Source organism: Gracilinanus agilis, chromosome 1 (assembly GCF_016433145.1).
Source record: "Gracilinanus agilis isolate LMUSP501 chromosome 1, AgileGrace, whole genome shotgun sequence".
NCBI classification, from domain to species: Eukaryota; Metazoa; Chordata; class Mammalia; order Didelphimorphia; family Didelphidae; genus Gracilinanus; species Gracilinanus agilis.
In genome coordinates, this window is record NC_058130.1 from 101,147,035 (window position 1) to 101,219,123 (window position 72,089).

A 72,089-nucleotide genomic window follows, 5' to 3' on the forward strand; every position below is an offset into this window, starting at 1 on the left:
AGGAGGATGGAGGCAGAAGGGGCTGGAATATGGGGTGGGGGCTGAAGGGCCCCCTGGGGCACATCCTGGGGCTCTGCCCCAACTGGCCAGTCAGGAGGTGGAGCCAGATATGGCTCGAATACCTTGCCCTATAGATCATTAAAATTGTAGCTTACCACTCTTTGGTGCATTAGGCCAAAAAGCAATCAACATGAGTCTGAAAGATAAAAGCCTAACAATGCTCTCCTGGCAAAGACTGGTCTGCTAAGGAATCAACCAACTTCTCAATCTCTACTACTTCTAGGGGAGCATCACAGCCCTCTAGAGCAGTGCTGTCAAACTCAAACAGAAAAAAATCCTTGCCAGCCCTGTACTGCCTTAGAAAACCACAAATGAACATTTCCTGTGTTGTCCTATATATATTTTTTATTTTGTAAAACATTTCCCAATTACATTTTAATCTGGTTCACTTGAGGCCAATGGGCTTTTGAGTTGTGACTCCTCTGATGGCAGAATTAAGAACAAATGGATGGAGAATTACAAAGAGGAAAATCTAGATTTACCAAAAGGACAACTTTCTATCAAATGTTAATAACCAGTGACTTCACTGGTGTAGAAAAATTTCTCTATCCACGTGGAACAGAATTTGTTCTCCAGTTTATCTCTTACAAAGCTGCCTAAGTTTAGATGACTTGTCCAAGGTCACCCAACCAGAAGGTGTTGGAAGCTAGACTTAACTTTAGGCCTTACAGACTTTGAGGCTGGCTCTCTATCCACTGTAGGGGAACTCACTAACAATTAAGCTAGCTAAAATGGAAAGGGGCTCCCTTGAGAGGTCATGGGCAACTCCTCACTGCAGGTACAACTGAGGGAGACCACTACTCAGGCATGCTCTGAAATATGTATGTGTATATAAATATAGGAGCTTCTTGCTCATGTGTATGCATGGATATTATGTGTGTGATAATACTTGTAAAGCTCTTAGTACATAGTAGACAAAGTATAGCTAAGAATTTTACAAGTATTATCACATTTGATCCTCACAACCTCAGAGGTGGGTATTATTACTATTCCCACTTTGCATTTGAGGAAACTGGGGCAATCAGAGGTTAACTGACTTGCCCAGGTTAAGTAGCTAAGGCCATATTTGAACTCAGGTCTTCCTAATTTGAGGCCAGCCTTTTATCCACTGCCTCAGTTAGATGACCTGTAATGTCCATTCTAACTCTGAGTCTGGGCTCTTCCCTTTCTAATTGGTTTCCTTCCTCAGGTCTCCCCCCTGTAGAAGCCAAAGTAGTCCTTACATCCAGATCTGACCGAATCACTCTTCTACTCAACAAACTACAAGTGGCTCCCTGTTGGCTTTGAAATAAAATATAAACTCCTCAATTTTGCTTTTAAAGTTGAACAATCTGGCTGCCATTCAGCGGGATGCTAAAAATAGAACACCAGGAATAGCGCTGGATTGAATTAACTTGTAGTTAAGGTCCCTGTCCTAATTCATGAGGACACAAGTATTTCACTAGAGCTCACTCAGAAAACTCCCTATCACTGAGATTTATAGTTCTCTAGATAACAAGTTGCCTTGCTTTAACAACTCATTAGGGAAGCAAAAAAACAAAACAAAGTCCCAAACCATCTTCTTTAGAATATTATATTGATCAGTAAAACTAACTGTGCAGAATAGATGAGAACACATGTTCAATGTATAAAGTTAAAGTAAGGTGTAATACTTTTAAGTATTATTTTTTCTAAAGTGTATTATCTGACAATAGAACCACGTGACTGTTTTCTATCTGCTCAAAATGCCCGCTCAGCCAAAGCCAGGCAGGAAGCAAAAAGAGAGCTAGACACAGAACTCCACCCAATTTATATTCTGTCTACAGCAGCATGTAACCACAGGAAGTGAGTAGGGTGCTAGGAATAGCAGTTTTGCTGGGGATTGTAGTTTTTAGGGTAACAGATTCAAATTACACAAATGCAGACCTATTACTGCTAGAGAATCTAGAACTATAGGAGTTCTTCTATAAAAGACTAAAAAAAATCACAATAGACTCTGAATCAGACTATCTAGGCTCTAATCCTGGCTCTGTGCATTTAGTATCTAGACAGTGAAACCACAATGCCAGGTCCAGCCTTCCTTAGGGTCTTGATTAGTAGATAAAAATGCCCAGAAAGAGCTTAGAAGTTTAAAGCACTGAGCAAATTTAAGCTTAAATTCTTAACTAAGGCGCGTCTTACTTTAACAAAAAGGAAACAATGCAATTCCACCAAAGAAACTCACTGGCTTCATAGTAAAGTATAGGAAAGTCAAGACTCAATATAGGCACAAAAGCCGGTTTGAATGCATGCCCTCCAGGGCTGAAAGAAGAGAAAAGTAGGGTTTAGAAGGGAAGAAAAAAAAGAAGGTATTAGGGCTTTCTGGCATTCACAACTTATATCCTAGGGGCAGTCTAACTCACCCTGGGGTGGGAGGTGGGAAATGGGGATCCTCATACTGGCATGGGACACTGTACCCCCAAATTATATAAGTATTTTAGGCCAATCTGTGAGCAGGAAATTCCTTTGCTCCCTTACATCCTTGTGATTACTAACCCCAAACATCTGGTAACTCCAGAAGGTCCTGAGAGGATTACCCTCCTTGGATTGTCCTTTAGATTTGAGATGGACAGAGAGATACACTTTCAGGCTATGCCTTGAAAAGATCAGGTTGTATCTCAGACATTCATCTGTCCCCTAAACTATGAGGGTCACTCCCTATCTACAAGTCATGTCTTCATTGATGTCTTCTAGGAGGCAGCTTTCCATCTATGCTGTCATCAGCCAAATTCAACATGAATTCCAATAAATTTCTCTTTTTATTTCTAAGCTAAGTTATGGAATCTTGCATTCTTGCAAAGGGTACCCTATCCGAACTCAGGGGGTTCACCCCAAGCCCACAACAATATCTGGGGAGTTAGAGAGTAGCAGGGCTCAAGGTCTATGTGAGGGAGTTTGGAATCCATAGTACTCTATTGAGAATTTCAGGCTTAAATTTATTAGTCCCATTCATTTACATAAATAGCTAGAGTCTGCCAATTCAAGATTAAGTATTAAATTATAAGTATGAACTGATTGATGAGCAAGTTCCAGCTTGAGATACCAAATATAGCCTCAGCGTTTGCTAATTTTCAATTTTACGAAATACAGAGCTTCTCGTTCTTCATTCTGTAAAATTCCAGTGTTCATCCTATGTAACCTATATGATGGAACTTTAAACAGCTACTTAGGTTCTCACTGATTTTTGTATAAAGTTTCTGAGAGCAATAGCTCTAAGAATAAAAGCTCTGAGTAATGAACCCAGTTCTCTATATCTGCATTATTACCTTAAGTAATCCTGGGTCATTTTTGTCACATGGTTTCAAGTATCAGGAGGGGAGGAAGTTGGTGGTGAATTTCTACACACTGAAAATACCCATGAAATCCCGCTGTCACTGGACAGAATCACTCAGAGCTGCCTTTATTATCAGAAATATTTGGCAATTAAATTATGAAGCTCCCAAGGGTGGCTAAACATTCCCGCCTACCCCCAACTTTCTTGTTCTATAAAACGAAGGAGTTGTGCTGGGTCATCTCTAACACTGCAGCCCTTTGGCTCGTGGTGACCAGAAGCCTTCCTATCTCTCAAAGGCATATTGGACAAAATGAACTGTGGGTAACCAAGAACGAGACCGGTCCTGAAGAAGCTGCAGACTCCTAGACTTAAAAGTTTTCAAGTCGCAGCTAAAATTCCACTTTCTACAAGAAAGCCTTTATCCACTCCCTATTCACTGTAGAGCTTCCCTTCCGTTCACTATAATGAATTTGTCCTGCCCGTAGCCTCGTGGTATAGAATTGCTGGCACGTCTTCTCCCCCATTAGACTGTGAATATCTTTGGAACAGGGACTATCTTCCCTTCCCCATCAGCAATTAGCACAGTAGACAGTTAATAAAGGTTTATTTGTTGACTAACCACAAATGAGAGCGGCAAGTCCACACCGCCCGCGCAACATTAGTACTGCAACACTCGCATTCAGTGCAGGGACTACGGTTGGTCCAGGCTTGCGTGGCGCGGCTCTGTGAAAGGGTCCCCATCAGAAAAAACCGGCCAACTGGCGTCGGAAGAAGAGACCTTTTTAAGCCCACTGCTCAGAGCAGAAAGTTCAATGGCCACCTCCGCTTCCTTTCCAGTATCTAAAAACCCCCAAAGCACATTCCTACCATTAGCTTGGTCCTGCCCCCCACTGCCCGACCCCCGCTTCGGAGTGGGCGCCTCACTTTTCGCCCCCAACCCCACCGGCCCCAATCCTTCTGCCTCAGGTAGGAGGTGGCGGTGGCTGTGTCTGGAGTGGGGGTGCAGTATTTCTTCCTCCTTCCCCCCCTCCCCCCATACAGGGAGCCGCAGCTCTCCCCCAGGTTTAGAGATCAAGGTCGGAATCCCAGAATTCCAGAGGGGGAGGGGCCCTGATCCGGAGATAAAAGAAAAAGTTGGGGCCCGGCGGGAGGGCTTAAGGATGAAGAGGGGACTCAGGGGATGCAGGACTCTTACCCAGGCAAGGATGACCAGAACTGGGAGACGCCCTGCCCCGGGGATGCTCCTGGACTCCAGCAGCTGCTCCGTCCCAGCCCAGGGGTCATCTCACCAATGCTGGTAGTGGGTCTTCCACTCCCCGGACCGGGCCGGCCCAGCCCAGCCAGCTAGCCTGCCGGCCTGACAGCACACTGGAAAAGGAAAAAAGCAAAGAAGAGGGAGGGGCAAACCGCTACAAAACGGAATCACGTGAGCCAAGCTAGCTCGCTGGTTGTTCTAGGTGTGGATCAGATTTTTTTCTTTTTAAAAATTTAAAAAAATTTTTGTGTTCCAAATTCTCTCCCTCCCTTTCCAGACTCCTCCTTGAGCAAGCAAGCAATTTTATATCAAGTACACTTGTAAAGTCATGCAAAACACATTTCCACATTAACCATGCTATGAAAGAAAACAAAAACAAAAACAAGTTTTTAAAAAACACAATGCTTCAATCTGCATTCAGGGTTCATCAGTTTTCTCTATTGGTGGCTCCTCCAGCCCATCTTACAGGTGAGGAACGGAAGCAAACAAAGTGAAGTGATTTGCCCACGGTCACACAGCCAGTAAATGTCTGAGGCCACATTTGAACTGGGGAAGATGAATCTGGCACTGTATCCTCTTGGCCACCTAGCTGCCCCATTTCCTCATGGTACCTTTGGAAGTGTTGAGATCAGAGTAGGTAAATCTTCAGTTGATCATCCTTGCACTATTACTATTACTGTGTACAGTGTTCTCCAGGTTCTGCTCACATCACTTTGAACGAGTTCATACAAAAGTCTTCCCAGGCTTTTTTGAAACCATACTGCTTGTCATTTCTTATCTAGCACAATACTATTCCATCCCACAATAACTTGTTCAGCCATTTCCCAATTGACGAGCATCCCCTTGATTCCCAATTCTTTTTTTGTGGACCAGATTTTATAGCCATCAATGCCCAGCTCTGACCCCCTCCAGGAAAAGGGTAGGGTTTTGGCCAATCTCTGGCCTCTGCCATTAAGAAGGCACAAAAAAAAAAAAAATTGAATTTAGGCCTTGATTAGTGAGAAACTTTTTTTTTAGCCTGAGGGTTCAGGGTCATCCAAAGGGACATAAAGAAAAGTAGGTTGGCAGGAGCAGGGCTGCTCAGGGTAAGTGGCTAAAATGAAGAAGAGTTACTTAATCTTTACCTTGTTTGTATCCTAGACTGCTTTGATCTATGTGAACCTCTTCTTAGGATATTTTTTAAATGCATGAAATTAAATACATAGGATTCAAAAGGAAACTAATTATTGCTAAAATGGCTATCAAAATACTATTAAAACCTTAATTCATGGAGCCTCTGAAATCTGCTTACCTCCTAGAAGTCCTTGAACTCCAGATTAAGAGCCTATAGGCAAGTGATGGAGAATTTTTTGGAGACCAAGTGCTATGCCCCTCCCCCGAATTGAGTGTTGGCTCACCCTGCTCACCCCCTGCTCCACACAGGGAAGAAAAGAAAGGGCTTCCATTGGGCTGCTGGGCAGAGGGGCAGAGGATGCGAAAAAATGTCCTCAGGCCTGGTGGAGAGGGGGAGGGGAGCAGCCCTGCCTTTCTAGTGAGGATCTCTGGTGGAGGGGAGCAGAGGGAGGGAAGAGAGGGTGGCTAAGTGCCCACAGAGATCTCTGCATGCCCTCTTTGGCACTTGTGCCATAGGTTCACCATCACTGCTATAGGCTAAAGAATTATTATCACACAATTTGGTAGCAGCTGAATTTATTCACTTAAAAATTATTATGAAGTGAATATATGAATATATTCATATTAATTATTCAGAATATGATTTGAGCAAAAGATGTCAGTCTTCATAATATATATGCAAATCTGGCATTATTGACTACAGTTTAAATTGCTTACATAAAAAAGAGAAACATTTGGAGTTTGTTCATTCATCAAACTCTGGAAGAAAAGTGCAGACATTTCTTTCTTTCTTTCTTTCTTTCTTTCTTTCTTTCTTTCTTTCTTTNAGTGCAGACATTTCTTTCTTTCTTTCTTTCTTTCTTTCTTTCTTTCTTTCTTTCTTTCTTTCTTTCTTTGTTTATTTATTTATTTATTTTTAAACCCTTACCTTCCTATTGAGGGCACTATATGTTGAGTGCCAGGGTTCTGACACTGAAAAAGAGGAGAGAGAAAGAGATAGAGATAGAGAGAGATACAAAGCAAGGGCCAGATGGAGGATACATGATCTCCATGATCTCCATTTATAATGACAAAGAGACAAACATTTAAAATGAGAGAGTTCTGTTAGGCAATAGATCCATACATCAAGATATATACATACATTAGTGAGACACTTGCCTGCAAGATGACATAAAAGTTCTTTGGGGGGAAGGGAGTCTAAATCTTTGCCAGGAACAGAACACAAACATCTCTTAGAAGCTTACAAAACACTTCACAATGAGCCTTGCACATTTCCCCAGATAAGACACTTGTAACAGCTCCCCATGATAGCTCAGCTTGGTCAAGAGCCCTAGTGCCTCTATGCGAGAGATCTGGACCTTGCCAGAAATCTTAGCCAAATTTATAAGCATGACTACTTTCCTCAGTGGGCATAATTTATCCTAGGTACCTCCATGCCTTCTGTCTTAGGATCAATACTGTGTATTGGTTCTAAGGCAGAAGAACGGTAAGGGATAGGTAATGGGGGTTAAGTGACTTGCCCAGGGTCACACAGCTAGGAAGTGTCTGAGTCCAGATTTGAAAAAAGTGTAGATTTAAAAAGATAATTCCCAATTATTTTTGAAGAGGTGATTAAATAATTGTAATGCCCAACTTTTACATCGTACTTTACAAAGAGCTTTCATCACAGCCTCTCTGCAAATATTATTCCTGTTTCTACATTTAGCCACCAGATAGCACTGATGAACACTTAGAGGTGACTTCCTTACTCTGGAAGTTTGTATATTTCCTGCCAGGTGGAAGTGTTTATGTTTAGCAAACACTATGCTCTCTATGATTTTCAGAGAGCTAGAGAATTTCTATTCTTCTTCTCCAACTCCAGGTGGTGATGTCACATTTTATCAAGGGGAGGGTGGATTTGTGAATCTATCCATTAGAACTTTTAAAGCCCCTGTCTTCTTTTGGACATTCTGGTTTCAAATGATCTCTAGTTAGTGACTATATCATAATGGAGTTGGTTTCATTAATATATCCAATCACATGCTTAAATGCTATACATCCCATTGAATTGAAAATGAATTTGTGACATTATGAAATGGAGGCAGACATGTCCAGTTCTTTGAGTACTCACCCAGAAGGGCCACAACTAGCAATGGGAAACATTGGCAATCGTGTTTTAATTAAATACAGAGGGTATGAGGGCCAAAAGGCCATAGAGGCCAAGACAAGTGTTGAAAAGTGGGGAGGGATACTGAGATCGACAGTGGCATGGGAACAGGGGATGGGGTAATGAAGGCAGGCAGCTGAGGGAAGAGAATGGGAAGAAAGGCAGAGAATATCACTCATGTAACTATGGTTAATTAGGAGCACTAGGCAGTGTGGACCTGATGATGGAAGAGTTGTGGGGGGTGGGCTAGGAATTTTGAGGTCTCATTTTAATAGTTTTTTTGGGGAAACATCAGCTCCTATTTGTGCCACCTTGGAGTTAGTTCTTTAACATATTCAAACCATCTCAAAATTATTGGTAAAACTTCAAAGTTTGTCATACCAATGTTAGTTATCTTCTTTGATATTCTACTGATCTAGAGCTATGGAAGTCTGGAATTTCCATATCTTAGGACCAGAAACCTTGACAAGCAGCTCCTGGATGGCTTCTACTGACTGAACACATATTATCAGGATGGGAATGTTAGTGAATATATTATTCAATTGGTTAGTGATCTTCCTTTGATCTTTATACTTGTTTCTACATGACTTCCAGGTCCCCCTTTAAATTCTTATTTGTTGCTATTGCTGCTTTATACTGCTACTTATAAGTCTACTTACTATATTGACTAGAAGGGGGTACTAGAACAAGATACATTTTTAATATATGTTTTGCTCTTAATAAAAAATAATAAGCAGTATTGAATAGCCAAATAACACAACATATGACTTTATGTGTATGTGTGAATGTGTGTGAGTGTGTGTGTGTGTGTGTGTGTGTGTGTGTGTGTGTGTACACACATACCAAGTGGCTGAGAGCTCATCATTCTCTAAGTTTGGGAAGTCTCCTCTTGCCTCCCACTCAGTTCTAGTCAGTATATAGTTTTTCTCTCTTTTGTATTAAAAGGACAATAACACACACAGTAACAGAATTATAGAATTTGAAAGTTGGGAGATCAGTGGCTACCTAGTCCAACTCATAAATGAAAGGAATCTCCACTGTATTATACCCAACAATTGGTCCTTTAGCTTCTATTTGATAACCTGGAATCCATTCTATTTTTAGACAACTCATTATGAGGAAATTTTTCTTGACATTAAGCCTAAATTTACCTTTTTTGCAACTTCTATCTATTGCTCCTGATTTCATTCTCTGGAACAGAACAGAACAAGACTGATCCTTTCACTATGCTTCAAATACTTGAAGATAGCTAGAGTTCTATAAGTCCCCTATAAATCTCTTCTACAAGCTAAAAACCCCAATTTTCTCCTATAGATTTTCTTTTGAATTGGTCTCCAATCTCTTCACCATCCTCCTCTATCTTTTTTGGACGTAGTCCTGCTCATCAGTATCTTCCTGAAATGAGATCCTCAGAACTAAACACATACTTTTTTTCTCCAGATTTCATGTGGCTTCTCTTCTGCCCACCAACCTTTATAAGGGGTTATCTTGTCAATCAAAATCAGGCCCTCTCCCAGTCCCAAAGTCAGGGGGGAAAACTCTCTCAGAGACTGAATACAGGAACTCTGGGAAACCTCTGTCTGAAAATATCTGATCTTGGATCATATCTGATGGTTGGATTAGGTATGGCTGAGGCAGTGCTACCTGTGCCTCTATTTCTTCCACTTGAAAAAGTTCTGTAATTATGTGTACTCTGGTTTATAAACCTACCAATCAACTGAAACTGACTCTCCAAGGTTACCAATGTTCTCTCTCTCTTTTTTTTTTTTTTCCAATGTTCTCTTAACTATTAAGTACATTTACCTTAGTCCTAATTCCACTTGACCCAATGCAAGGTTTGACTCTGCTGACCAACCTCTCCCTCTGGATACTCTTTCCTCCCTTAGCTTTCTTGTTTCTTATTCTCTCTTGATTCTTCTCCTTCCTTCTGATATAATTGTTATTTTTTTAGTTTCCTTTGCTATATAATTACCCATATTCTATTCCCTCATTGTAGTTGTAACCTAAGACTATGTCCTCAGTCCTCCTAACAATTTGTCCACACAATGTCTCTCATTAACCAAACACATGAGTTCCAATATGTTTAAATATAATTTCTATAAGTACAACTGCCAGATTTATATAGCTAGTTCTCTTTTCTCTCCTGAGATCTAATCTTCACATCACTAATTGCCTATTGGATATTTTGACCAGTTGTTTTATAGTCGTCTCAAACTCATTATGTCTAAAACATTTCATTATCTTTTTCCTGAAAGTATACCTCTTCTGAACTTCTTTGTTTCTGTCAAGGTTATCACCATCTTTCTAGTCTCCCAGGTATAACCCAAGGTCTACAGGTATAGAACTCTTATGGTGGAGATCAATGTCTCCTGCTGGTGTGAGGGTGAGGCAGAATTCATAATAAGGGGAGAGAGGAGAGGTTCATCCTATTGTTTGTTTTTCAGTTCTCTAGTGGCTCTTCAAGCTGGGCAATTACTTTAGGCACTTCTAAATTCTAGCTTCCAGAGAGAAGATGGATAATGTTAACCCTACTTCAGGTTGTTAAAGGGAAAATAAGACTCTGGGAAGAAGCTAACATGAGAGAATCTAGTAGTCTCCAATATGTCCTTATCCTCAGCTTGCTACACTAGAGACTTTGGGGACTGGGTGAGATCTTGGACTTTTTCTTTTGGTTGAAATGAATTATCTCAGTCTCGGTGGGAGAGTTCCTTCACTGTTTTGTCTGATGTATGTTCTCCTTTGTATACTTTCTCTGATTTCTGTTTTATTATCAATTTGGATAAATGCTTTTTTTTTTTTTTTTTTTTTTTGCTGTTATATGTGTTTATTGTGGAATTGGTATTTAGTGAGAAGTTCAGGCTTGGATATAAACTTGGGGTCCTTCTTTCCTCATTAATGAAGAGTTGATTAGAAATTTAGTTCAAACATGAAAATCATATCACCTAGGGCTATGTTGGTGAACCTTCCCCCTTTCCACCAGACTGAGGATATTTCTCATATCATCTGCCCCTCTGCCCAGCGGCCCAAAGGGAGCACTTCCTCCCTCCCCTGTCTGGGGGAGGTGGGGCTCACATGCAGTGTGAGGGGTGCAGTTTGGACACTAGGTCACTAAAAGGTTCACCATCACTGACCTAGAGTCCAAGTCTTAGACTAATAAATATTTAAAGAAGCAAATTAGATATCATTCTAGACCAGTACCCCCTCTCCCTGAGGACAGCAAAGTAATCACTCCATCTGAGAAAGTGAAATTGCATTTTTTGCTTTTATATTATTAATCATAAACCAAGTGATCACATATAATCCTTAGGTAGTAAATGTAACTATACTTTTAAGAAAGTTAGTCTCAGTTAGTAAATTAACTGTGTGAGCTTAAGAGTTTCTTTTATCAGTCTAGATTATAGGTGTAGTGAGGACCTCTAGCTTTATTCACCTACAAATAAAGCTGGACTTTTTCAGCTCAGAAATCTGTCCAAGATATTTGTATTTCTAAGATACCTCTTGCTTCTCCTCCTGGAATCAAGTCATATTCAGAGAAGAGTGGGGGGGAGAAGAAGTTCGAGATGTCTCTTCTGCTTCCCTTGAAGCCACACAATGCCACTCGTGCTACCTGAGGAGGGAGGAAGAGAGCTTTAATACACAGGTTTTCAACTTCAGAGCCATCTTCCACTTGTGTGAAATTAACATAGAAATCTAACTCTCCCCACTTCCTCTTTGGAACTTCAGTGGAAGGCCCAAACATAGCTCTTCTCTCTTAGTTTTTCAACCGCTTTTTCCTTAACTTCTCAAACTTCTCTCTTCCAAGTTTTCAGTTTCTTTTTTTTTTAAACCCTTACCTTCTGTTTAAAACTGATAATGAGTATGGATTCTAGGGCAGAAGAGAGGCAAGGGCTAGGTAATTAATGTTAAATGATTTGTCCGGAGTTATAAAGCTAGGAAGTGTCTGAGGTCAAATTTGAACCCAGGACCTCCCATCTCCAGGCTTGACTTTCTTCCACTGAGCAACCTAGCTTCCCCTCAACAATCTGTTAGATTTTTTTATTCTCATTTTTTGCCCTTCTTGAACTATTTGTAGCATGGACACTGGTGACCACTTGTGAGCCACATCTAAATCATATGGACACCTGTAACTTCTATGGGCAACATACTACACATTGTACCCCTTACAAACTTTAAAGAACCCCAAAACTTTAATATTAAATGGTGTCCAGCTAGCATTGTAACCGAATCTTCTTTGTTCTTATTTGTTCCTCAACTCAGCCTTAACAAATGCTTGTTGATTGCTTGCTTTATAGCCTAGACATCAATATTATAAAGTATCTGTGATATAACAGAAAAAAATTGAGGACTATGTGGATTTGAACTTTGGCTTTGATGTTCACTAGCTATGTGACTGTGGGCAAGGCACAAAGTCATAGTTTTCAAGTTCAAAGGGACATAAAAAACCATTGTTTACCCATATCTATGCAAGAATCTCCTCTATATTTCAGTCCTATATTTAGAGACTTTAAGTAAGAGAGAACACACTATCTCTCAAGAAAACCTATATATTATTGTCCTATTTGGGGGTGACTTTAATTGCTAGGAGAACAATCTTCTATGTGCTTAGACCTCTCTCTCTCCCATGGAGATGGAGCAGACAAGCATCATCTGCTGGATGTGGAGCGAGAGAGGAAATATGCAAAGGTAAAGCTGGGATACAGTAGAGAGAGGAAAATGCTACTATCACAGGATGCTAGGAGGGATCAGGTCTCAAGTTTCTGAGGTTTGATTTAAAGACTGGTCCATCTGGCTATGTGAGTTTAACAACAGTTGTACTGTTTATCCTCTGTTGGAGCAGAGATTGTAGGGGCTAAGCAAATTGAACTGGGATCTTCCTCATACTTTTGAGTTTAGAACATTCTGTGTCCTTTCTGCAAATTGCTTACATACAGAGTGCAGATGAATAGAAGATGTTTTATTATATATAGTTAATTGCTTTTATTGATTCTGTGCCAAATAAAATGCTATGTATAGTATCTTAGCATGGTCATTTGGTTCCTGTTGGGAGGAGACTCCATGATATCAATCCCACAAAAATATATAAAGTTCACAGGAAAGAATAGGATTGGCCAGAAGGGACAGCCTGGAACCTGATTTCGAGAGGGTAAATCCATATTCTCTAGTTAGCCAGAGCCCACAAAGTGGTATGCGGAGACTTTTAAGGGCTAGTTTTCAAGGTTAACTGAAAAATTCAGTGCAGGATTAGCATTTTAGCCTGTGAGAAGGGAATAGTCTCATAAAGGCTTCCTATGTTTGTTTCTAATGCCCTTCATGTTAGTGCTTTCAAAATACTTTAAAAGTAGATTCAATTACAAGATAAAAATTATAGTTATCAAATCACAGAGAACAAATTAACCCAGTTTCTAGATTATAAATTCTCATTTGAGATCATAAATTGCTCATCTATTCTACTTTAAAGTACATCAACAAGGGCAGCTGGGTAGCTCAGTGGATTGAGAGCCAGGCCTAGAGAGGGGAGCTCCTAGGTTTGAATCTGACCTCAGGTACTTCCTAGCTGTGTGACCCTGGGCAAGTCATTTAACCCCCATTGCCTAGCCCTTACCACTCTTCTGCCTTGGAACCAATACACAGCATTGATTCCAAGACAGAAAGTAAGGGTTTAAAAAAAAGTGCATCAACACCAGTTGATCAGTTTCTAGTTTTTACTGTCTTTAGGAAGCAGCTTCGGGGAAAGATTTTATGGGAATGGGAAATCAACAAATGAATGACTATAAAATAATTTATTAAGCACTACAGGACAAGTACTCTACTAAATGAGAGGATATGAGTAGAAAAATGAGACAGTTCCTGTTCCTAAAAAGTTCACACTCTAAATGGGGGAAAGAGCATAAGAGAGAGTCAGATACAGGTTGAATAGAAAAGCCCAGAAATCATCAAGTTGCAGCTAGTATAGATGGCATTGAACCCTTAGGGTTTATAGGCAGGCCAGATAGCAATGATGGAAGGGCACAATAAAAGGGCCAATAATAAGGACCAGAGGTTCTTCTTGGACTATTCTTATTGGAATAAATGAAATTGGGGATTTGATTTCCTGCTCATTTGGATAGTATAAGCAGCTATGTCAGCTTCAAAGAGCAGGAAGTCCAGAAGGGCCTCACTGACCATCACTGGAAGAGGGCAGGGATAGACTTTATGTTCAGAGGAGAATGGAGTGGGGGGGGGGGGTCCTGAGTTCTCCTGAATAGGGGTGGAGATGTTGGGAAAAGAAGAGGAATTAGCCGGAAAGTTAGGAGAGAAAAGCAGCTTTACCATCTGATAACCTTATGGGTTATCATAAGGCCCTTCTATGGCTAAGGGTGGGAGATGGGGGTGGGGAGGAGGAATAGGGAGATCTTTGTCTTTTTTTTTTTTTTTTAGACTCTTAACTTCGGTGTATTGACTCATAGGTTGAAGAGTGGCAAGAGTGGGCAATGGGGGTCAAGTGACTTGCCCAGGGTCACACAGCTGGGAAGTGGCTGAGGCCGGGTTTGAACCCAGGACCTCCTGTCTCTAGGCCTGACTCTCACTCCACTGAGCTACCCAGCTGCCCCAATCTTTTTCTTTTAATGTCTCCATGTACTCCAAAAGATATTTCCTGATATAGCTTTCATCCCTGGGCATACTTCCTGCATCTATGTCCCAACTCTTTTAAAGAGAGAGACCATAGCATGACTAGAGTTATCCAGTCCAATTCCCTTACCTGTACCCTGAGATCCTAAATTCATATCATAAAAGTGATACAGTAGAGTCATGGAACTTGAATCTTGGCTTTGTTGTTATCTGTAAGATCTTGGGCAAGTTTCTTAACTTCTCTGTTTCTTTTTCCTTTTCTATAGAATGAGAGGGTTGGGTTTAATGACATCTGAGTCCCCTTCTAACTCTAAATCTATGAACCTATGAATTTGTCTCCCCAAATAGTAATTTTCTCTCTCTGAGCATCAATTTCCTCATGTGTAAAGTGAAAGAGAAAGCAAAATGCTGCTGCACTCAGGTGTGCAAGTAGCTCAGTATCCAAGCTAAAGAGATATTTTAGCAGTGCAGACTATGTTTGGGGGAAGCCTATATTTAGAATAGGGTTGTTGTTCATTGATTCACTTGGATTTAAAAAACTTGCTAGAATAAGAAAAAAAGACAGTTCTTAGACAATTTTTCATAGTTTAGATATTTATAGTAAGATGCTAAGTCTTTTCTTCTTTCTTCATTTTGGCCTATAATGGGAAGAATGAAATTGAATGGTGGTTTCTGTTTTCCTCTTGATCACTTTCATTGTTCATTTATTGATTTCTACTTTAATGGTCTACACTAACAGCCAAACAGAAAGGACCTAATTAGTATAAGAGATATAAAAAGTTGTCACAAACAAAATTATTAATTTTGAATAGAAAATATTAGTATTATATACAAAGGTACAAATCTATAAGACTTTCTCAATACCTTTGATGCTAAGTGCCTTCCTTCTATTTTTTCTAATTTATCCTAAATATACCTTGTTTGTAAATAGTCATTAGCGTGTTGTCTCTCCATTAGGTTGTAAATTCCTTGAGAGCAGAGATTTTATTTTGCCTTTCTCTGTGTTCCCAGTACTTAGCAGTGTGTGGCACATATGAGGTGCTTAATAAATTAACATTTATTAATGTTACATTAATGTAACATGACTACAGATCAGAGTCTTATGTGATTTCATTCAACAGATAAGGAACAGATAACTTCAACTAGTTCTTATGTATCCTTGCAATAAATTTCTTCTTTGTAGTCATTTTCTACAACCTGGTATTCAAACTGAACAAAGATCTGCCAACATGGCAGGTTATTATGCTCTCAAACCTAATATAGCACATGCTCTCCATTTTTCTATCCTCATTAAACACTCTTTCCCAAATTCACTTCAAACTTCTTAGTCCTTCATGTTCCTCAACCATCATCCCTCTGCTTCATATTATCTCTCATCTCATTCAGCTCCTCTGTTCTCATACTCTCCCTCCATCTTCTCATCCTCCTCAAAATCTTCATGCTTCCACCCCCTCTAACCCTCTGCCCACCATTCCTTTCAATCCCATACATTCATTTTAACTCCCATCTTTCTCTCAATTTCTCTATCTTCTATTCCTCCCTGTTGTTCTATATTTAACTCTTTAACCCTATATGCTCAATACCTACATCATCCTATGGAAGAACCTAGGACAATTTAGACCCCACTGAGGAAAAAGCAGCCATAAAGATATTCTTGTAAGTCTGTCTGGGATTTCATGGCAAAGCCAAATCTCAATTTCGCAGCCGTGAGCTGTTGTCTAGGCTGAAACTTAGATAAGGAGAACCCTTTAAGGATTCCTTCCCAAATGGTCTTAATAAAACCTTGAATTATTCCTTATTTTGAAGAGCAAAGAAGCCTTTGTAATGTCATGACCAAATGCCTGAGACTTTCCTTTCCCCAAGTTACTCAGAATAGATCAACTGTCATTCTTCCTCAATTTGCTTGGGTTTGTAAAAGAGCCCTAGATTTTGGGTAAAATCTTTTGATAAACAATATTCTTTGGGAAAGAAATACCTCCTGAACATGATATAATGCTTAGCACTCTATTTTCTATAAACATATTTCTATTTGTCATAATAAAAGGACATCATGCATCACTCCGTCTGGCCCTACTTTGTATGTCTCTTTCTCTCTCTCCTTCCCTCTCTCTCCTCTCACAGTGGCCAAACCTTGGAATTCAACATTATCCCTCTGAAATCCTCCATCTGTAGTGCTCTTCAGCACCACCTTGGGCTTTCCATCTTCTTCAAATTCCCTCATTCTTTCTTCTTCTTCAAACTTTCATGTCTCATTCCCCTTAAAATGACTCATCTTCCATCTTTGATCCTTCTATCTTCAAATTCCCAGTCATTTGCAAACTTCCTCATTCTCCTCCATTATCTCAACCCATTTTCCATCGTAAATGAAATCCCTACTCCTTTTTCAAACCTCTCATTCTCTAAAATGATTTAGTCCCTCCCTCCTTTTATCTTTTTTTTTTTTCCTTTTCCTTTATCCCTTTCTATATTCCCTCAGTAGTTATCTATAATCCTCAAACTTCTGGCATCCCATTTCTTGCAAGCTGTCCCATTTCCCATTAACACTGATATCTGAACCTCATTATTTAAATCTCTAATTCCTTCATACTCTTCAAATATCCATTCCTCAGCTACCTCAACAATATCTTTCTAACTATTTTCCTCCCATTCTAACAGCTACATTAACCCTTAAAATATCTTCTAAAACACTTTCGCTGGATACTCCAAGGTTACCACCAATCTCAACCACTAAATCTGACAGCTATTCCTAAAGTCCTCATTTTATTTAATTTCTCTATATCCTTTGACATCATCAGTTATTCCCTCTTCCTGGATATTTGCGCCTCCCTTTGCTTCCATGATACTGCTCTTTCATGATTATAATCCTATCTGTTTTAACTGTCTTCAAACCCTTTTGTTGGAGCATCATCCATTTCTGGATGGCCTTAAAATGAGGACTTTGGCATGGGTTCTCTTTCCTTCTGTCCCTACTGTCATCCTTGGTTATCTTATCAGTATCTATAGGTTCAATTATCACCTCTCAGGCAGATGACTCCCAAATCTATATATCCAGCTTTATTATCTCTCTTAAATTCCTAAGTCTTACATAGCCAACTGCCCATTAGACACTTCTATTTGAATGTTGTGTATCTAAAACTCAATATGTCTGCTGCAAATTTTCCTCTTTAAACCCATTCTTCTGCTATACTTTTCTTTCTCTTTTGAAAGAATCACCATCCTTCCAGGCAGCCAGGTTATGACCTTGGAATCATCCTTCTCTTTCTTTTCCTTTTTTCAACTCCAATCAGTTGTGAAGTTTTGTCAATTCTACCTCCACATTTTATTCCATTTGTCACTGATATAACCACTATAGTGCCCAGAATTTTAAACCAATAAATAAAATGAGGACATTTCCCTAGCTATATTATTAATAAGAATATGCAATCTATTAATAAAGAATAGGTCAATGATTTGCTTCCATTTATGCCAAAGACACAAAGCAAGGGCTGTCAGTGTCTTTTATACCTAATTATGCCTTTCATCTAATTGGCCTGACAGTACACCATTTGGATCTCCCTTGACAGGCTTAATGGATATATATTTTAATGGGCTGGTGGGCTTGGAGTTCTCAGTTCCTTCCACATTACTTCATCTTTGGGAGGGGAAGGACTATTCCTCAGGTAGGTGCTTCCCTAAAGCTAGGCAAATGTGGCTGACTTGCTACTTCTTTGCCTGACCTTCAGAGTTTGGAGTCTAAGAAAATAGATGGATTCACAATAGATATATTGGTAATAAAAACAATTTGACATTAATTTACCTCAAGGCTCTTATCACATCATGTATGAGTTTTTGCAGTAGCCTTCAAACCTGTCTCCCTGTTTCAAGTCTCTCCCATTTACAATCTATTCTCCATAAAGCAGTTACAATTATCTTTCTAATTCATAGTTCTATGTGCCTTCTCCTCAAAATTCTAGAAGCTCCCTATTGCCTCTAGGATAAAATAATAATAAAAATGGACATTTATATGTGAGCCTTTATGATATGTAAAATACTTTACATATATTAACCTAATACATGCTGTGAGGTAAATACTATGGATATAATTATTCTCATTTTATAAATGAGGAAACTGATGCTCAGAAAAATTTAAATTAGCTATGCACTGTTATATAGTTATTATGTGTCAGAGGCAAAATCTGAGTCTAGTCATCCCTGACTTCCATTATATTATCACTGCTCTGAATGGCTCAGTTTGGTATTTAAAACTTTTGGCAGCCTGGCTCCAACCTACCTTTCCAGATTCCCAATTTTCTTTAGTTCACAATACACTACTGATATTCCAGGAAAAATGCCCTATTTATTGTTTCTAGAAGCTAACAATGATTTTTTTGATTGCCAAATCTAATGTCCTTTCCTCAATCTTTATCTTTTTTGACACAGGTGCAAAATTTTACAATGTTGGTCATTGCCCCTTCTGAATGTACTCTCATTTTTGTGACTGCTCACTCTTGGTCCTCTTCCTACATCTGACTACTCCTTTTGAGTTTCCTTTGCTATATCTTTTTTTTAAATTCAATTTTCAGTCCCACATTTTCTCTTCCTCTCTTCCCTTTTCCCCACCTATTGAGAACGAAAGAAAACCAAAACTCATTACAAACATTGCCTCAATAGCTGGCATCTCTGGATTTATAAAACACTAGGTCACAGTGCTTATTTGCTTCTGCATATTGTGTACCTAATCTGTTTTACCTTTCCATTTCTGTTTTGATTGATTATTAAGGCTTGGAGTAAAGTTTGAGAACAGGTACTGCTAGACTCCACCCCCATCCCCCTTCTTTTGATATTCCTTATCTTTAATTCCTCCAGATGAATTTTTTTCCCCCTAGTTCTAGCAAGTAATTCTTTGGTGGGCTGATAAACATTGAATAAGTAAATTAATTTAGGTAGTATTGTTTTTATTTTATTGGTCCATTTAATTTAGATATCTTTGTTTGAAGAATGTTTTGTAATTGTGTTCATATAGTTTTTATATGTGTCTTGGCAAGAAAACTTCCAAGTATTTTATATTGTCTGCAGTTATTTTAAATGGAATTTCACTATCTCTTCCAGCTAGATTTTGTTGGTAACATAAATATTGATGAATGTTGTGGGTTAGTTTTATATCCTAAAAAATTACTGAAGTTGTTTCAGTTAGTTTTTTAGGTGACTTTTTATGATTCTCTAAGCAGACCATTATATTTTCAAAAAGTGATAGTTTCATTTTTTTGTCTATATCTATTCACAATCTCCTTTTGTTGTCTTAATGCTGTAGTACATTATTGAATAGAATAACAAAATGGACACCTTTTTATCTTATATCTTATATAAGATATTTTGCTTTATATCTTATGTTACTGGAAATGCTTACTTTTGGTTTTAGATACTACTTATCATTTTAATAATAGCTCCTTTATTCCTATGCTTTCTACTTTTAAAAATAGGAATGAATGCATTTAATAAAAAGCTTTTTCTGCATCTGTTGAAATTATTGTGATTTTTATTGTTTTTGTTTCTATTATGTTTATAGTTTTCCTAATATTTAAGTATCCCTGCATTCCTGGTATATAAATCCAGCCTTGTCTTAGTCTATGATTTTTACATTTTATTTAAATTTTTTTCATTAATATTCTTTAGAGAAATTTGCCTAGTTTTCTCAGTTATACTTTCTCTGGTTTAAGAAGCCAGACTCTGTAGGATCCCTTATGTATTTTTTCCCCAATTGATGTAGTACTAGAATTGTTCTTTAAAAATCTGACAAAGTTTGTAAATTTATCTGGTTCCGTTTGTTTTTTTCCTTGGGAAGCTTATTTATAGCTCATTCAACTTTTTTTCCCAAGATAGGGTTATTTAAGTATTTTGTTTCTGTTAATTGGGGCAATCTCTATTTTTGTAAAAGTTCACCCATTTAATTTTTCAGTTTTTAAGGGCATATGGTTGGACAAAACAGCTCCTAATAATTGCTTTTATTTCTTCTTTGTTGATTGTGAATTCATCTTTTTCATTTTAGATAATGGTAATTTGGCCTTCTTCCTTAAAAAAAAATCACATTAGCTAATGGTTCATTGATTTTATTATATTTTAAATCTAGATCCTAGTTTTATTAGTTTAAGGTTTTTCTTTTAATTTTGTGAATTTCTCCTTTGATTTTCAGTATTTCTATCGTTTCTGGTCTCTTTTAGCAAAATGTAGTTTTCCTGTCTATCTCTTTTAATTATGTCTATCTTTGCTTTTGGTTTGTCTGAGAGTATGATTGTTACCTGTGGCTTTTTACTTCAGGGGAAGCATAATAGCTTCTGGTCTAGCCTCTTATTAACTGTGTATCTTTCTGTTTCAAGCATATTTCTTGAAAATAATATATTGTTGTATTCTAGTTTCTAATCCATGCTACTATTCTTTTTCATTTTGGGGTTACGCTTACTCCATTCACATTCCCAGTTAATTATTGCTTTGTATTTCCTTTTTTCTTATTTTCTTAAACTTACCCTTCTCTTTTTTACTATTTCCTCTTTAACAGTCTGTCTTGTTTCTACCCACTGCCTCCCTTTTTTCCTCTTATCCCTACTCCTCCTTTCTCATTTCCTTTTCCTAAAATTAATTCCTGCACCCAGGTGTATGTGTGTGTACTTATTCTCTCTTCAAACCAGTTCAGTTTAAGATGAAATTCAAGTGTTGCCTACACTCCCTCATAACTCTCTCCATTTCATGAATTCTTCCTTGTGATCTATTTATGTGGGATAATTTCCCCCATTCCTCTTTTTTCTCTGATATCCCAGTGCATTCTCTTCTCCACTCTTCCATTCTTCTTTTGAGATCATCTCAATTCAATAGAATCATACCCTTTGGTTTAATTAAACTTCCTTTAAGACTCTCATTAATGATAAAGGTCTGAGGGGTTACATGTCATCTTCCCATGTACAGATGTAAATAGTTTAGCCTTTTTAAATCCCTTATGATTTCTCACATTTTACCTTTATTATTTCTTGAGACCTGTGTCTGAATGTAAAAAATTATCTTTTGCTTTTTTCTTCTAATTAGCAATGTTTGAAAGTCTCTATTTCTTTAAATATCCATTTTTTTTCCTCTTTAGGATTTTTTTAAAGTAATGTTTTATATCTCTTCTACTAAGCTGTTGATTTCCTCCAAGTCTAAAATGCTTTTTTTTTTTCCAACTTTACCTTTTAAAAGGACTTTCTTTACATTCTTGCAGGAGGCTCTTTTGGTTCTCCCAGCTTCTAGATAGCCTTTCCTTTAAGATCATGATTAGACCTACTGTGTAGTTATTTTTAGGTACTGATTTAGGTTTATATTATCTTTCCTGAAAGTAATTTCTTTGAGAGCAGAGACTACTTTTGTTTTTGTTTCTTTGTGTTTCTAATACCTAGTACAATATCTAGCATATAGTAAACACTTAACTACATGCTTTTTTGATGTGAGTCCATATTTTCATGGTTATACACAAGCTTCCTCTTCCCTCCAATTTAGTTTTCTTACTTGTTTCTTAGAAACTTTAACATCTTTTAGTCCTAGGTGCCAATTCCTACAAGGGGTTTTTCCCGATCACCTAGTTGGCTGTGTGACTCTAGGTAAGTCAATTCACATTTAAGTATACTTGGCAACTCTCCAAGTTGACAACTGGCTGAAAAGATGCAGATTTACACTAGTATCCTGACTTCTCATATCTGGGAGCTCCTTTATAGATAAAATCACCAGCATTTTCCTTATCCCAATCTTAGTATTAAACCTTTTTTACAGAGTTCATTGAACTGAATCCCTCTTAGTACCATAGCTTTAAAACTGGAAGGAGCCTTTGGAGGTCTTCAAATCCGATCATCTAATTTTACAGCTGAGAAACGTGAGGCCCAGAGAAGATGAGTGATTTGCCCAAGGTAACATAGCTTGCTAATGACTCCGTTTCCCAGTCACAAACCTGCTTCTCACTTCTTCAGACAACCATTCTCCTCAATTCTTTTCCCTATGCTGTTTTTACTTAAGGCTCAGTCCTTCCCCGAACAGACACCGCTGCAGCACCACATGCCATCCTCCCCTCAGCAATCCCTTCCCCATCCTGTGCCATAGGTCTGACAAACACATAAGCCAATAGGTAGCGAGCTTTTCCAGCGCGGGCTCGAATTCACCAATTAAAGGGGTGTGTCCCCCCCAGGGGAGGGAAGTCAACACTTTTCCCTAGGAACCCTGTCGTCCTAGTTCGTTTGCGACGGAAAAAGCCACTTCCGTCCGGTATAACTTGCCTTCTGGAAGGAAGGGGACGACTTGGTTCTTTCCCTTCTTCCGGGATCATGTCCCGCCTCCGGAAGTTTGGTACTGTCCCCGCCCCAGGTCAGGGGTGAGAGGCCATAGAGAGGCCCTTGCACGCTAGGTAAGTCAGTCCCTACCGGAGGTCTTATCCCGCATACTCTAGGGAGGAGAACACCCCCCCCCCTCCGCGTATTAGACTCCGCCGGAAGGAGCGCGGAACTTCCGGCTCTTGCTGTAATTCCCCCGCGCCACAGGGTTCCTCGGTGGGTGTCATCATGTAACCGGCTTCCACAGCTTAGGGCCAGGAGCTCTGAGATCATACGGGCTCAACTGTGCTAACTCCCGTCCTCTGCTTGGGGGGCGCAGTGTGTTCCCCATATTCGGGATCCTACGCGTATCCTCGCCGTGGGGAATTCCACGTCTCGCCTTTCCGCTGCATTCTCCCCACTAGAGTGTTACCTCCCCCTTTCCCATCGCATCCCTTTTTCTGCGTTGCCCGAGCCCTGTTCCCTTCCTTACCCCAGGCTCCTTGTCTAAACCAGGCATTCCTTGTGCCCATTCCAAACCTGAGGATGTTCCCTCTCTGTTTGCAAATCAAACCAGAACCACCTCAGGCTTTTGGAATTCCAGGATTGCTCTAGCACCAGCTTCTAAAGCATAACCTGACTTCTGAGCCCCTCAATTCTTCTCTTCCCTACGCCCTCCCCCTCTCCCCCCCATCCCACCTCCCTATCCGGACACAAGCCAGAGAAGTCAGTGGGAGGAATTGAAGGTTTCCACATTGTCTTTAGTGCTTGAGTCCTAAAACACATTTATTTATTCATTTTTAACATTGACACATGGCTGATCTCATATTAATTAATTCTTTTCAGGAGCAACCAGAAAAGTTGACAATCATCTGTTGGGTCAAAATGTCAGGAATCGGCAATAAGAGAGCAGCAGGAGAGCCTGGTACTTCAGTACCTCCAGAAAAGAAGGCTGCTGTTGAAGACTCAGGGACCACAGTAGAAACTATTAAACTAGGGGGTGTGTCTTCCACGGTATGTATGCCAGATACACACCTTTTTTACCAAGTAATTTCTATTTAGTAAATATTTTTTGAATAGTCCTCATATGCTAACCATTGTACTTCATACAGAAGTGAATACAACCTAGCCTTTGTTCATGATCTTGCAAGATAACTGCAATAACTTAACATTTAAAAGTCAGAATGGGATGAGCAGTACAGGACTAGAGAAGATGAAATTTTTTTGAGGTAATGATTGAGGGGGGTCCTTTATGTAATAAGAATTAAAATTTGATCTGATCCTTGGAGGAAGAGTAGTTTTTCCAATAAGTGTGTAGGAGCGAGGTAGCTAGGTAGCTTAGTGGACTGAGAGCTGCCTAGAGAGGGGAGGTTCTGGGTTCAAATGTGACCTCAGAAACTTCAGGGGGCAACTGGGTGGCTTGGTGGATTGAGGGCCAGGTCTAGAGACACTTTCAGCTTCAAATCCTAGGTTCAAATCTAGCCTTAAGACACTTCCTAGCTATGTGACCCTGGGCAAATCATTTAACCCCCATTGCCTGGCCCTTGCTTCTCTTGTGCCTTGGAACCAATACATGGTGCTGATTCTAAGATGTAAGGTAAGGATTTAAGAAAAAATAAATTTTAGAGCTGTGTGACCCAGGGCTAGTCACATAACCTCTATTGCTAACCCTTTAACTGCTCTGCCTTGGGACCAATATGTAATATTGATTCTAAGATGAAAGGTAAGGGTTTGATGGGGAAAAAAAGTGTGAGGAAGTCATTCCATATGAAGAAATTTCAAGAATAATGTTATAGACCAGAAAATAAAACAGCTAGGTGGCACAGTGAATAAAGAGCTGAGCCTTTAGCCAGGAACACCTGCATTCAAATATGACTTGAGATATTTACTGGCTGTGTGATCCTAGAACATCACTTAACCTCTGTTTGCCTCAGTTTCTCATCTATAAGGGTAATAGTAACACCTACTTCCCATGCTGGTTGTATCAAATGAGAAAGTGATTGTAAAATACTTAGGTGGGGCAGCTAAGTGGGTCAGTGGATTGAGAGTCAGGCCTAGAGACACTTTCAAATCTGGCCTCAGACACTTCCTAGCTGTGTGACCCTGGATAAGTCACTTAGCCTCCTCCCCCTTTGCCTAGCCCTTATTGCTCTTCTGCCTTAGAACTAATATACAGTATTGATTCTGAGTTGGAAGGTAAGGGTTTTAAAAGGTAAAAATAAAGTACTTAGCATGGTGCCTGGCACATAGTAAGAGCTATATATACTTTAGCTAATATTATTATTATTATTCTAGCTATTTTTAGCTAGGGAAGAGTGAGTGGTCTAGATTTTCTAGATATGTGAAGTGGGAAGCCTGGAGGACAAGTAGTATAAAGCCTCTGTTGTACTTATAAGTTTGGATCTTATTTTTGAAATGTTGGAAGTTTTTGAGTAGGGAGTGAAATAAATTATTTCAGGAAGATTTCATTGCCAGCAGTGTGCAGGATGGCTTAAGAGAGAGTGATTAGGGAAGCTATTCAAGTAGGAGGCTAACAAAGTCTCAAACTAACTTAGTGTCAGTGCAGATAAGAGGTCAAATTGACATTCTTTGTCAGCTTAGTGGATCTTTGCAGGATTAGTGGTTCGAAGGAGATGATTACAGTAACAAAAATAATTAAGAGAAGAGCAGGTTTGAAGAGGAAAGTCTGAATTTTTTTTTGTAATTTAGGGTTTCTATTCCTTTCTTATTCTGACCTGATTAAAAAGACCCCTTGTCTTTGTTAGCTTATTTTTAAAAAAACTCTTACCTTCTTAGAATTGATACTATGTATCAGTCTCAAGGCAGAAGATCATCAGTAAAGGCTGGGCAGTTGGGGTTAAATCCCTTGCCCAGGGTCACACAGTTAAGAAGGATCTTGAGTTCAGAAGCCCCATCTCGAGGCCTGGCTCTCAATTTAGTGAGCCATCTGGCTATCCCAGATCCTCTGTCTTTGGTAACACTAAGGCCACGAAATCTCAAAATGTAAAAGTCCAGGTTAATGGTAAGCATTTTCTCTTAATATGAATAAGATGTAATTGAATTGAGATCTTCACCAATCTGCTCCTTTGCACAGATGATAAAACATTCTTGTATAATTATAATTATTATTATGGTATTCCTCAAAGTCCTATTCTGATGCCTTGTCGTAGTGTTTCTTACTTATTTTTTTCTTGAAATCAGTACTACCAGAACACCATCTTTGGCAGGTCTTATCAGTCTAGAAAGGCTTCAAATATAGGTTTAGTGATAGGCTGTATTATATGTCATGAAGTAACCAGCCTGGTCAAGTCTGGAGAGACTTAATCACCAAATTATTCCAGGGCAATGGCATTTTTTCCATGGAAACTCTTGAATACTTCCCTCCCCCTAAAAAGAATCATGGATCTTTTAAATATTTAATAGCTAGCATTTTTATATATACTTTAAAGTTTGTAAAATGTTTTACAAATATCTCATTTTATCCTTAGAATAGTTCTGGGAGATAGGTGGTATTGTTATCCCCGTTTTAAAGATGAGGACAATTAGGCAGACAGAAATTAAGTGATGTTCCTAAGGACACACAGCTAATAAGTTTCTGAAGCCAGATTTCAAATCAGATCTTCCTGACTTAAAAGTATTTTTCCATATGTATCAATAGAAATATGTGTATATGTATACACATATACATAAACATATATATTAAAAACACATAACTTTGAAAGTTTATGATTTTCCCAGTGTCTTTCCTATGATGGCAAAATGTGGCACCTCCACATCTTGGGATCAACTTCCTGAGTTGTGGCCAGCAGTAATGATCTGGTAGGCAACTTTCTGGAGGTGAACATCTCTATGTTTAGTTTGTTTGATCCTTGGTTGATAGACATGTGGTTTTGTGATTGGATTATTGCTTGAAGGTTTTCCTACTTGCAGAGTTTATATTCCACCTGCATGGTCTTTAAAGAACTCAGTTTTAACTTCCACATTATGATGAGGCACTGGAACAGTTTTTTGGTGGAGTGTGTACATATAATCAAAACACACACTTATGGATCATTTATTATTCCTTATAACTTCTCTGTAGAGTAGGTAGTATTTTTCCTTAGAAACAAACAGGTTAAGATTTTAAGGGATTATCCTAAAATAATGTTGCAAGTGGTAAAACCTTTTCAAAAGGGAAATAGCGGGAAATGATTCTAAAATGAGATGATGTGGGCAATGGAATCAGCTCTAGTGAAGAGATGCACTGGCATTTGGCCATATACATGGTATACATATATATACTGAAACTTCTAATACTACTTGTTGAAAAGGAATACTTTGTATAAGACTGTTTTGGAACTCATTTAAGGAATTTGTTGTTTGGGATGTTTTTATTAGGTAGTTTCATCTAAAAGGTTATTATAGTAATTAGCTAGCAAGTTACATGAAATTTGCAAAGTGTTATGTATTCATACATGGCACACATGCATATACCCACATTATTTACTGTAAGAACAGTGTAATTTTGAAGCTTGAGTATATTTAATTTGATTATTTTTTAAATTATGCTACATTCCCTGTACTTTGTTAGCCCTTTCTTTTGTCCTTTTTTCTTCACCTTTTACTGCTTTCAGTGTTGGAAACTTTAAAGGGATTCAGTGCTTGAAGTTTTACGTATAGTTTTATTTCTTTCATAGTAGAAGTAATGTATTAGCACAATAAATAAATTGTTATAGTTGAACTTTCAAATAACTTATTTAATGATGTTTTAATGGCATTAACAAGATAGATATTCTGTGGCAGGAGGAGTTGGATATCCGTACGCTGCAGACCAAAAATCGTAAACTGGCTGAGATGCTGGATCAGAGACAGGCTATTGAAGACGAGCTACGTGAACATATTGAGAAATTGGAGCGCCGACAGGCCACTGATGATGCTTCTTTACTGATTGTTAACCGATATTGGAGCCAGGTAGGTGCTGTATTTGCTTATTTAGTCTTTATCTTTTGCTCCTAATTTGAGAATTGTAGCTTTCCTTAGAACTCGCTCTAACTCTAGAGTAAAGCTGTAATTTTCTATTGTGTGCCTTTTTTTTTTTTTTTTTTCAGTTTGATGAAAACATCCGCATTATCCTTAAACGCTATGATCTAGAACAGGGCTTGGGGGATCTTCTTACAGAAAGAAAAGCCCTTGTAGTTCCTGAACCAGAACCAGATTCAGATAGCAATCAGGAACGTAAAGATGACAGAGAAAGAGGTAAATATTTTTGTAATGAAATGTCATAATCATCGTATGTTTTCAGCAGTGTAATTTTGCTAGGAGGACATTTTGTCACTTCAGGAGGATAAGATTATTTTATGCTTTCTGGTTTTGTGGTTATTTTGCTTTTCTTTGACTTCTTATTCTCTGTCTTTAGGGGAGGGACTAGAGCCAGCTTTCTCCTTCCTTGCTACTTTGGCCAGTAGCACCAGTGAAGAGATGGAATCACAACTACAGGAGCGTGTGGAGTCCTCTCGTCGAGCTGTGTCTCAGATAGTGACAGTCTATGACAAATTGCAAGAAAAAGTGGATGTACTGTTTCGCAAACTAAACAGTGGAGGTGAGCTAAGTATTGAGAGATATAGGGGAAAATGGAAATTCTTCTTTATTCTTGTTTTTATCATGTCTCTACAGATACTAATATATTTTTATGCAAAGCCCATATATGTGTAAACTCATCCTTAGTTCCCTTTGGCCTAAATTTTCACTTTCACTTAAGAAAAAAGAATCTAGGAATTGGACTTATAAATTAAAAAGTGAAATAGTTCTATCCCTCAAGGAGTTTTTGTTCTACTGGACCCATACTACTTAGTTTATGACATGTTACTGAATTCAGCTCAGTGACATAATTATCTTAGAAAAGAATTGTAGATAAATAATGAGCTGGGCCCAGAATTAAACAGAGGCAGCTAGGTGGTGTAGTGGTTAGATTCCTAGATCTAGAGTCAAGAAAACTTAAGAGTAAATCTATCTTTAGACACTTACTGGCTGCAAGACCCTGGACAAGTCACTTAACCACTGTCTGCTTCAGTTTCCTTATCTGTAAAATGAGCGTGATAATAATAGCCCTTGACTCCAAAAATTGTTGTGAGGATAAACTGAGATAAAACTTATAAAAACACTTTGCAAATCTTAAAGTCCTATATATAAATGCCAACTACTGATGTTAGGATAAGAGTAAGAGACTAGGCTGGATTGTATTTGGGAAGCAGTGCAATAATTTCAGTATTCCATACTGTTTCCTAATGCAAAAAAAAAATAATCTTTTCACACATCATTATTTTCCTAGTGATGCTATATTGCTGTATGTTGTGGAATATCACAGTCTCCAAAGAATTAAAATTTCTTTTTTAAAGAAATGAGCCAAAGGGTAACACAGAAAGATAATAAAGTGAATATGAACAGATTCCCGCATGTTACCAATGATTGCTTAGAGACAAAAAGCATAAATGATTAAGAAATATATGGTCTGAATATATGTGGTGAAGGATAGCAGATGAACAATCATAGTGCTGCATCATTAACACCCAAGAAATGTTTAAAAGACCAAGAGAAAGACCTCCAGCTGGTTGTGTAGATCTATGAAAAATGAAATGTAGAACTAAAACAGAAATTGTACAGGGACAAGAAGACACTGATAACTTCTGATCTTATTGGCTAAGGGAGTAACTACATCAGTGGTTCTTCAAAGTCTTGAAAGTATAAGCCATAGATTTCTTAATAATCGTGATGAATGTGAATTAACAAGATGACATGATCATTCCATCACTTAAATAACTTAACTTATAAATGCTTCATCTGTTTTTGTTTCTCTAGATGCTTTGGTTGTAGAGGAAGCAGTCCAGGAGCTGAACTCCTTCTTGTCCCATGAGAATGGACGGCTTCAGGAATTGGCAGACCTTCTTCAAGAAAAGCACCGCACCATGTCTCAGGAGGTATTGACCAGAAAGTAGAGCTATGCTCTTGTCTGTGTTTTGGATATTTTCTGTCTATGGCACTTTTTTGGACTTTATCTGGAATACTAGGTACTATATTAATTACTGTGCCATCAGGAAAGCTTTTGTTAGAAGAGTGTGCAGCTTAGCCTAAGAACTAGATAACCAGATCTGAAGAATCAAAGCCATAAGGGAAGGGTAAGGGAATTCCTTTGGTGTAGGGAAAGCATTCTGAACTGTGTAAAATTTAAATTAATATCCAATAACTCTTAAGTATTATATTTTATAAGGTTTATTAATAATCACTTGAAGTAGAAAACAAAAGGACAAAAGTAAAAGCCTGAGTAAAGCCAGCTTTCCCAGCTGCGATCAGGGGAAAAGAGGCTGTGAAGGCAGAGCTACACAAAATGTTATATCTTTCCTATGTTAGTATGTAATATGAGAAGGAACATGGAATGCTGGGAGAGAGAGTCCTGAGGTGCAGATCCTAATTATACAACTGGGAGTCAGAAATCTTAGGTTCTAGTTCTTAATCTACCCTTGTTTGAGAGTAATAGCAAAAAAGTCTTCAGAAAAACAAAGAAACCTAACATTACCTAAAAGAAACCCCAAAACATTTGAGGAATATAAGGAGGAAGTGACAGAGAAATTCAGCATAGAGCATGAGGCAATGACCTGAACCAGTACATTTGTGGCAATTGTATTTCAGGTCTAATTTTACCACTAACTTCTCCTGTTGACCAAGTCAGTTAACTTTCTGACTTTGACTTCTTCATTTACAAAAGTAAAAGGATCAAATGTCCAAACCTAAGTTTTATGGTGATAGGTTTTTATTCTACTACAAAGAATACTGGGCTGGAATCAAAAAGCTCGTGGATTTATTTTCTAATTCTTGAAATGACTAAGCATGGTCCTTAGATAAGTTACTTAACTTTTCCACACTTTCCTTTAAGTATGGAATGATAAACATTACCCTCTTTTCCTCTTAGAGGTAGTCTAAAGTTACTAGCTGACACACAGCACTTTTAGATTTGTGTAATGCTTTACATATATTCTCTTATTTGATCCTCACAACAAGCCCTATCAGATAAATACTGTTATCCTGATTTGACATAGAAGAAAATTTAAGGCTGAGGAAGATTAAGTGATTTTTCCAGAATCACACAACTACTAAGTATCTGATACAGGAATTAAATTTGGGTCTTTCTGACTCCCATGTCAACTGCTCAGGCCACTACATGACCTAGTTACTTCTATTATGAGGTATATTTCTGTGAATTTTAAGCAAGAAATAATTAAGATAAAAAAAATAGATATTTAAACAGTTGGAATAGCCAGTTCTGGGCTGCCTACAAGAACTACTGCTCCCTTTCTAAACTTGTCATGTTTATTTTTATTCTCTGCTTTACTCTTTATTCTGACAGTGAATGACTTAATAACTTTGCTATTTTTTTTAATTAAAATTTTTTTTCTTTCCCAACTAAATGCAATAACAATTTTCAACATAATTTTTCTGAAACTTTGCTATCCAAATTGTCTCCCTCCTTCTCTTCTCCTCTCCCCAAGATGGCAAGAAACTTGATTTGGGCTACACATGTGTGATCATGAAAAACATATTTCCGCATTGATCATGTGCAAGAATACTCATATGAAACAAAATCCTCAAAGAGAAACAAAATAAAGTGAAAAATCATATGCTTTGATCTGCTTTCAGAATCCATCAGTTTTTTCTCTGGAGTTGGATAGTATTTTGTATCATAAGTCTTTCAGAATTGTCTTGGATCATCGTATTGCTTAGAATAGCTAAGCCTTTCATAACTGATCATTGTGCAGTTTTGCTGTTACTGTGTACAGTATTCTCCTAGTTCTGCTTACTTCACTCTGCACCGTTCTTTCCAGGTTTTTTTGAAGTCATCTTGCTCATCATTTCTTATTGTGCAATAGTATTCCATCACAGTCATATCACAGTTTGTTCAGCTATTATTCCCCAATTGATGGATATCCCTTCAATTTCCAATTCTTTTCCACCACAAAAAGCTACTTTAAATATTTTTGTGTACAGAGATCTTTTCCCTTTTTTTGGATTTCTTTCTTAGAAAACTAGTAGCAGTATTACAGAATCAAAGGGTATGCATACTTTTATACTCCTTTGGGCATAGTTCCAAATTGTCTTCCATATTGTTTGGATCAGTTCAGAGCTCCACTAATGGTGCATTGATGTCCTACTTTTGCCACATCTCTTCCGACATTTTATGATTTTCTTTTACTGTCATATTAGCCAGACTGATAGGTGTGAGGTAGCAATCGAAGACAATAATATTAGTACCATCGCTGCAATTATTCGAGAATACGGACTGAATCATTTTTCACTTTATCTTTTAGAATAAACTACTTCCTGAAACTACTGCATTTGATTTATTAACCTGTGCATTAATAAATAGCTGATTCTGAAAAGGACTTAAATACATTGATTATATTGTAATATTAAAATTGAGATTTTTTGAAAAAACAAGATGAAAGATGATTAGCCCAGTTGAGTTATTTTAAGATTTTAAAGTAATGTTAACTTAGAGTCTTGGACTTAGATTTAGGAAGACTTAACATCCTGTCTCTGAGACTTAATAACTCTTTGATTCTGGAAAAGCTCACAAACTTTTTTAGCCCTGATTTCTTTATTTATAAAATGGAGATAATAATAGTACTTATCTCAGGTTTGTTGTATAGATCCAGTGAGATAATATATGTGAAGTGTTTTGCAAGTAGTAAAGCTTTATGTAAATCAGTGATTCCCAAAGTGGGTGCTACCACCCCCTGGTGTTTGCTGCAGTGATCCAGGGGAAGCGTTGATGGCCACACTTTTTTTTGTATTACATTCTGTTCAATAAATAGTTTCATAATTTCCAGGTGCGCTAAGTAATATTTTTTCTGGAAAGGGGGCAGTAGACCAAAAAAGTTTAGGAACCACTGATGTAAATGATAGTTATTATTATTTTAAAAGGAAATAATTTTTTTTCCATGTTACTCTTTTCTGGAATTCTACATCATAGGGTATTAAGAGTACAGTGCTATATTTACCTGAATTGGAATATTATAAACAGAATATTACAAACAAAGTTCATTTGTTGTTAAAAAATAAGTTTATAAATAGGAAAATTTTTCAGTTCTACTTTAAATTGTAAACTAATTGTTATTGGAATGGAAAAGTACAATACTATAATTGAAAGACTGCTACACCTATAATCAGGATTCATACATAGTCTAGTATATAAATTCTTTCTTTACTTAAATGGACCATTAAACAGACCCCTACATAAAGTGATTTTTATGTAATTTGAATTTGCTTGCAAACCTGGGGAATGGAGGAGGGGGAAAGAAGCAAAAAGTTACTAAATATCAGTTCCAAGGCAGAAGATTGACAAGGATTATGCAATTGAAGTTAAGTGATTTTCCTAGGATCCCACAATTAGGAAATATCTGAGGCTAGATTTTGAACCTATGATCTTTCATTTCCAGGCCTGGCTCTCTATCTACTAAGCTACTTAGCTTTTCCAAGTCATTTAAATTTAATGAACCTTGAATGCCTACCCTGTGTCCCTGGTCTCTCCTAGACAGAGTTTAATTTTATGTCCTAGACCAAGTTATCCTGTTGGCCTGTGATACCAGATCTGCCCAGTTTCTCCCTTTACTTCTTCTATTGCTGTTGTTTTTCCCTTTTAGAATTTAAGCTGCTGGAATATGAGAGATATCTTTTTTTTTTTATTATTTTTTTTAAACCCTTAATTTCTGTGTATTGGCTCTTAGGTGGAAGAGTGGTAAGGGTGGGCAATGGGGGTCAAGTGACTTGCCCAGGGTCACACAGCTGGGAAGTGTCTGAGGCCAGATTTGAACCTAGGACTTCCTGTCTCTAGGCCTGACTCTCAATCCACTGAGCTACCCAGCTACCCCCTATGAGAGATATCTTGCTAGCTTGTATTTGTATTCTTTTTGTAAAAAACTGTTATCTTCCATTTCAGAATCAATATTGTGTATTTGTTCAAAGGCAGAAGACTGGTAAGGGTTAGGCAGTAGGGCTTGGGAATTTGAGTCACACAGCTAGGAAATATCTGAGGCTTTATTTGAACCCAAGACCTTGTGTCTCTAGGTCTGCCTCTCTATTCACTGAGCCACCTCACTGCCCTTTTGTATTTGTATTCTTGGCAATTAGCACAGTCCCTAGCACAGAGTAAGTGCTTAATAAATGCTTTTTCTTCATTTACGAACTGAATCTTTGGTTTCTTGTGTGTATGATAATGTCTCCTCTTTACCAGGAGACTTGTGAAGATCAAATGACCATGTCATATGTGAATGTGCTTCATCATAATAAATATAGCTAATTATTATTTTTATTATTCTTGTTAAGTCAGTATTACCAAATTGGAGAGGCACATTTTTTTAAAACAAAGAGACAAGTTCTAAGCTATAAATTCTTTTTATCCCACAAATCTCTATTTTGGTTTTTAGGTTGGAAAGGTTTATAAAAACTTAAAAGTTTTAGATGAGATGTGATAAGGCAAATTCTTGGGTATAATTTCTTCTCAAAATACTGGAATTGAAAAGTAAATTGCAAAATGATTAGGTGAATTTGAAAGAGAAAAGGCTTGAAGTGGAAAAGAATCAAAACCCTAAGATTTTGAAGTTTAACAACTGCACCCATATTACACCTATTATTCATTGCCCATTCTAAACATGGCAAACGTTTTTTGTTACTATAGGAACTACAAATGCATATTTGATACTTAAAAGAACAAGATGATGAGCTTATGATTCCATAGGAATGTTAAACTCAGTCTTTTCCTTCAAAATGAAACTGAACCATATGCCATTTTGATGAAATTTTTGGACTATTGGCACTTTTTCTTTTGTCAGCCAAAGCAGATTTAAAAAATAAAAAAATTAGGTTTTAAAGTGGTGAAACTACCATTTATGCACAAACCACCATTTGTTTTAAAATACTGGATTTCCAGGGGCATCTGGGTAGCTCAGTGGATTGAGAGTCAGGCCTAGAGATGGGAGGTCCTAGGTTCAAATCTGGCCTCAGACACTTCTCAGCTGTGTGACCCTGGGCAAGTCACTTGACCCCCATTGCCTACCCTTGCCACTCTTCTGCCTTGGAGCTAATACACAGTATTGACTCCAAGAGGGAAGGTAAGGGCCTTTAATAAATAAATAAATAAATAAATAAAATACTGGATTTTCATTAGGCAGACACATAGAACATTGAATAAATATTAGATGTTTTCTGTGTTCAGGGAACTTATATAAAAATCAGAAATTTTTTTTTAAAGACATGTTCCCTGACCCTAGGGAGCTTATTCTACTAGGGAAAGAAGAAACTTGGACAGATAATTTTAATACATACTGTTACAAGATAAATATGTTAGAGATAAATATAGTAATAGTGAAACTCTTATAATCTCTTGTTAGTTTCAAAACTAAAAAAAATTCTTGTTTAATAGTTAAAATTCTAGACCAGTGATGGGCAAACTTTTTAAAGAGGGGGCCAAAGGAAAGGAAATATTTATCTGTCAGTCTGATTCTAAGGAAACTCTTTTTCGAAGTTTCATTGTATTGTATCCTACTCACTGTATTCGTCAGATTAGGAATAATGTCACGTGGCTGGATAGAACATTTCAGGGGGCCTCATCTGGCCTGCGGGCTGTAGTTTGCCCATCACTGGTATAGATAGTTTTCACATATTTGTGTTGGTCTGTCTCTGAAAAGATGAAAGCTTTATAGCGAAAGTAAATTGAATGTTAAGTGAAAGTGAAGTTATCTCCAAGTGTGCTTTAATTTCAGTTCCTAGGAATATTTGTCTCAGACTTAAGGGAGTCTTTTTATGGTATAGCTCCACATAGGAGGATATATACTATAATTTCCTCTCCTGGCAAATGGTACTTATTGGGATAGGACAGTTAGAGAGTACTAGATGTTGCTTTCCTTGTGGTCCAGAGTCTTGTTAGTCTTGTGGACTTCATAAAGATGTAGCAGTCCAGAGTTCATTGACTAGAGTAAGGGAAATAGAATGTTAATAGTGCTATGCGAATCTGAAAGTGATATGAATGTCAGGAGTTGTTATTAAGAATATGAGTTTCTTTTTGTCCTCTGCTGAAACTTGCTTTCTTTCATAAACCATCTTTGCTGTGATATGTTTTAATGCTATGAGAGACTTGGGAACTAGGCCAGCTATACCAAATAATTTCTTTTTATTGTTTTCTCTCTCTTCTTCTGAACACTTGAACTTGGGTCAACAGTTTTCTAAGTTGCAGAGTAAAGTGGAAACTGCTGAGTCACGGGTATCCGTTTTAGAGACGATGATTGATGACTTGCAGTGGGATATTGACAAGATACGCAAGAGAGAGCAGCGCCTCAATCGGCACCTTGCTGAAGTGTTAGAGAGAGTGAGTACTTGTTTTTGGGAGGTTGGTAACAACCTGGGACTTGGATAAAAATCCCAGGAGATATGATTAAAGAATTTCTTCTTTCTTTGTAGGTGAATTCCAAAGGTTATAAGGTATATGGAGCTGGGAGCAGTCTCTATGGTGGCACGATCACTATTAATGCTCGAAAGGTAAAGAAAGTCTCAGTGGCTGTGTAAGGTTGCGTTTTTGAGGGACTGGACTAGAGTTTCACATGGGAAAGCTGAAAATACAGTGTATCCAGAAAACAAAGAAGGAAAGATACTTAAGGGGCAATTTTTTTCTTCTAATCTTGTTTGATCACATTCCTCTGCCTTCAAGTTTGAAGAGATGAATGCCGAACTTGAAGAAAACAAAGAATTGGCTCAGAATCGTCTCTGTGAGCTGGAGAAGCTTCGGCAAGATTTGGAAGAAGTGACTGCCCATAATGAGAAGCTCAAGGTATGACAGTAGTTCCCCAGAAAACTTCATAGGCCATTTTTGCTAACTCTTTGCTCAGGGTAAGCCTTAATGTTTTTCATCTGTAGGTAAATACACAATTCAGAAGGTTGGATAAAAATTTCTGTTGTTTTGATTAGGTTATGTGTAGTAGTACAGTCTAGGAATATGAAAATACTGGTTTTTCAGTATTCTAGTAAATAAAATGCTTCATTTATCATTGGTATGCATTTGATCCATTTCATTCTTAATGTTCAATAATTGTAAAATACCAAATAAAACATTTTGCTAAATGACTAGCATATTTCTACTTAGTACTTATTTTTTTTTAAAACTTATGAAAGTGTATTCTTGAGCTTTGCTAAGTCTGTAATAGAAATGAGATGCTGCTCTCAGTCAAGTCAGCCATCTTGTGGTACATGATGGGAATTGTAGGTAACCATATTGTTTTTTCTTACTCTGGAAATTGTTAACTAAATTGATTGATCAGTTTATTTCTTTCAGTGATGGCCTTAGGGCTGTTTTTATTTTGTTTCTATATGGTTACCTATATTTAGTTTATAGAAGAAAATGAAAGGAATATCTTTTGGATGAAAATGGATTATACATTTATAAGTGAAAGATGACTTTTTCCTGCCTACTTGTATTTTGCTTAGCCTGAGATTTCATTCCCAGCTTTTTAAGGATTCTGCAGATGTTGTCTGCTTTAGTGATGAAATCAATCAAATTGCTTTTGCTATACCCCTAATAGTAATGGAGGCTTTTAATGGCTATAGACTTGTGCAGAAAATAGATCTGTTTAGTTAAGAGATAGCATTTCTACTTCATTTTAGACTGAGAAAAATATTACTTCAAAATAGTTACAGAGATATTTTGAGAAGGCCAGTCCCTTTACCTATTAAGAATCGAGTTGTTAGAGAAATAAGGGCAAATGAATCTTTTCAAACAGAACCATCAGAATAGGAAGAATCTAGTCTAGTGATGGTGAACCTATGGCATGGATGCCAAAGATGACATGCAGAATGCTCTCTGGGCACTCGACCACCCCCATCCCTAGCCCCCAAGTTCATAACTAGAAAGGCAGAGGGACTTGAATAGAGTTGCTCCCCTCCCCCTCTCCACTGTGCCTGAGGACATTTTTTCGCATCCCCTGCCCCTTTGCCCAGCAACCTAATGGTAGAGCTTCTTCCGTCCCCTGTGTGGGGTAAGGTGAGAGTAGGGCATACCCAGCTTGTGGTGATGGGGAGGGGAATGGCACATGGTCTCTGGTGGGGGGCAGGCACAGCACTCAGTCTGGGGGGTGGGGCCCAGCACTCCATCTCTAAAAGGTTCACCATCACTGATCTAGTCTAATAAACTTCTGATGCTTACATTCATTAGAATTGGTAAATTTTTTTCTTGATACTTGTAGGATGCTTTATAAACTAACTGTCTTTAGGCATGTATTGTATTCATGCAGTAAATGTTTATAGAACAACTACTATATATAAAACACTAAGCTGAGTATGTTTTGGGAAATATTATCTTCATTTTAGATATTAATCAATTAACAAGCATATTAAACACCTTCTATGTGCTAGGTATTGAGGATACACAGATAAAACCAGAATAGTCTGCCCTCAACGAACTTACATTCTAATAGGGGGAAAATGTGCATATATGTAGGTATATACAAACAGACACAAATTTAATTTGGAAAGTGCTAACTTAGGAGGGACAAAGAAAGGTATAGTAAAGATGGTGGAGCTTGAGCTGAATCTTGAAGGAAACCATCAACAGGAGAAGGAATGTTGTGTGTAAAGAACAGCAAAAAGACCAGTGTGAGTGCGTTTTTTGTTTTGTTTTGTTTTGTTTCTGGAGGAGAGAATGCAATAAGGCTAGAAAGGAAAGATGGAGTTATATTGTTAAGAGGGTTATATGTCAAGCAGAAGATTTTTATTTGGTCCTAGAAGTAAGAAGGGAGCATTGGAGTTTGAGGGACAGGTTCAGACTGAAAATCACTTAAGACAATCACTTTGACATCTAGGTTGAGGAGAGATTTGAGGTAGGGAGCTCAATTAGGAGGAGGCTATTGCCTGTTAAAGATGGGAGGTGGCAAAGGCCTAGATGAGGATAACTATGTGAATGGAGAGAAGAAGTTCAGGAGATAATGTGGAAGTAGCAGTGATGAGATTTGATTTGTGGGTTAAGATTGAGGAGTCAAGGATTATATGAAGTTAGAGCTAGGCTGACTGGAGAGATGATGACACTTAACCCAAAGAGCGAAATTTAGAAGAGAGGTGGGTTTGGGGAAAAATAGAATGAGTTCTATTTGGGACATATTGTACTCAAGATAACTATGGGACTGTAGCATATTAACAGGGCTTGATAAAGATCTAGGAGTGATCTGCATAAAGATGATAACATAGCTTTTTATGGCAGTTATATTTCTCATCTTCCCTCTCTTTTGGGGCGATGCACCTTTATAGGTGGAGTTGAGGAGTGCTGTGGAAGAAGTGGTAAAGGAAACCCCAGAATACCGCTGTATGCAATCACAGTTTTCTGTCCTCTATAATGAGAGCCTACAGTTGAAAGCACATTTGGATGAAGCTCGTACCCTGCTTCATGGCACTAGGGGGACTCACCAACGGCAGGTGGAACTTATTGAGGTAATAATACGGTCTGTCTTAACCCCATAAAAGCCTTTTTCCTTTAAAAACTCTTCCAACTCTGAACATTTTCCTCTCTTCATACTCTTAGCACTTATATAGAGTTTGGTCAGTAATGATTTGTTCATACTTGTTACATTTTACTTTGGGAGTGTTTTTTAAATCATCATATGTTTACTTTCTGTAACTAGATTTTAAGATCCTCAATGACAGGATCATCTTTTAATTTCTTTTGTGTTCCTTATCCAGTGCTAGTGTTTTACCCAGAGATGTTCAATAAATGTTTACCATCTCTGGAACTTTTCAGAGTAATAATTCCTTCCTTTCCTAACATTTCCAACTTTCTGTCTTGGGCCATTATGGATCAAGTTTCGGAGATAGAATAGAAATTGATTTATTTTGATTGGTTTGTTAGGAGAATGACATGAACCTGTTTCCTGTTTGTAATGTTTTCTCCTTTCCCTCTGTTTAGCGGGATGAAGTCAGCCTCCATAAGAAGCTGAGGACAGAAGTGATACAGTTAGAAGATACACTGGCACAGGTCCGCAAGGAGTATGAAATGTTGAGGATAGAATTTGAGCAGACTTTGGCTGCCAATGAGCAAGCAGGTAGGATCTTTCTTTCCTTCCCTCAAGAAATGGATTCGCATTTAATAACTCCTTGAAAAACTCAGGTTTTGTTGGAATAGAAATTAAACCCATATTTCCCTTAGTATCAAATCTTATAATTCAGTATAGTTTGTAGCCTGCTTTGAGATTAACTCAAGAGAATCAGTTTTTTCAACCTCAGAGAAGTGGTCATATTGGGTAATACTTTTTCAGTTGTAGAACCATTCATTAAAAAGAATTCATTAAATTAAATTTTAAAAATTCATTAAAAATAACTTTTAGAGGTCCATGGGATGTTATTTGGTTTCCTTTAGAACACATAAGTTGCAGAGCCAGGGTTCCAAACCCAAGTCTATTGTTTCCAAATCCAGGGATTTTTCCACCTTATTGTGCTTCCTACAGGTATTTGATGCATTCTGTTCTTCTTGTCCTTATAATTTTGCAAATATCACAATTTTTTTAATACCTTCCTGTGTTTTCAGGCCCCATAAACCGGGAGATGCGGCACCTTATCAGCAGCCTTCAGAACCACAATCATCAGCTAAAGGGGGAGGTCTTAAGGTATAAGCGCAAACTAAGAGAGGCCCAGTCTGATTTGAGCAAGGTAACTGGCAGGGGTGAGTGGGAAAACCTGCTCTCTGAGCAGAGAGCATCATAAAGCTTGCCTTTAGATTCAGGCTTCAGGCATCATACTCCTTTTAGAAGGAAGAGGGATTCAGTGTGAGTGGTCCAGTAGGATATTTCAACTGCCTTCTGCTTTTTCTCCATTTTTGGCCTCCCAGACCCGCCTTCGCAGTGGCAGTGGCCTTCTGCAATCTCAATCTAGTACTGAAGACACCAAAGAAGAACCTGTGGAGATCAAGCAGGAACCTGAGGATTCTTCCACCCAGACCTTAGCACCCAAGGCTGCTCAAGAAGAGGCAAATGAGACCAAGGCCAAAAGAGATGAAGAAGAGCGAGAACGGGAAAGGCGTGAAAAGGAGAGGGAACGAGAGAAAGAGAAAGAAAAAGAAAGAGAGCGAGAGAAGGAAAAGGAGAGAGAGCGGGAAAAGCAGAAGCAAAAAGATTCAGAAAAGGATAGAGAATCCGGCAAAGAGAAAGAGAAAGGCAAGCATGAAGATGGAAGGAAGAAGGAAGCTGAGCTGATTAAGCAGCTAAAGGCTGAACTCAAGTGAGAGCAACTCACCTGCCTCTTGGCATTTCTGTTCTGAAATATCACTGACTAGCATCCCAGATATCACTAGCTCTTCTGCTTCTAAAGACTGATGTGACTATAGCTACTGTCACAAGGACAACTTAGATGTCCACATTGCTTACTTTGTGGTCTGGCTTAGAAGCCAAGCTTAGGGAAGAGCCATGTCCCTTGCCTTAATCATCAGGGATCTTCATTCGCAGAATAGTGTTAGCGTCATGGGAATGATTAGAAGTTATTGCTCCTTGGTAGATCTCAGCAAGTATAAATGGCTTTACTAGTTGAACTTTCTTTAATCTTGTGATTGAACAGATTGAACAAACTTTGGGGCCCCAGAAGATTCATTTTAATAGTTTGTGAATTTATTAAGTGCTGCAACACCAGCTAACAGTTAATTTCTTATTCTTTTGTTTCCTCTTGCCCCATTTTTCCCTTGAGGGAGAAATACATGGTTTAATGACACAATTCTTCTTTATCTCCCATGATTCTAGACTATATCTCAGTGGCCAGAAGTGGTCTATGTAAAAGTTTTACATTGTAGAGAAGCCAAATATAGAATGAAATTTTGCTTTCATTTGTAATTACTTTGTACAACATGACTACTCTTCCAGGAGCCACTTTTGCCAGTTTCATGTATTCCTTTTACCAACAGGAAAGCCCAAGAGAGCCAGAAGGAGATGAAGCTCTTGCTAGATATGTATCGCTCTGCTCCTAAGGAACAGAGAGACAAGGTTCAACTAATGGCAGCTGAGAAAAAGGCTAAAGCGGAGGTAATTATCTCTCTGTTCATTTGCCTACCATTTTTGTCAGTCAGTTGTGTGTTATGGTGGGAGATCCTAGACCAGAGATGGCAAACCATTTAGAGACCTTTTGCTGTGCCCTGCCCCCTCCAGAGACCCGAGTGCTGTGCCCCACCACATCCCCTCTTTACCCCAGACAGGGAAAGGGAAAAGGCAGGGGAGGGGCCCAGGTGCTTTACTGAGGGGAGGAAGGAAGTGCTTCCATTGGGCTTCTGGGTAGAGGGGCAGGGAGGTATTGGGGAGAGGGGTAAGGGAGCAGCTCTGCCCGAGGCCCTCTGCCTTTCTATTGACTAACTCTGCTGGGAATGTTGTACATTCCCACAGCAAGGTCTCTGTGTGCCATCTTTGGCATGTGAGCCATAGGTTTGCTATGATGGACCTAGACCAATTAAGGAGGGCATCATATACACCTAATCCTTCTAAAAATGCTTCACTAGCATGGTGTCTTCTTTTGTAACATGAGAATAGAGCTGGATGACTTAATGCTTAGCTCCAGAATCTACAGATTTTTAAACAGCCATATATCTATGCCTGTTTGTTTCTGGAGGCCTATTGGCTTGTGCCATCTGACTGTTTTTATTTTTTCAGTTGGAAGATCTGAGACAGAGACTCAAAGACTTAGAGGATAAGGAGAAAAAGGAAAGCAAGAAAATGGCTGATGAGGATGCTCTTCGGAAGATCAAGGCAGTGGAGGAGCAGATAGAATACTTGCAGAAGAAGCTAGCCGTGGCTAAGCAGGTGAGAGAAGACTTTTCTGATGACCTTTTAAGCAAGGAAAGGGGCCTATGACTGAGATAAAGAAAGGGAGAATTTGTCACTCTAATAACTATAGTTTCTGTGCTTTATAAACTAGTTCCATTCTAATGAAATGAACTTGGTGATGGAGATGCCACGTAGCTGTTGGGGAAGCTTTTATGTACATACTTATTCCACACACGTATGACACATATGCCCATGCACTTATTTTATGCAAGTGTGATGTGTACACACATGCTTTTAATATCCGCACTTAATACATGTTTGTATGATACATATGCATCTTTATATGCACTTCATGCAAGTAGAAGCTAGCTATTTTTATAACAACTGTGCAGTTTTATAAATGCATGCACAGTTATATAATTATAGTTAGCAAGGTATATAATTGTTTATAATTGTTATAATAATTAGCCAGTATTTATTGAATATAGATGGCAAATTAGGTATTGTGTATACACTAGGTTAAAAGTGTCATCATTTCAATTTTTATTAAATTTGTTTTAGTGTTTTTCCTTTTTTTTCCCCAAAAAGTTTATTATCATATTAACTTACATGTTAACTATATTCTTGCTTTTTCCTCTAAGCCTGCATTTCCAGCCTTCTGCTGGACATCCCAACCAGTATCACTTGTTCCCGCATCAAATGCCACATATCTAAACTAATAAATTCATGCTCTTTCCTTAAAGTCTATTTCCCCACCTGACATACCTATTTCTATTAATGGCGTCATCATTGTTCCAGTCACTCAAGCTGAAAAGTTCTCCCTTAGTCACCTTTGATCTACCTTTCGTTTTTTAACAGCATCCAATCAATTAGGCCCTTTTGATTTAATATCTCTGAGGACTTTTCCTTTTCAATCCCATTACTAGCATCATAATCATAGTTAGACCCCAGTTACCTTTAGCTTGGACTATTGCAATTATCTCTTGATTAGTCTCATTTTTAGTAAGATTTATTCCATACACTGCTGTCAAGTCAATTTCATGTCACCTTCTCTTTCCAAATATACTCATGCATGCCATTATTTGCCAAGTATATGCCATACTCTAGCCAGATACTCAAGGCCCTCCAGAAACTGGTCCCAACTTATCTTTCTAGCTTTCTACATTATTTAGACCCTTCATTCTCCCAGAGTCCTTTGTTTTTCTTTTTTTCTTTCTTTTTTTTAAAACCCGTGATGGACAAACTAGGCCCTTGGGCCAGATGCGCCCCCCTGAAATGTTTTATCCAGCCACCAGACATTATTCCTAATTTGATGAATACAATGAGTAGGATACAATACAATGAAACTTCGACAGATGGGCACTTCCTTTCCTTTGGCCCCCTCTTTAAAAAGTTTACCTATCACTGTTTTAAACCCTTACCTTCCATCTTGGAGTCAATATTGTGTATTGGTTCCAAGGCAGAAGAGAGGTAAGGGTAGGCAATGGAGGTCAAGTGACTTGTCTAGGGTCGCACAGTTAGGAGCCCTTTGTTTTTCTGCCTTTCATTCTTTGCTTATGCTTTTTCATTCCACCTAAAATGTTCTCCCTTCAGTCTCACCTCTCCAGTGCCATCTTTTAAGAACTAGCCCACGGGTTCTTTTTTTCCATGAATATTTCCCTCTTTCTTCTATAAGACAATTTTCATATTCCTGAAGTTGCATTTACATTCTGCTTTGATTTCTAGTTCTTCGTGTTTGTCTTATCCCTTCTTTAAGGGCATGCCTAAACTCTTTGGGGACAGAGTTACATTTAATATTTTTTCATATCCTTTATTGTGTACTCTACAGTGCTTTGTACAAAGTAAATGTTAAATAAATCTGCATGGAATGAGTAACACAGAGGATAAAGGCAATAGGAAAGTCCTAAGGGGGGGGGGACAAAGAAAATTTGGGAAAATACCAGAGGATATACCCAGTATGAGGCTGTTTTTGTCTTAGGGTAATGTGAACTACTATTACTACTGCTACTGCTACTGCTACTAATTCAGACTTGTAAACCATTGTTGTTTTTTTTTCTGAGACCTTGGTTATTAAATGGAAATTTCCTGCCATTAGTTCTCTTATCTTTTTAATTAAACAATGGGCAGTGTGTAGTTGGTTTGTACCAAGTTTTTGGGAGTCAGAAAGTGTGATTCAGAAAGCAAACCCCTTCTTGCATCAGGAAGAAGATGCTCTACTCTCAGAGATGGATGTCACAGGGCAGGCCTTTGAAGACATGCAGGAACAGAATATTCGCTTAATGCAGCAGTTGAGAGAAAAAGATGATGCCAATTTCAAGTTGATGTCAGAGCGCATCAAGTCCAATCAGATCCATAAATTACTCAAAGAGGAAAAAGAAGAGCTTGCAGACCAGGTTCTGACCCTGAAGACTCAGGTAAGCAGGAAAGACAGGGTTCTCTTCTTGTGTGCTTTAGTGTCCTTTCCAGGAGTAAGAGCTGTCTTTATTTGGTGTTCCTCAGATACAGGACAGAGGGCTAGGCTATTACTTTAGTGTGAGGAGATGAGATAAAAATCACTAGACGATTTCACTTGCTTTTGTGCTTGGGAGACTTGGGAAGGAATGATCAAGTACTTTGTAGGATCCTCAGGAGCCTTTGCTCTTCTAATTAAAGCCACAAGCTAGGAGATTGGAGATATGGAACACTGCACATACCATCAGATTTGGTAGATGTGTTCATTAGTTTTGCTGAATTGCCTTTTCCATTTTTTCTCTTATTCTTTGTTACAAAGGATAGCTCCCAATGTAAGGAAATAGAGAGATATATATTTGGATTTGAAGGTGACTTAAAGCAAATGATACCAGCAAAATTTTTTAAAAATAGACATTCATGCAAATATCTTTTCTGGTTGAATTTCTGACTTGGAAATTAGGATAGTATAGGGAAGAGAAAGTTACAATACTGGCAATAGTTAGAATTGCCTTACTTTTAAAATTTTCCTTACTTTTTTAAAATGAGGAATTCAAAGCATTAAAAAATAATGTATGACATGTCCTCATTTTGTGATTTATAAGTGGCAAATACAGATTCTCTGTAGAGGAAAAGAGGAAATAAAAATTGGCTTTTGAACACTCAAGTGAATATTTTAATAGTTGGTAAAGCCAGTAAAAAAAAGAAAAACAACTTGAGATTCCTAATAAATGCTTCTTTTGTGTTTTAAGTTTAAAAACATAGTATGGTCAAATTTTAGGTTTTAAAATTTGTTCTTGTTTGTGTGGAAATGCCATTTTCTTCTTTGAAGGTGGATGCTCAGCTACAGGTAGTTAGGAAACTAGAAGAGAAGGAACATCTCTTACAAAGCAACATTGGCACAGGAGAGAAGGAGCTGGGTCTTCGGACACAGGCGTTAGAGATGAATAAGCGCAAGGTGAGTATTTTTCTAGATGTTACTTTAATATGTATCTAAGTTTATCTGACAGCGATTATTACATATTATATTGATGAAAATATAAGCTCTTTATTTCCTTTATTGAATTAAGGTTTTTAATATTGGAAACAATGTAGTGCTAGAATGATTTTTTAAAAAATTATTAAATTCTTTATAGGCAATGGAAGCAGCCCAGCTTGCAGATGACCTCAAAGCACAACTAGAGTTGGCACAGAAGAAACTACATGATTTTCAAGATGAAATAGTGGAGAACAGTGTGACCAAGGAAAAGGATATGTTTAATTTTAAACGGGCACAGGTATAGCAGGCTTATTCTTTCTTTTTTTAAACCCTTACCTTCTGTGTTAGAATTGATACTAAGTGTTGGTTCCCAGGCAAAAAGAGTGGTAAGGGCTAGACAGTGGGGGTTGACTTGCCTAGGGTCACATAGCTAGGATGTGTATGAGAGCAGATTCAAACCCAAGACCTCCTGCCTCCAGGCCTGGCTCTCTATCCATCAAGTCACTTAGCTACTCCTTATGTTTCTTTCATTTGCTTTTAGATCATTACTAAAGAATCATACTGTGATAAAGATAGAGTTTAGAAAAAGGTGATGGTTATCTAAAAGTTCTAGTTATTGCCTCCAATTCTCCCCTCCCCCTCTTTTTTAAAAAACATTTTTTCATTCTTAATTGTGTTAGGTCGAATTTAATAGGCTCTCAAACTGGCTAGTTGTGAAATAATGGGGACTGTTATCTTGCCTTCTGCAGTCACATTTCTCCTCAGAAAGAAAAGTGCTTATGAGAGAAGATATGAGAGGTTGATAGATTTTGTTGAGTTGATTTTCTCTCAGGGAGGTATGACTAATTGATGTTTTTCTGCCACAGGAAGATATTTCCAGACTCCGAAGAAAACTAGAGACTACAAAGAAGCCAGACAATGTACCTAAATGTGATGAAATCCTAATGGAGGAGATCAAGGATTATAAGGTGAGATACAACTTCAGTTGCGTTCCTGAATTATTTAAGTCAAATCAAGTCAAGGCTTGAAGTGACATCCCCAGGAGAATTAAGCCTAGGCTCTATCCTATAACTAGAACAATTCCCTTTTGAGGTATCAGTAGAACTTAACATGCTCTTGTGGTGTGTGGCTTTTCTTTTGAAGACTGTCAATTCCTTAGTTCACAGAATGGTGGTGTTGGTAGTGGCTCAGTGTCTCATCCAGTGCACTTCTTTCCTTTTCAGGCTCGCCTAACTTGTCCATGTTGCAACATGCGTAAGAAGGATGCTGTCCTTACCAAGTGCTTTCACGTCTTCTGCTTTGAGTGTGTGAAGACGCGTTATGACACCCGCCAGCGCAAATGTCCGAAGTGTAATGCTGCCTTTGGTGCCAATGACTTCCATCGCATCTATATTGGTTGAAACTGGTTATGAGCAGAGGAACAGAAAGTCAGGATATAGGCGCTTTTTCATGAACCATCAAACTGATACCTCTTCTTTCCTTACTGCTACTGGAAGGGCCATGTGTTGCATACCCAGACTCCCACCCGTGTTTTTCTCTGAAATAACTGGGTGACTCCAGTGAGAGAATTGGGTAAATTAAAGGGTTAGGTTTGTGGAAAGCAGTTAAAATAAGCAAACAGTTACTACCTTCCCTTCCAGTTTAAATTTCTTTAGGATCCCACTATATCATCATGGTTTATCGGCCTATCCCCTTCTCCCAAACGTACCGAGTTGGTATTTTTGCTCTGAAATAGTATTGTGTACTGATTGGAGAGCAGAGGGGAAGAAAGATTGGAGAGAAGAGGGAAAAGAGGCAGCTGGGGTCAGGCTGAAGAAAACGAACTCCTTAGCAGAAAATTGCTTTGGAGCATGATTTGGTTTGTAAACTTGTAGCACAAAAGTGTCCTTGTGGCACTCTTCCTTAGACAGCATGAGCTGATACCCTCAGATATGGCCAGTTACAGGATATCTGGTGGCACCTTTGTTGTTACAGAGTTTTTAATTGGTGGAAGATATACGAAAAAAAGTCTTTAATTCCTCCCAGGCTGGAATAGTTATGAACAACACAGCCCCTTTCTGACCTTCAGTATGGCTAGAATTGGAAGAGAAGTAAGAACAAGTCTGAGGTGATGAGAACCTTCTGAGCTGGCATTTTAGTGAAGGATGCCAGCGAGGCCTTGGTGAGCTGTGAAATCCTTTTTGTTCACTTTCCTGGGGTGTTGTCAATTTTCATTTTCCAGAGGACTGTTTGTAGCGTGTTCCAGCAGACTTTGTACTTGATAAATGCCAATTAAAACATAGGTCAATTTCTCTCTGTTTTACAGGTTTTTTCCTTGAGAAGGATGAAAACTGATTTGATACTGTGTTCTATTCCTGGGTTTCCTTTAAACATGAGTTCTCATTCTAGCACAAATGTGATGAAGTTTTTAAACAACATTGAATTTGGGTTATTGGGTATTTGGATATTCTTGAAACTATTCTTCTAGTTATCTTAATATGATATAGGCTATTTCAAAGTTATGGCTAGAGGTTTTCCCCTTAAATCTCTCTCCCCCAACCCCATGCATCCTCTCTCACTCTCATCCTCCACAGTGTTCCTGTACTTCCATCTCACCTCACATAGATTATAAATATTCTTTATCCTTTATTTAAAATAATGTTTATAATTCTAAAAGTCTACTTTTAAGAGAAATTTTAAAGTACCTATGGCCTTATTTCATTAATTTGAGTCACTGAACACTTGAGTTGGAAGGACCCTTGCTTGAGGTAGGACTAGGCTAGCTTCCTCATTGATCTGGGCTTCTTTTGCCTGCAATGTAGCTGTTACTTACCCAGGGCTTTCTTTTTAAGGTAAAAATAAAAACAGTGTGCCACTGATTGCAGATTTGAAGTTGTGAGAAAGAGCTAAGAGAGGCCTTGAGAGGTAGAGTGGGGAGAGCCTTAGGTTGAGAGTTAGGGATTTGGGTGCTGGTTCTGGATTTGCTATTGTTTGTGTGGCCACGGGCAAGACCTTTTCCCTGTTAGTACCTTAGTTCCTACTTCTCCAAATGAGGGTGTGGGATTATTTTCTTTGGCCTCTTAAGGAGTTGAACTAGCTCACTGCCTCAATTCCTCCTCTTAAGTCTGTCATTCTTTGGTCCTTTCTAGCTTTAATATTTTGTGATTCATAGAAGTGTCACCCTAGCTAATTTAGGTAGGGAAATTTGTCAGAAATGAGAGGTAGAGGGGCAGAGAAATGACTTAGTGGATAGAGTATCCGGCCTGGAGATGGGAGGTCCAGGGTTTAACTCTGGCCTCAGACACGTCCGAGCTATGTGACCCTGGGCAAGTCACTTTACTCCCATTGCCTAGCCCTTACCACTTTTCTGCCTTGGAACCAATACTTCGTCTTGATTCTAAGATGGAAGGTAAGGGTTGAAAAAAAGAAAGAGATGAAATGAGGGGTAGAATGACAAGGCAATGGCAAAAGCGAAGGACCTGAGGCAGCACAACTGCTGGATTAATGATGAGTGTGGCTATCATTTGGGTTTCTCTATGAGCATGGGCTGTACTGGAAAAGCACTTTGTGTGAACAACAGAGGGATTCTAGCATCAAATCATAAAATGTCTGTGTAGGCATCTGGTTCACCCCATCACTGAAAATGCCTGACAAGTGGTCATCCAGTTTATGCTTAAGAGGAACTCCCTAGAGACAACCTGTTCTACTTTGGAAATAGCTCTAATTGTTAGGAAAGTGTTCCTTACATCATGCTAAAATTTGCCTTTTTGCATCTTTCCACCATTATTTATATTTTTATCTTTTGGGGCCTAACAGAACAAATACAATTTCTCTAATAGAATGCTAGGTGATACAATAGATGAAGTGCTGAATTTGGAGTCAGGAAGACTCGAGTTCATATCCAGCTTCAGACACTTCTAGCCGTGTGACTCTGGGCAAGTCACTTAATCTGTTTGCCTTAGTTTTCTCATCTGTAAAAATGGGGATAATAATTGCACCTGCCTTCTAGGGTTGTTGCGAAGCACAAATGAGATACACCATAAAGTGCTTAAACACAATGGCTAGCATATAATAAGTGCTTTGTATATGTTCACTATTATGATTATTATTTTTATCCCTGGTTTCCTTCTCACACTTGAAGACAATTATTATGTGCCCTTTAAGTCTTGTTCAGGTTAAACATTTCCAGTTTGAGTTGGACTCATATTGAACTTGCAGCCTATTAAAGCCTTTCAGATCTTTTTCAGGTATGTCATCTTGTTCCTGTAAAGCATAAACACAAGACCCTATAGAAATGTGAGTTATTTTTGTCTCTAGAACTTGGGGGCTTTAGGAGTATCAAGGATAAGGAATGCATGGGGAGCATATGCATCTTAAACTTCTTTAACTTAAACATCTATTCTACTGAGGTAGATTTGGCATTAACTTCTTTAACCTCAAGGCCCTCCAACTGGATTAAATTGTCTCCACAGACTGGAAAAGTAGGTTGGAGACAGATTTTGCATTTGTCAAGACAGGGACGTGTCCCAGCTCTGACTTCAAAAGTCTTGAGTTCAAATTCTCTGTCTGGCACTTATTCCTAGTGTGACATTTGGCAATTTTTAATCTCTCAGGGCAAAACATAATCTCTCAGGGTCTCAGTTTTTAAATCTATAATGAGTTGGATTAGATAGTCTCTAAGGTCTGTTTCAGTTTTATATCTATTATCATTTTATCTTGATGGGTATTTATATTTTATCTTGACAATCATGGAAGAATATAGGAGTTGAAAGGTTAGTCAGTATTCAGACTCTTGTATTAGGAAGAAGATATCAGAAGATGTTGGAAGAATTGGGGAGTCAAGATACTAAAGTCACGGGAGAGGTTAGGAGGCTTTTAAGGTATTCTTGCTGCCAGGGAGAAAGATGACCTGAACCAGAGCGCTTAGCAGTAGTTGGGAATAAGAGAACAGATGCCAGAAATATTTCTGAGGCTGAATTGAGAGGACTTTAGCAACCAAGGATGTAAAGGTAAGAGAGGAAAAAAGTAGACCTCTTAGGATCAGAGGCTTTGGAATTAGAAGGGTAACCCCCTTCATTTTATAGATGTGGATATAAGCCCAGCAAGCTGACATAACTTCCCTGGGGGTATCAAAGGCAACAAATGGGGGCAAGATTCTGACTTCTACCTCTAAATTAATGTTCTATTTATACAAGAGTCAAAGGTAACAGGTTTTGAGTATGGGTAACTGGGATGATGGTGATATAGTCTAAAAGTTAGAAGATTTAGGAGGAAGGACAAATTCAGATGGAGCAGGGTGGTTTAATTTTGGCTATGTTGAATTTGAGGGGTCTGAAGGACATCTAGGTGTAGGTATCCTATAAGCAGGTAGAAATATCTTTGGGTAAATCAGGGGAAAATTGGGGAAGGTAAACATAAAGTACCTCCATGTGCCAGGCTCTTTATAAATATTTATCTCATTTGATCTTCACAGTAACTTACAATAAGGTTGGATTGGAAGGACCAATTTGGGAGTCTGGGAAGGAATGAAATTGTTACAGAGAAAGTATTGTAAATAAAAAAAGGCTTTGAGGGCCAGTTCTTGCCTGTGACATTTGTGTTATAGATGGGTTTCCTCAAATATTATGGGATCTGCATTCTTCTTAAATCTTTTGACTTCTTAGTGAACTAATGTATATACTTTTTGCTTGAGAGGTCTGGTGTCATTTCTGTCAGCCTTTCACAAATGCCCAAAGATGAACTCTAGCAGCCTCATTCCAGAGTTTATGTTTCAATTCAAACATTTATTCCACATTTATAGAAATTTGTGATGGAAAAGACCTAAGGACATTTCATCCATCCACCCAATTGTACAAGAAACATGCCCAGAGCAAATCATCCTGTTCACTTTATGCCTGAAGGACAACATTTCAGTTCTTCCCTGGAGCTAAGTGGTCTGTTTCATACATTTCAGAATGAAGACACACAGGAAAAAACTCTTCAACCTTCCTAAGAAAATACAGTTGGGCTGTTTTCATAAAACAGTAAGCCATAGTGGTAAATTGTCTTGAAGAAATAGTTTTGTGGCTTAGATGGATGATGAAAGGAGAGACTGAATGACTGGTCTTTCAGTCACTATATATATACACACGTACACACATGTACATACAAATATATATATATATATACATATATATATATATATTTAGTTTTAATGACTAGAGAAATATTTCCTTTGAAGCTTGGTGTGGATTTTGTGACTTATCAATCTCCAATATGTCAGAAGGAGTAAAGCCTCTACTCCTTAATTTTGATTTCTTGGTTTCTTAGATTCTTAGAGGAGTTTCCTCAAAGATATAATTTAGAGTTGAATTTTAAGCTCAAAAGCCAGATAAATCTGGGACTATTCTCTTTGAGATTTCCTTTCATCTTTCTTCAGTCCCTCCAGTATCCCTAGTTGTAGGGCAGTATTAAAACTTATTACCAAAAGGATGACCATTTGTAGAATCACAGGGAATACTGGTCTCCAAACATAGAGAAGAATCCACCTGAGTCCTATGCTGGATTTTCATATCACTTGGCTATCCTAGAAGTGCTCTTAAGAGTTGTCTTGTACATTTGGTATCTTTATCCTCTGCCCTGCCTGTGGGATGCATTCTCTCTTTTATGCTGTGTGGCATGCTAGCTCTGGACTCTGTGATTGTTATTCAGGCAAGCAGTGGCCACGTTTATACTACTTAAAACAACCTGTACTTGGTGCTCATGTAGAGAGAGCCTTTCTTCCAATGAGTCAGCTTGAATTTCCCAACATTTTCCCAAAACATGGTTGGGTACTAGGTGGTGAATGACATTCCCTTCCTTATAGCTGAGGGAGTACAGATGTGGGTTGGTCAAATGTTACTCCCAAGGTGGTTTGATAAGAGAATTCAAATTTTGCACCTTTCCCTCTTTTATTCACCAGTTGCAGTTGTGAAACAGGAGCTCATTCAGCAAAGGGATGAAACTCCTTTCCTTTTTTGTATAATATAATCGCTAACCTGAAGATCACTGACTTTCTCTTTGAGCCCATAAGACCCCAGGTAAGGATAGGGCAGGACGGAGCAGAGTTGTTTTGAAGGACTCATAATTTCATGAAAGCTTTTTTACAAAACACAGCACACTTTCACAAGTTGCAAAACACTGTTCAACCACCAGCAATAAAAATAACCATCACAATTTAACATGAAAACAGTTTCATTTCATCACAAGAAATTTTTTTTCCAGAAAATGAAATAATTTCAAGCAACATCAATTACAGTAAACCTGATGACAACCCACAACACCTGGTACCCTCAGATGGCTACTACATTTCTACCCCAGGCTCACTAGTAATAGCCAGTTATCACTCCATAGTCTAGAATAGACACTGAGTGACTAAATGGAGCAAAAGTCGCTGCCTATTTTGCGACAAGGTAGAGAAACCCTAAAGAGCATTCCTCAAAAATGTCTTTATATTGATGTGTGCCCTGCTTTAGGTAAATCCTTTATTAAAAAACCAAAACTTAGAAAACAAATTAGGGGATAATTATTTGCATTACAAAAGGATTCTTCACTTTACAAAAAGACTGCTGGGCTCCTCTAAGTAATTAGCCACCCAAATGCAGTTAGAATATAATTAGATTTACAAAAATTTCCATTTACAGGCAACTTTTCCAGAACTTGGCTATTGTGTGAAGTGAGGTACACCTGTACATAAACCTTCTGGATAAGAGGTGCACAGAGGGTAATGACCTGGTCCCTACAGTGTCCTGGGCTGTCATTAGAAAATTCTGGGAGATAGTTTTAGAGATGTGCCTTCAAACTTAGGGCTTCTTACTTTAGAGCCCTATGAGGGATAGTCTGAGAGCAGGGTTAACTGAAACCTTCGAAGGTTTTTAGTCCCTTTTCCTATTTTCTCTTCTTGGAGTGTCTCTTTTGCTTTTAGTTTCTTATTGATTCATTTTCCAGTTGTGACTTAATGCCATCAAGGCCTAGTATTTGGGTGTTAATAGGAGCCTCCAGAAAATTCAGAGTTCTCTACTTCACTTTAACAAATTTCAAATGCCATAGTATAAAGTGAGGGACAGTTGGGGCTAGGAGCCCTTTTAGCCACTTGATGGAGGTCACTTGACTATTTGTCAAGCTGACTGGTTGTGGCCAACTTCTGTGCCAGACACTCGAGGCACTCAAAAGTGAAGGCAGGGACTATGAAGATTTTACTCACCTATCCACCAATACCAACATAGTGCAATTCCTTGCACCTAATAGATGCTAATAAAGGTCGAATGAATGGAGCAATTGGGAACAAATGGTGAGAATTGGGGAAAAAATGAATAATTGTCATAAAGAAGAATCTTCCTGAGTGACATTTTTTGGTGCCTTAGTGACTATGGAAGGTGACATTGTAAGCATATTATCCCAAAGGCAGTAAGTACTACTTTTCACAACTCTTAGGGCCCTATGCAGCTGAGATCTTTAGGCTTCCCTGTCTCCCTCTTGATCCCGGTTCTCCAGAGAGCTATTTTGGGGTTAGGAGGTAGCTAAATAGAGACAACTAGATGACTCAGATCCAACATCATGGAGGTGATAAATGTGCTAGAGATACCAACTGGAGAAAGCAAGAGTCATTGCAATATGCCTTTGATGCTTGGGGCATTTGGCAGATATCACAATTATTTCACAGAAAAGGAAGGATAGGTGCCTAAAAGTTCAAGCATGGGATGGAGCAGGTTCAGTCACATGCATGAGGATCACTTTTGGGGCTTCCTACATTAGGAGAAGAGGTTGTTGCTAGTTTGAGAATAAACCCACCACATGGTTTGCACAAACATTTTTCACAGAATTCACAGCCACACACATCCTATTACAAATAGTAAACATAGATGTTCTTCAGAGATGCCTCATCCCTTTGTCTCTTTTTTTTGTCTCTTACAAAAGGCACACACTTGTAAAGAAAGATTAATTTGACAGAAGAATATGATGCCATAAATTTGTCAGCAAGATTGGCTCTAATAGAGTCTTAACATAATCAACCTTGTTGCTGTGCAGAAACCCATTTAGCTTTTTGAGGGTTCGTGTCATATTTTTTCCATTGCCCACCCCCTACCCCCAAAATTAAAAAAAAAAAAAAAAGCTTCCCAAATCCAAATTTGAGTTGGATTAAATTGAAAAAATATTACTAAGATGTATAGTTTTGGGTAACCATTCTATACAATCATACCTCGCCTAACATTGTCCTGTCCAAAATACCTGTGCTATAACATTAACACTTAGTAACCACATTATCACATAGTGAAACCCCAACGTACCACTGTCAGGCCAACTAATCACTGAAAACATTGTGTCTGTGGAACTGGCTATCTCCTGTAACACTATTACACCTGATTAATCATGTTAGTCGAGGTATGCTCGTACTAGTAAAAACACCAAAACCCAGTAAGAGACACAGGCCTGATTGACATTTTTTTTTTTTTTAATGCACAGAAAGGGCTAAAAACCAGAAATGTAGTGGCACCAGGTGAAGAAAGAAACGAGATGAGTAAGGTCTGGTTTGCTCATAGTTCCTTTTGTCCAAATTGCCCTTGACTGATTCAAAGTTCACGTGGAGGAAAGAACAAATCCTTTCTCTGAATAAGAAACCACCCTGGAGGATGGAAAGTGATGAGCCACTTTGAGGCTGCCTTCTAAGGAGAAGCAATTATTTCATTCTCCTTCACCGCTGCCAGCAGTTGCAAAAGTGCATTACAAATTTTACAGAGGGGTTAGAGAAGGTATGAAAGTGGCTTGGGGGAAGGAGAGAAAGGTCAGGACAGAACAGATAGAGATATGATCACTTAGGATTCGACTGTCCTGTTTGTCCTCTGATATTCTTCCAGTTGGTTCTTCCTGTTCATGGCCAGCCGTAGGTCTTGCCTGATCACCTGGATCTGCTTCTCCAGCTCGTTGAGCTCCTGGGTCACTGAGGTCCTAGCAGTGTTTAGGGAGTCCGGTTTCCCATTGGTGGTGAGGGAAGTGGGAATCTCTCTCCTCACTACAGGGAGGGAGATGCCCTGGTGGGGGTGCGTGTTCAGGTGGCTTTGCCCTTCCTCGCTGAGGGTGTATTTCCGCCGATTGCAGTGGCTCAGGTTGGCAGTATTCCATACACTGAGCTGACTGACTGCTGCATTGGACCTGGGGAAGACAACAGAGATCTTTCAACAAAATGACACTTTGGATGACAGGAAAGTGACTTATTTTATTTTTTTTAAAACCTTTCTATCTTAGATTCAGTCCTAAGTATCAGTTCTAAGGAAAAGAGTGGTAAAGGCTAAGCAATTGGGATTAAGTGCCCAGGTCACATAGCTGGGAAGTATCTGAAGTTAGATTCAATCCCAGGACCTGCTTTCTAGATCTGGTCTTGTTTCCACTGAGCTACCTAGCTGCTCCAGAATAATGACTTTTAAAAATGTTCAATTCTGGTGAACTTAAGAGTTTTGAAGTTCCCTTGTTCACCCTCAAACTGGCCCTTGTCCTTGCATTCACCGCTGGCAAGTGTCTGAGATCAGATTTGAACTCAGATCTCTCTGACTCCAATCCTAGTGCTCTCTCCATGGCACCACCTAGCTTCCCCATAGGTAAAGGATCATGGTCTTTTTATGGATGCAGAGTTTGCAACTCAGAGAGAAGTGACTTGTTTACAGTCATGCAGTTATTAAATAGTAGAGTAATACCTTGAAACAAGTATTTTGACTTTAAGTCGAGCATTCTTTCTATTGCACCATACTATCATGCCTACCTTTACAATAAATATGTCTTTCAACCCATCCTGCTTGAGTCAGTGTCATACTTCCTTGCCAGGTACACTAAATGCCTTGGTTTTAGGCTGCTTAATAACTCCTATTTCCACTCCTTGGCTCCTTGCCACCATCCTATAGAAATGGGAACCGGAGGTGGGATCAGCTGCCTCATGGAATCTCAGCTTCTGGTAGGAAGACTTCTCAGACAGTTGGAAAGCACCTCCGGCCTTCTAGCCTGGCCCTTCCCTAAACAGGAGTCCCTTCTGTCTTGTCTGTACTATTATAATATGATCTTAACAGCTCCGAGCATCAATCTCACTAGACACGATGGCATGGGAGGGAACTGCTAGCTGTCAGGCGCACCCCTTGATGGAGACACGCCTGTAAGCCCATTCCATAGGACACGATCACGCTGACCAAGGAAAGGAGGGAGATCGAAGGCTAGCGTCGGCAGCTCCTAGTCTGCTTCTAGGTTCTCGGCTCTTCTGTAAGAGCCATTGCTTAGCTCAGCACCGCGGCTGCTCTGTCATATTCCAGCCCTCTCTCCACAGCGCCGAGAAGCTTTCCCCCAACTTGTGGCCACAACTGGTCCTCTACCTGCTTACTGACACGTCTATCCTCTGCAGAACTCTAATGGATCGCTCCCATCTCCAGCTACGTTAGCACCGCAGATACTGTATAGGGAGGCAATCTTCTCCCATACACAGCAGCTGTGGCTTTTCTTCCTTTACTCGTGTTAGCCCTTCAATATCCCGATGTTTGGGTTATCTTCTTGGGACTGACTTGCATTTTAAGGTTTCCCCACAATAACGCTGTCGGATAGGCAAAGACAGTATTATTACCGTTTTAGAGATGAAGAAACAGTCCAACATTAAATAACTTGCCTCGGTTTGCGTGGCTTTAAAGTAAGTATTAGACCTGAGATTCAAACGTGGGTTCTTCTCACTCTAAATCTAATTTCCACTGAACTACTCTGCCATGAGTGCATGAGCCCAGTGTTCTTTTGAAGAGCTTAATGTTCTTCTCTTTCCTACAGAGACTGACACACTGAGACATCTTGTAGGACTCTAGGTATGGCAGAGCACACGTTTCTTTGGCTAACTTCCTTCTATTCTAGGGTACTAGTATGCCCTGCTCATCCATCATTCTAGACTGGCTTATCTTGCATTCTGGTAGTCTTGCTCTGAGTGTTTGTACTTGGTGAACCAGAAAGGTCTGCATTTGAAGGGCAGAACTGGGAGAAAAATGTGTAAGCAACACAGGTGATAAAGATATTTACAGGGAAGAGAATCTATGTCAGGTCTAAGACTCAGAAAACAAATCCCAAGGCAAGTATGAAATGATCACAGGGTGAATAAAAGCCAAGTAAAAATTGGTTTGCTACCATTCCTGGTTTGACTTTTATCCCAGTAATGCCACTGGGATGTGACTTTGGAATGCGGTACCTATAGTTAATGGGAAGTTTTGGAGCACTAAGAATACCCTCTAGTGTTCTAAAGAAACGAACTATTTTGTTTCTGAAATATATCCTTCCAGTTCCACACTATTAGGAAAGTTTCTTACTGTATGAATGGTCAGATCGTGGTTTCAAACAGTATTAGCAATGTATTCAATTTGATGAAATTAAAGAAAAAAAGATGGAACAAAGACTCAGTTTAGGGAAAGAAGAAACAGGATCAAATATTCAAGGCTTTGAGGGGATCTTAGAGGTTCAGCTATGTCAAGCTCTCATTTTACAGATAAGGCACGTGAGGCCCAGAAAGGTCAAGGTTTTGTTCAAAGTTGCATAGGTAGCAAATGGCAGAACTGGATTCGAACTGAGGCTCCTGTAGCTGTAGAAAATGTGGCATAGAGGAAGGTTCTAGCTTATTAGGTAGATCCTCTCTGAAGGATGTCTGAGAGAACAGGGGAAAAAATTCACACTGGATGAGAAGACAATGTGCATTAGAGGAGGAAGGCATCAAGTACTGATGCCATGGCTCCACAGAAATATTAATGAAACATGAAAGATAGATTTAAAAGAGAGACTGTATACAGGGAAATCAGTTTTAAGATTTAGTCTCTGCAATGAATGAAGACCACGGTAGTAGTGGTAAAGAAGGAAGGGAATAAGCATTTATCAAGCACCTACTATGGGGCAACTAGATGGCACAGTGGATAGGACACTGGGCCTGGAGTAAGGAAGATGAGTTCAAATCCAACCTCAGACACTTGCTAGCTGTGTGATCTTGGGGAAGTAAAAAGTCCTGTTTGCCAGTATGTTTGGAGAAAACCTCCTGGATGTTAGGTCCATGGAGTCGTGTAAAGTCAGATATGACTGAATAACTGAACAACAACTAAGGACCTGTTATATTCCAGGCACTATGCTAAGCACTTTACAAACATCATTTTATCTGTACAATCCCGTGAGATATTGTACTCATTTTTTAGCTGAGACAAACAGTGGGTAAGTGATTTTCCCTGGGTCACACAGTTAGTAAGTACCTGAGATTGGATTTGATCTTAGGTCTTCCTGAGTCAGGACATAACTCTCTATCCACTGTGCTACCCATCTGCCGAGGAAAGGGGAAAGGAGATGATGGTCACAGGTTATTTCATAGATCCAGAATTGACAGGCTCTGGCAATGGTCTTGCCTAATGTCACGTGGGCAATAAATAGCAGAGCTGGAATTTGAATGGAGGATTTTGTAGCTGAAGAAAAAATACACTTGGAGGAAGGATTCTAACACATTGGGGAAACTCTCTCTAAAGGATCTCTGGGAAAACAGGGACAAGAATATGGAGAGTGAGCGGGAATTAACAAAAGAAACCCAGGTTGACTGTCATCCATTCAAGGCATTCAGACTTAGCCTTGAATGTGTCCAGTGTGTTTAAACCTTCATCGTCCAGCAGTCTGAAGGTATATAAAAAACCTTCGTGATCCAATGTTGCAGGCTTACCTTTGCTACACCTGTACTGACATTTCTGAAATAACATGGTGACACTAGACTCCTGAAACAGGAGATACCTGGGATCAAATCTCACCTCTGGCACTAGCAGGTCATTTGTAAAGTGGGGAAAAAAACCCTCTAGCATCTACCTCACAGGGTTGTGAGAGTTGAATGAAATAAAGTAAGCGTAGCACCTCCCAAACCCCAAAGGGCTATATAAGTGCCAGCTATCATTAATATTTATCTCAGAGAAAGCCCATGGCAAGAAGGCTTGTGTCCGTATCAATTAATGAATCCAAGCATGCCTCGAATAGGAAGCATATAATTCATATATTTGGCCACATAAGGACAGATGGCGTCACTCTTTTTATTGATGTTAATCTTTTTTTTCCCCTCATCTCCTTTTCCCTACCTCCTCCTCACAGGGAAGATTGGGCTCTTTGTGAATTTAATAACAGTCAGGAATTCCCCGTATGCAGGAGTATGGGATTCTGGAGAAGAATAAAGTGGGGATGACAAGGGTATAAAGGTAGGTATACTGGGTAAAAATTCATTTCTTATATGACATAGTTATCCACTTCTGAGCATGTTCTAACCTGTTAATGTCTTTCCCAAAGTATGTTTGAGCTCTTCTTCAACCTTGGCCAAGACTATAAGCTTCTCGAAGGCGAGGACTTCTGTGTCTCTCATTTATATGTCCATAGCACCTAAATTAGTGTTTTGTACATAGCAACACTGAATATTTTTTGGATTGAAATACACACACTTAGGGGAAGACAGCCGTAGATCCAGACCACCATGAAAGCACTGTTTGTGTACTAGCTCTCAGGACCCCAGCTGGCTCTTTCTGAGTCCCTTTTAGGTATTGGCTCATTGCCTACAATATTGAAAGAGATATTTCCACTGATTGGCATTCCTGTGCTGTACTAACAAGAAACTAGTTAGGATAGAAGCAAAGCTAGAATGGAGTCTTCACAGAAACCATCTAGTCTAATTCCCTCATTTTATAGATGAGGAAATGGTCCTAGAGAAATTAAAGTGGTTTTTCTCAGGAGTCCCACAGGTGATAAGTGTATGAGAAGGGATTTGAGCCTAAACTTTCTCTAGAGCAAAGGCTTTTCCCACTATTCCATGCTACATTTTTGTATAAAATGGTTAAGGTCATTTTTAAATGCCTAGAGAGAAAGCAAGAAAGAAAGCCGACTGAAAATAGCAGCTGTGCTCCCTGACAGACACAGGTATGCTATTGCTTACTTCCCAGGGAAAAATGACACCCATTTCTAAGTTCATGGCAGATAAATCATCTCATTTACCTTGTGCCTAATCAAATTTTTGTTAGAGGGGATAAGCCTGGAAGTGCTCAGGAGAACCCAGCACTAGGAGATGGAAAGTTAAAAGGATTAGATGATTCTCTCTCTGCTCTAAAAAAACATAAAATGTGTTGAGTAGGTATACCCTTTCTGCATCTTCTCATAGGTGAAGAAGAAAAGAGAATATGTGTTTGTAGGCACAGATTCCCAGAGAGGCTTCTTTTCTGTCAATTTGTTGTAAAGTTCACACTGGGCTCTTAAACTCTTTGAAGCCTTTTCTTCCCAATCATCCTTTTAGGAGTAAGTGACAAAAGCATCAGGAGATGTTTCTAACCTCAAAGTTTTCTAAGTTTCTGCAAGTTTCCCTGACCTTGGTGGCAAACTGAGTTGAAAGCCGGAGGGCTTGAAGTATGAGATCTAGTGCAAAGAGGGAGACATAGACAAGGATTTTCCTTAAGTTTATGGTTTTTAATAGGCTTTGGGATCTGGAACTGGACTAGAAAAGCTTAGGAGAGACCACAGAGGTGGGGGAGGGAGAAGATAATATCTGTCTACTTAGAATCTGTTACCCTAAAAACTACAATCTCCAGCAAAACTATGATCCCCAACAAAACTATGATTCCCAGAACCCCACTCACTTCCTCTCGTTATGTGCTGCTGTAGACAGGATATAAATTGGGTGGAGGTCCGTTTCTCGCTCTCTTGTCTTCCTGTAGTGGCTTTGGTGGAGAGGGCTTTTTGAGCAGGTAGAAAAACGTAGTCACGTGGTTCTATTTTGTTAGATAATAAACTATAAAAATAATACTTGAAGTATTGGACATTAATTTAACCCCTACACTATCTTCTGATACTTTGTAGGAATTCCATGTAGAAGAGGGATTAGATTATTCTTGGCTTATGAAATCTGGACAGTTTAGCAATGCCATGCTGGAAAATTAAACCCTTTCCTTTTGAGTTGCCTTAGGGAGATTCTGAAGATTACCTGATAAGAAAAGGTTATTTTCTTATATAAACCAGACACCTAGGTTATTTCTTGAGCCGAACAGTGAAGCATTCAGGCTCAACTGCAAAGAGCACAACTCCCAACGGGCCAGCCGTGTTGTTTGAATGCCAAACACGTTTATCTAAAAGACTATTTTACAGACAACTCAAACAAGGCAAGCATTCACACAGAGATCAGAAGAAGTGATACAATGACATTCTCAAGGTCTCTCTGAAGAAATCTGGTATCCGTTGTGAGTCATGGGACACACTGGCACAGGGCTGCCCAGCATGGTGTGGTCCCATCAAAGAAGGCACCGTGTTCAATGAGCAAAGCTGATGTGCAAATTTAGAAACATTTCCATGCCAAATTTTAATTTGGACTTTTTGTACCTGACCTGTGGTAGAACTTTCTGAGCTCCTATGGATCTGATCAGTCAATTGGACACACTGTACATGGACCCCAACATCATGATGTCGTTTTGGTCCTTTTCAAGTTTGAGAGACAAGGAGAGGAGGGAACTTCAGAGGAGAGATCACAGATGAGAGACCTTGCAGTTAAGTTATACTTTAGAAGGAAAGATTGCATTTCAGCATGGGGAAACAATTTGAACTGGCTAGCAAAAGGATAGATTGCCTAAAGTAGTGTTATAAGGAAGAATGTTGGGGAATCCTAATCTAATATCGACTATCTAAACCCCCCCAGATCTAAATTGATTCCCTCAAAGAAAGTCTTCAGAGGTTTGAGCTACACTGATTATTACCTTATAACAGGAGGCAGTTAATTCTCTATCCTAGGAGGCCACGGATAGGTCAAGAACCCTAGGAATGACCTTGATTTACTCCCCCCGACCCCAACCACCTGTCCTACTTCCAGCCAGTCATCATCCTGGAAAGCAGAATATGAACTGGGAAGGTCTCACAGGTCCACAGTTAACTAAAGACTCCCTCATCAAAGTCCATGGAAATGTCAAATGGTTTAATATCAGAAATGGGTGATTTTAACAGTGAAAAGAACATTTAAAAAGATGCATTACTGTCTACTTTACCATTGTACCCTAAGTTCTATAATATATACAATATATATAAGGTCTTTATAGATATCATATAAATTTTATATTATATTATTATATATTGTATATTATAAAATAAATTATATATTTCAGATTATTTTTATATTATATCATATATTATAGAAATTATATATTTTATATTATATTATATTATAGAAATTATATATTTTATATTATATTCTATATTATAGAAATTATATATTTTAGATTATTTTATATTATATTATAGAAATTATATATTTTATATTATATTCTATATTATAGAAATTATATATTTTAGATTATTTTATATTATATTATAGAAATTATATATTTTATATTATATTCTATATTATAGAAATTATATATTTTAGATTATTTTATATTATATTATAGAAATTATATATTTTATATTATATTCTATATTATAGAAATTATATATTTTAGATTATTTTATATTATATTATAGAAATTATATATTTTATATTATATTCTATATTATAGAAATTATATATTTTAGATTATTTTATATTATATTATAGAAATTATATATTTTTGATTATATATTGCATATACATATGCAATATATACTTTCGAGGCTTGGAGCCACTCTGTTTGGAATTTAACGAAGGAAGGGGCAGGGAATCTTTTGTGGGTCACAGGAGATAATTGGTGGGAGGGGATGCTGGGCTAGATGGACTGTCTTAATAGAAAATTTCACTTGGAGCCACAGAATTTAAGCTTATGCCAAAGCACTAGTGCATTAGTTGTTAATATTTTTCTGTTCTGGACCCTTTGGATGCCTGTTGAAGCCCAAGGACTCATTCTCAGAAAAAATATTTTAAATGCATAAAATAAAATAATAGATAGTAGAAGAAATAAATTATATTAAAATATAAGTATCTATCAATATCAATTTCCACATTGGCACATGTATATACAAGTACATAACAGCATACACAAATACAACAGGTATATAGGAATACATCTGTGTCTATGGGCACAAACGCCCATATATGCAAATGTATAGTAAGAAATATCCTGAATCCCTAAAAACTACATTACCCGAACTTCCTTTCTGTATCACCAAGAATGCTTTTCCTTTTGTCTACGTTTGCATGGTCACGTTTTGTATAAGTTTTGGGGCTCCGCCTTGTTCTTTCTCTTTTGTTCTTGGGAGCAGCCTGGTTAGTTTTTTTTTTGTTGTTGTTATTTTAGTTTGTTTTAGTTTTTTAGTTAGTTTATTATTAATAAAAATTTATAAATATAATATTTAGTATTTTGTATATTAATTTAAATCTCCAAACACACACATATATAAAAATAAATACATAAACACATGGAAACACACATGCACGTGCCCACAGACACACACACATATGCAGGTATGTATGTATGACATGTATATGTATATGCAGTTTCAAATACAGACAAAATATCATGTTCTCCATATCTAATCACTCAGCTATTCCAGGCCTATTATAGCCTCATTTGGAAAATGAGGGATCTGGACGAAATCATCCTTAAAATTCTAAGTCCATGCTGCCACTTTCTCTACCAGAGTTCTCCTGGCTTTTCCATTTACGTGGTGAGTAACACATTACAGAACTGAGAATCTTAGTTTGGCAGGACATTAGATGTTATTTAGTCCGGAGGTGTCAAACACAGGCCAGAAGGACCACATGGGGTGACCCACAGTAGTTTCAAGTGTGGCCCGAGCCAGATTAAAATATAATTGGGAACTATTTAATAAAATAAATAAAACATAGATAATATTAATAAATAGACACTTTATGGTTTAGTGATTTTTGTTTCCATTTTTTTATTCTTAAACCTTTCTGTCTTCAATTTGATACTAAGCATTGGTTTCAAAGCAGAAGAGTGGTAAGGGCTAGACAATTGGAGTTAAATGATTTGCCCAGGTTATGCTGCTAGGAAGTATCTGAGGCCAATTTGAACCCAGGACCTCCATGGCTCTCTATCCGTTGAGCCTTTAGCTGCCCTGACTCCTGTTTCTATTTGAGTTTGGCACTACTTATTGGTCTAATTCCCTCATCTTTGATAAAGTAACCTTTCAGTCTCCACTCAGACTCACGGCCGTACCATCTAACAAAGCAACATGTTCTATTTCTGGACCATTTTTTTAAATTAGAAATTTCTGCCTTTTTATATATCTAGATAGAGCTTTGAGGTTTACTAAGCTTCCTTCATAATAACCCCAAAGGAAGACAAGCAAGTATGACTTTCATTGCTTTACAGATAAGGAAAACTAAGATGGAGAGAGAGAAAGTGGGCTCGTTCATGGTTTGCACAGATAATGTCAGTGGTGGTATTGCGTGTGTATATGTATGTGTTTGTGTGTTTTTTTAGTGTATTATAGTAATATTTATATTATTATAGTAATAAAATAAATAAAAAATAAAATAGAATATTTATTTATATAAAATAAAAAAAATTAAAAAAAATATTATAGTAATAAAACCTTGGAGTCAATTGTGTCTGAGCCCTGGCTCTCTTGTTGATTATTCCCTGTGTAACATTAGGAAATTTATTAAACCTCTCAGGGCTTTAGGTTTCTCATTTGGAAAATGAAACAATGGGATTAGAAAACCCCCAAGTTTCTTTCCTGCTCTAAATCCTGTAAACTTGAACTGAGCTGTCCTGACTCCATGCTCTGCTTTTTTCCCAGTTTTCTTCTCTGTTATCTCTGTTATAGGGAGTCCAAATCTGCCTTTGTTTTTTCATTCCGCCATCTGGGGCCACATAACACAAGCTTAATTGTACTTGCAGATGACAAGCTTTCAAAAGGTATAAAGTTTTTGCTTCCTATATTTTCTTCTGGGGGGGGGGCTTCCCAGAATTCCCTCAACCATTCCTCATTTAACACAGTCACCATCCCCCAAATACATTCCAACTTCTCAATGTCTTTCCTAATATGTAGCATCTGGCACTAAATATAATAATCCAGACACAGCAGGGTACATCGGCATTGTCTCTTTCCTTTCTGAATGAAGCCTTTAGAAGAAATCCTCAGTACTTAGCACAGTGCATGGCACATAGAGAGTGCCTAATAAAATACTCATTGACTTGACTTTCTTGTTCTGACCAGTGTAGAGTAAGCCTTTCTTACTGAAGCTTCTGATCACATTTTATTTATTTATTTTTGTGACAATAGCACTCTGTTGGTGCCTTCATAGCCAATTAACATCCTTGAGTCTTTGACATTATAGGTGCAGTTGATCAGATAGTTCCCATTTCGTAATTTTGTAGTTGCATTCTGAGATGTGGTACATTATTCAAGTTTAAATTAAATGTAAAGGGATACTAAGCCCATAGAAGGCTGACAGTAATTCATGGGGGTAATAAGAGGGGAATGTTCTTTGTCCACTCTGCTCAGATTTTGAATCGCTAGTGCTGTCCATATCAGGGAATCTCTATTGACTCTTAGGAGGAAATTAGAAACAACCATTGCATGTATTCTCTCTTCTCCGTTTTGTTTTTTTTAAACCCTTATTTTCTGTCTACAAGTCTCAGTTCTAAGGCAGAATTGTGGTAAGGTTTTGGCAACTGGGGAGAAGTGACTTTCCCAGAGTCACATAGCCAGGAAATGTCTGAGAGCAGATTTGAACTCAAATCCTCCCTACTTTCTCCACTGAGTCATCTAGCTGCTCCTGTGTCCTCTCTACTCATCAATAAAAGGGATTCCACCTGAAATAAGAATTCTAGCACAAGCCTTCCCCCAAATTAACTTTACTCATTAACAGTGCAACTCAGATGAATAGAAAGAATGTCAACAAAACAGTTGAGAAATTAATTCTACAAAAGTATACTGACCCAGCTTGGAATAGAATTGATGTAAAAATAAAAATATTAATAAAATATATTTAAAAAATACAACTAGGGAACTTTAATTACCTCGAATACTTTGAAGGCTTAAATTTGTCAGGAGGAACTATTAACATGAATAATTTAAGGGATTTGTTCATTTATTTACTGGCTCTCTATTCCAGTGCTCTTGCCATAGTTGATCAGAAATGGAAGTTAATAGAAGGTAGTGAAAAATGGACTTCCCTTTCCTTCCTTCCTCCTCTCTTTCTTCCCTCCCCCCACCCTCCCCAAATATTGACCTTGGTGAGAGTTAGGGGGCAGAAGGGAGAAACAGCAATCATACTTCATGAAATAATCCTGAGCCTCATTTCTGCCACTTAATATTCCCTTAGGGAAATTAGTTAATGTCCTTGACACTCAGTTGCCCCATCTATAAAATGATGCTAGTGAGATGGGCATTATTCCTAGTTTATTTAGTTCTAATGAAGAATGTTCTTTGTAAATTTTGAAGACTAATCTCATGCTCAGGTTATGTCTATCCGAAAACTTTGAAAGATTTACAAACTTTGATCAACACAAAGTTGGACACTGTTTCAGAAAACTGATAATGAATATGCTACAGACTTCCTGATGGAGAGATGATGGGCTCAGGTACAGTTTGCAACATATATAGTTTGGACATAACCAATGTGGAAATTCATTTTGCTTGATTATGCTTATTTTCTACAAGGGCTTTATTTTTCTTTTGTCCAGTGGGAGAGAGGAGATGAGATAGAAAATGTGCTTTTGTTCATTGAGAAAATAAAATTAAAAAAAGATAGTGTCAATTATTTGGATGCTTTTTCTGCCTATCAATTTTTTGATCTGAAATTGAAACTCTTAGATTAGATATGGTCCAAAATTCTTTAATTCCTATCATATACCTTAGGTCACTTTCACTGGTGCTTATGATCATCTTGGAAATTATAATTAGTAAAACTTCAAAGGAGCTAGCTAGAATTAAGGTGAGGGTCTTTTGAAGCCTCACCATTCCTGTCTTTGGTGGGTCAGTCCCCTTTACCCTACTTCTTATCAGTAGCCCAAATCATTTTATTCTCTAAAATCATTATTATTTCATTAAGAAAAATCTAAATATATCAAGTATTTAAATTTTTTTTCTCTTTGTTAAAGTTAATAATTGGGATTAGTGCCTGGAGACTGGAGAGAGACTTCACTCTTACAAAAGAGAAAAATAATGGCTCATATGATAGTAGGATTTAGAATTGGATCATCTAATCCAGTGATTCCCAAAGTGGGCACCACCGCCCCCTGGTGGGTGCTGCAGCAATCCAGGAAAGCAGTGATGGCCACAGGTGCATTTGGGGGTGGTGAATAATTGTAAGGGGGCAGTGATAGTATGTGACAGGGGGCGCTAAGTAATATTTTTTCTGGAAAGGGGGCGGTAGGCCAAAAAAGTTTGGGAACCACTGATCTAATCTAATACCTTCATTTCACAAAAAGAGAAACAGAGGACAGGATAGAAAAAGGAAGAGACTTGCATCAGAGCACACAGGTAACATGTATTAGAACTTGGAATTGAACTTAAATGCTCCAACTACAAAGCCATTGCTCTTTCAACTATAGTATATATGTAGGCATATTATATTTCTACGTACTTCTATATCTGTATCTGTCCCTAACTGTCATATAACTGATTTTATTATAAATCCCTGCCAACCATCACTCTGATTTTCCTTTCAGAAAATAAATCACCAGTGAGCTATACCATCCACCATTTTTTACCTTTTCTCCCCTTGCTTAGTCTTGAGCTGCTGCTTCTCCTCCACAAATGAGGTGTTTAGAGCTCTATGTAACCTCTAGAACAAAGAGAAGACATAAGAAAAGCAATTAAAAAGCCACCTACTTCAAGTAGGAAAAAAGGCTTTGGTCTAAGAGAATAGAAGATATTGAGTCAATTCAAGAGAACTTTAGAACTCCAGGGGATGCTGGGAGGGGGCTCCATTCTCATTCAGCAATAAGTTCAGTCACAATTAAACAACACAAGAAATCTCCAAGTGTCATTCCACCTCTGGAAAGAAGTCATAAAGACTGACTATTTAGTAATTATTCTGGGTGTGAAAAGGTCAGTCTGAATAGACTATATAGAAAGTTCTGATTGGTTTTTAGAATCTTTTATCTTTATCTTAATGAATAGCCAATAGGAGAGTCTCTTAGAATCTAAGCGTCCTCATAATATGAGCCACTCAGTTACTTAAGGGAAGGAATAAGGGAATCACAAAATCATAGATTTAGATCTCGAAAGAACCCCCTAGAAGCCACTTTGTCCAACCTTCTTATTTTCTCAATGAAGTTAATAAGACCCAGAAAGATGAAATAATTTGCTCATGGTCACATAGGTCATAAATATCAGAGTCAGGGATTGAACTTGTGTCCTCAGACTCTAAATCTAACATTCACTCCACACTAGTGATGTTGGTAGAGTCCATGTGTGTGGGAGGCCAGTGGTATTACTGACTTTAAGCTATGTCCTGAAGGTCAAAAAGAACAAATACCTATCAGCATTAGAGTTCTCTTTTATGTGCCTTTTAGCACAGAACAAAGAAACCAATGCTTTCTCAAGATGTCTCTTCTATGGGGGTAGTCGTGCAGAAGTGAAAGATTTTAAATGTTTCCATTAGGAAAAATGGGCAGAAGATAAAAAATGGATCTCGGGTAAACTGATCCATGAAATATAAGCACAAAGCAGTGCTAGCATTGTGCTAGACTTTGCAGGAGATATAGAAGTAAGATAGGAAACTGTCCTGTTTTCAAGGACCTTAATTTGATGGGAGAGTGATTTTAGAGTAGAGATTCTTAACCTGGTGGGGTCTACAGACTCCTAAAGAATCTATGGATAGATTTCAGAAATTCCAAGAACTTGGATGGGGAAAAAAATTCACGTCTTGATTTTCACTAATCTCTAACTGAAATTTTAGCATTTCCTTCAATTATTTAAAAAAAATTTTGCTCAGAAAGGCTCTGTTGATTTCACCAGATAACAAAGGGGCCCATAACATAAATGAGATTAAAAAGAACTCCTATTTTAGAGGAAAAAAGTTGAGTTTGTAAAATGTCTACTTGGCTCTATTCTCCATATATCTTGGCTAATTCTGTACATTTTAGAATAATTGAATCTGGGTTGGAGACCATTTAATCCAATAATCCAAATCTTAAAAATGAGCTCATTTTATTTTTTTAAACCCTTACTTTCTGTCTTAGTATCAATTCTAAGACAGAAGAATGGCAAGGATTAGGCAATGGAGGGTGTGGGGGTTGGTATTAAGTGAGTTGCCCAGGGTCACACAGCTAGGAAGTATCTGAAGCCAACTTTGAACCCAGGACCTCCTATTTTTAGGTCTGACTCTTAATTCACTGAGCCACCTACCTGCCCCACAAAATCCCTTTAAAGCTAGTTTTGAATCCTGAGTATAACACTTATTGCTTATGTGAACTTAGAGAAAATATTTAACATCTCTGGGCCTCAGTTTCCCAGCTGTAAAGCTAGAATGTTGGACTAAAAGATCTCTAAGTTTCCTTATAGCACTAAAGTCTATGATTACTGATAATTGGTCATCCAGCCTCTGCTTGAAACCTATCAGTTTCACTATCTCCCAAGCTAGCTCATTCTATTTTTTATTGTCTCTTTTAAGAAGTTGTTATATTGAATTGAAATCATTGTCCCTACAAGTCTCCCCTTTTTCCCCAGTTCTATCTTCTGTATCCTAAATCTCTTCCCTGACAGCCCTTCAAATACTTATAATAGTTAAGCATAAGACTCCCCCCTAAATCTTCTTGTCTATAGGATAAATATCCTCCCTTTCTTCACTTGAACCCGACGTAGCATGGTCTCACCATCATAGTTATTCTCCTTAGGAAGTACTCCTTCCCCATATATAGTGTCACTTAGAATGTAAAACTCCTGACATAGTCTTGCTTACTCTATTCCTAAGGAGACTTTGTACCTCCTGCTATGGCTCGAATCTGGATCCTAGTCCTCTTGACACTCACCTGACTGGTGTGAAGCCAGTATTTCAGTTTGGATTTCTTTTTGATTCGTGGTAGGATCAGCCTGTATACTATGTGCTCTCCGATGGTTGTTAAGATAGATAACCCAATGCCAATGCACAGCATCACGAAGAGTCCAGAAAAGTGCTTAATGCCCATTTGTAAAGTCTAAGTGAGCAAAGAAAAAGAAAAGGAAAGCCATTGGCAAAGAAAGACCTTAGGATTTGGTTCATTGTAGTATATACACAGTCATGACTTTTATTTTAAAATAATAAATTAAATTAATTAATAAAATAAATACAATAAATTATTCTAAAATAATAAATTAAGTAATTCATTAAACATTTGCTAGGCAACTATTGTGCTAGGGCTAGACATAATTTGGTTCCTGCTCTCAAGGAGCTTATAATTTAGGAGGCAATATGAAATTCATTCTGTCAAGCAGTACCAAAACTCAGCTAATATAAAAAGGAGTCTCTCTGATTCTACTGGTTCATGTTTAGGATTAGGAAATGATTCAACTTTGTTTTTTGTCACTGACTCAAGGTTGCCACAAATGCAAAGGGGTTGAGCCCTTCTCTAGTTTCTGTAAGCCTGAAGGAGTTGCCTCTGAGGTCTGAGAACTGATGTGGTCTATTATTCTACGCACGAGTCTCCTGAAATTCTCCCTCTGTGTTAGAGAATGAGAACATGGCCAAGGGAAGTATAACTCCACAAAGGATAGTCATCCCTTTGTTGGCATTGGCTAGGCCACTGCCAGGCTTCTAGTTGCTATTTGAAATTGTAGTCCCATTCCATGGAGGCCTTTGAGCAAAGATTTGATGACCATTCATAGTCTTGTTTAGGTCTAGAGTAGACTAGATGGCCTCTGAGGTCAATATGAGTTGTCAAATACACGGGAAGGCTTTGGTGGGCGATAAACTCCTCACCACTGGAGGTGAGCAACCTGAGACGAACTGTTCTCTTTTCAGGGATGTGGTAGATAGGATTTTTTGAGCAGGACCTGGAAAAATGATCTAAAAGATCCTTTTCTGCCTTTGAGAATCTTAGATTCTGGGATGTCCCCAACATCAAAGAGGTTCCTTCATTAGGTAAATTTAGGAAAGTGTACTTCTTCCTCAGGTTCCTCTTCTAAAATAAGATAAAGATGCTCTGTTCCTCTGAGGATTAGTTCTAAGATGTAATTCTAAAACTT

At 38.3% G+C, this 72,089-nt stretch overlaps 2 protein-coding genes across 2 annotated transcripts in view; one reads left to right on the forward strand and one right to left on the reverse strand.

Annotated features, from left to right (window-relative positions):
• The first annotated feature begins 23,626 nt into the window (after positions 1-23,626).
• RNF20 (ring finger protein 20) lies at positions 23,627-48,289 on the forward strand. Its single transcript, XM_044684850.1, has 19 exons — positions 23,627-23,789; positions 27,558-27,725; positions 27,863-28,010; positions 28,171-28,353; positions 29,610-29,728; positions 36,019-36,165; positions 36,258-36,335; positions 36,505-36,624; positions 39,090-39,269; positions 39,742-39,877; positions 40,360-40,481; positions 40,660-41,048; positions 41,722-41,839; positions 42,458-42,607; positions 44,773-44,985; positions 45,852-45,977; positions 46,156-46,296; positions 46,865-46,966; positions 47,222-48,289. The coding sequence occupies exons 1-19, from the start codon at positions 23,661-23,663 to the stop codon at positions 47,396-47,398; spliced, it is 2,946 nt and encodes a 981-aa protein (XP_044540785.1). The 5' UTR covers positions 23,627-23,660; the 3' UTR covers positions 47,399-48,289.
• A 7,518-nt stretch (positions 48,290-55,807) lies between these two features.
• Positions 55,808-72,089, reverse strand: part of GRIN3A (glutamate ionotropic receptor NMDA type subunit 3A) — a 227,754-nt gene continuing 211,472 nt past the window's right edge. Inside the window, exons 8-10 of the mRNA XM_044657012.1 lie at positions 70,898-71,062; positions 68,633-68,706; positions 55,808-56,144 (exon numbers count right to left, since the gene is read on the reverse strand). Of these exons, the coding sequence (XP_044512947.1) occupies positions 55,808-56,144; positions 68,633-68,706; positions 70,898-71,062 (576 nt within the window). The remainder of the gene's footprint in view (positions 56,145-68,632; positions 68,707-70,897; positions 71,063-72,089) is intronic.

Bases quoted from the DNA above. Each gene is read 5' to 3' on its own strand.
- RNF20 (XM_044684850.1), top strand. From the start codon at position 23,661: ATGTCAGGAATCGGCAATAAGAGAGCAGCAGGAGAGCCTGGTACTTCA. The intron at 36,166-36,257 runs GTGAGTACTTGT...CTTTCTTTGTAG, and splicing joins TTGCTGAAGTGTTAGAGAGA to GTGAATTCCAAAGGTTATAA. The intron at 44,986-45,851 runs GTAAGCAGGAAA...TCTTCTTTGAAG, and splicing joins TTCTGACCCTGAAGACTCAG to GTGGATGCTCAGCTACAGGT.